This window comes from Onychostruthus taczanowskii, unplaced genomic scaffold (genome assembly GCF_017590055.1).
Source record: "Onychostruthus taczanowskii isolate IOZ18803 unplaced genomic scaffold, ASM1759005v1 scaffold45, whole genome shotgun sequence".
NCBI lineage: Eukaryota > Metazoa > Chordata > Aves > Passeriformes > Passeridae > Onychostruthus > Onychostruthus taczanowskii.
In genome coordinates, this window is record NW_024502014.1 from 900,294 (window position 1) to 972,382 (window position 72,089).

The 72,089-nt window shown below is 39.0% G+C and overlaps 1 protein-coding gene across 3 annotated transcripts; it reads right to left on the reverse strand.

Annotated features, from left to right (window-relative positions):
• Positions 1–7,391: 7,391 nt before the first annotated feature.
• AGTR1 (angiotensin II receptor type 1) lies at positions 7,392–33,122 on the reverse strand. Of its 3 annotated transcripts, XM_041414402.1 has the most exons (4): positions 33,066–33,108; positions 29,329–29,416; positions 28,392–28,509; positions 7,392–15,235 (listed from the first exon to the last, which is right to left on the reverse strand). In XM_041414402.1, exon 4 carries the CDS (start codon positions 15,180–15,182, stop codon positions 14,103–14,105), a length of 1,080 nt encoding a protein of 359 aa, XP_041270336.1. In that variant the 5' UTR covers positions 15,183–15,235; positions 28,392–28,509; positions 29,329–29,416; positions 33,066–33,108; the 3' UTR covers positions 7,392–14,102. The 3 variants fall into 3 exon arrangements, with proteins under 3 accessions (XP_041270336.1, XP_041270335.1, XP_041270334.1); XM_041414401.1 differs by lacking the exon at positions 29,329–29,416 and having other exon boundaries at positions 33,066–33,122; XM_041414400.1 differs by lacking the exon at positions 33,066–33,108 and having other exon boundaries at positions 29,329–32,117.
• Positions 33,123–72,089: the final 38,967 nt, after the last annotated feature.

Here is a 72,089-nt window from a genome sequence, read left to right on the forward strand (position 1 = left end):
AAAGTGATGAACCTTGTAAAACACATGTTCACAGTACAAATGGTTCATCATAAATATAAGTCACTCATGGCTCTTTCAGAATTTACAAATAACAGCATTTACAAACAAAGCAGAGGTTCTCCTGCCGTCTTTGAACTGCATATCCTGATGTCAGTGTTTGAAGGTGGTTTGGTGGGAGAGACTGCAAGTTCTGAAAGAGTCAAAAGTAGTTCAAGAGCATAGATTTTAAATTATTTCCTGTGTTCTACCTGTGGTAGAGGAATACCATCCCAAGGGACAAAAAACCAAAAAACATTGTGCTGGAATTGTGCTGAAGCTCTGCCAAGGCCTTTTCCAGTTCTTCCAAGCTTATCACAGGCTGTATTTGTCTGCTATAAATTAAAATCAGTATCATGAACTGTAGCCTTAGCACAAGGCCAGCACTGTTTGTAGTGAAAGGCAGGGGGTTTGCCTGCTGGTTTGAACTGCAGCAAGAACTGAGGAAGCTGATGTCTAACAACTGAGTTATTCCATCAGCTCCTCCTCTGCCTCAGAAGTGCCTGTAAACCCATAGAAAGTTCTGACCAATTAGTCCATCCAGTCACAAAGCTGGATAATCTCTGTCATTCCTGACAGGTATCCAAACTATCTGCTATTAAAATTTTCCCATGCTAAAGTGCCAAAATTTCTCCTTTTCTGTGTTGCAAAAAGAAGTGGTTATATTTGGAAAAAGCTGTTTATGAATGGATTAAACAGGGTGAACTTTGAAATGTGGAACCCATGTCTGGTTTCTCGTCCAATGAGCCAAGAAGAAAATGGTGAAGGAGTGTAACTGCAAGTTCAGGCTGCCAATACAATATCCCATTTGACATTCCCACTCTAAGGGGTTTTGTCACTTGGACAGACCTGTCTGCAGTGCACATTACTTCCCTACCTGGTTTTCAGTGCTTGTCAGGTGGACTGCCTAGGTTTGGGAAAAACCTTTAAATTGCCTTAAATATCCAACAAAACTCAAACTTGTCCCCAGGTGAGACTGAGTCTTAAAAAGCAAATAGAAGCTAAGATGAGACTGAAATTATTTTGACAATCCTAACCAGTCATTATGAATCCTGATGAGGGATTTGTGGAGGATGCAATTGAGTAAACTTGAGTGGAAAACTACCTCCTGATCTCTGCTACGGCCCCCTCTTGGCCCCAGAGATCACTGCCAGAGTAACCTCAAACCTCTCAGTGCTCTTCTTTTGGACTTGGTGAGGGGCACCTGGGAGGGGCACAGCACGGGATGGCCAAGCAGGGCCACGGAGATGGAGCTGGGCTGGGACAGAGCTCAGTGTCCATCAGCATCACTGGGGCTGGGACACAGCCCAGGCTGGGCTGCAATGGGCTGCTGGGCCAGGGCAGGCTGGGAAGCCCTCGGGTGCTGCTGGTCAGGCTCACTGTGGCACAAAAGTGTCCTCAGAGGCTGCATGTGGGCCTGGAGGAGTGTGGCAGCAGAATGTGTGTGCCCTGCTGTGTGCCCTGCAAGGAGCCAGGTGGGAAGGGCAGCACCCAGGAACCCTCTCTTGAGTGACAGAGCTGGGGTCTCTGTGAGCCCTGTGCTGGATGGGGAACAAAGTCTTTGTGCTGTGGGAGAGCGATGAAAATGCTTCCCCTTCAGCAGGACCAAGGCACAGCAGCCACTGGGCACCCCCAGCGAGAGGATAGAGGATAGCACTGTTCTCTGGGGCAAGCTGGTGCTTGGGTGGGCTTTGACATGACAGAATCACAGTCACCCTGTGCTTGGGGCAGCTGACAGGTGAAGTGAGCAGATTCCTGGTGTTCTGCTGGTCAGTGTCCCGGTGAAACGCAATGTGAGCTCTGTGAGCTGCACGCCAGCAGGGAAGTTATTTTCTGTGTGTCTGTAAGAATTTATAGCAAGGATTGTGCTTGTTGGGCCAGGAAAGCACAGATGTGGCCAAATCCTGATCTCAATTGCACGTGCACAGCTCCCAAGGCAGCAAGGCTTCATTGTGGCTCAGCACTTGGCCTAATGAGGGCTTGCATGATTGCCAATAATGTGCATGGCGCACTGGAGAGTGAGCAAACAACAGTTCTCTGTGTCGCTGTGCTCTGCTCTGCAGCATCTGTTTTGCTTCATCATTTTTTAAAAGAAAACCACAAATATTTTTCACTAGGGAGTTGATAAATAACAGTGCTTACATAAAAAAAAAAATAAAATTAGTGGGGATAAAAGTAAATCTTCTAGTATATAAAATCCTTATGCTTTGATTTGAGTATTAATTCACAGATTGTCTCTTATTATGTTGTTCCGTGCTCAGTAAATCTTATGGGGTTTTCTCCCTCAGGAAATCACATGGGGTGATGTCTTAGTGTGATTTATTTTATTTGTATGTCTAAGTTTGCACAGAATTGTCTTTCACAGCAGCATTTTTACATGAAGATTTGTATTCCTTGGAAAATTTGGCAAACTGGGGAGTATTTAATAATTTGTCAATGAAACTTTAAATGAAATTTGTTGCAACTTTGTGGATACACATGACGAGTGTGATGTGGTGTACTAAGTAGATATTTTAAAGGGATGTGTTCAAAAGATTATATTACATATTTTTCATACTTAAATGGCTTTCTGAGAGGAAATGTGTTCTAGCAAATGGCAGACTACATGTGTGAACAGAAGCAGGGCTAACCTAAAATCTAGTTTTACTCTTTCTCTAATGCTTTGTTGTCTTTCTTGTCTGCATAACATTTAGTTTTAAGATTAGATATAATGAGGAGGTCAACATCAAAGCAGGGGAAACAGCATACACCTGTGAAATGGAAGAGGGGAGTCTGAGCTCTCTGCTATGGAGGGGCTCCCTTTCTGTCAGCCCTGTGCTCTCACTTGGAAAAGCAGAATAGGAAAACCCCAATTCTTTTAGAAGCTGGTGGCATAAGCACAGGATGGTGTTCACCTCTTCTGGAGAGAGGAAGTGGTCTGTAAGAATTATGTGTTTGATAGATTTGTCTGCTTGCTTGGTTGGGATGGGCACTGCTGTATTTTTACCTTCCTTTATGGCTGTAAGCTGATGGTGAGCTCTGCAGTGGTGTTTGGAGTGAGCTGTTGTCTGTCTAAAGTTTTGAGCCTTTTTTTTTAATTTTAGTTGCAAGGTTAGGATTGGACCTTTCCAGTTTATTGAAATAATGTGATTAGGTGAAAGATGAGATTCAAATAACATTAGAAAATACCAAGACAGAGAACCTTGTTTGGGAAACAAAAGAAAACAAAATAAAAAAGGCTATACCTAAATAAAGAGGAGAGTATGTGAAACAAAGAAGAAAAACAGACCCTGAGATATGTGCTTTTTCTAAATGAGAAAACAACTGTAGTAAATGCACCCCCTACATGCATAACCCCTGCCCCCAAACCAAACGGACGTGCAAAAATCAACAGAACACACAGACACACACATTCCCCTGCTACCATGTCACTGGCAATTTCCCAATATTGCTGTTCTGCATCAAGCAGCTAAGGCAGTATTGCAATGCAGTTGCTGCAGGGATATTTTCTGATTTTTGAATAAGTGACCAGAAAAGGACGTGATGATGGGTCTGAATGTGGTCCCTGCTATGAAGAATTGTAGAAGCTCTCCATTCCATCCAAGCCTTGTTGTATGAACTTGATAACGAAAAACATTTTACATTTCATGACAGCACAGAAGTAATTTTTAGCTACTAAGATAAAGGTGTATCATGATACAAATACTGTTGAAGCCTGGATGTCTTTGTGTATGTAGGCACAGAGTCTGTGGTGATTGGGATGGGGCTGGCCCAGCCTCATCCCCAGTGGGCACAGCTGTGAGCAGCACTGACAGCAATGAGCCATGGAGTGCCCAGGGGCACTGACCAACACCAAAGGGAGCAGAGGGCACACAGGGGCAGGGCATCAGCATGAGGGGATAAAAGGCTGGGACAAAGAACAAGGAGGGCAGATGCTTGCAGCCTTCTGGGGTGATGTGATGTTACTCTGTGTGGGCAGATGCCTGAAGTGGTGAGGTGTTACTGTGTATGGGCTGATGCTTTCTGGTATTGTGTGGTGACACTCTGTGTGTCGTGGCCATCTCAACTGTGACATGTGCTGTGGCCTGTGCTGTGATATGTGTAGATATGACTTTATTGCAATACTGATTTTTCTTTTTATAACATACATCTTGCTGACAATAATTCTGATTGAATTTGTTGAAATTGTTTAACAATAACTTATCTCTGCTCATCTCCAATAATTCTTTCACTGTATTTGATTGTATATTTTCTGTTGCACAGCATGATCTAAGTACCAGGTACCGTAGTGCATATTGCTACCTAAAAAACCCTAACTGGGTGACAAGAATGAATTACAATTATAAATTAGTGCATAAGTCTCCTATTTGATAGCGGGAGCTTCAGCAAAATATGGGCACTGGGTGATTAGCTGGCATTCAGTTTTGGATAGTCTAAAGTAAATTTGGTGTTTCATTTCCTGAAATAAACAAAAGAAGTTTCTGAACTGTCAGAAAATAACAGTAGTTCTTAAGGGCTAGTTACAGATCTTTGTTGTGGAATTGTAGTTGTTCCATGAATTCTGCTTCAATCAGGGAGAAATACTCATAAGTGCCAATAAAAATTTTTATGCTGCTTGGGTTTCCTCCTGCCTTCCTCCTCTCAACTTATGACTTTATTCTACTGTCTCTGTTATTAAGTGACACTTTACATGTTTTGAATGCAAATGACTTTAAACTCCCTGTTAGTGAGGCAGAATCACATCAGGTTAATAGCCTGATTAGTATGTGCTACAAAGAAGTGCTGGGTACTGCACAAACCAAAGAAGATGGCTAGGAAGCTGCTTCACAGCATAAGGAAATAGAGTGTTTAATTTTTTAGTGTTTTCTAGATTGGCTTGGCTGTGTCTAAAGCAACCTTTATAAGCAAATGGATCAAATGCTTGGCTCCATCATTTTGCCTTGATCTGTTCTGTGCTCATCCTTTCAGGTGATGGCACAATGCATGTTATATTTTCGTATCTGTCTTAGAGAAGATAAAATGACTTTTTGGATGCTATTTTTATTCCATTTCTAAAGTGAACAGTAGTATGTGATATGTTTTAGAATCTAATGTTGTCTCTTCATTGAAGCCAGTAAATAAATTCCAGCTGATGTCAGTGTGAACAGGAGTCAGTGTGTATTTTGTGGTTCTGACAAACTTATTTTCCACACCAGTGTCACTCAGCATATTCTTACAACTCTTCAATATTGTGCACTCAGGTGATTGAATAGTTTTTCTCCATTTTTTTTTCATAATGTTAAAAATGCGGTCTCATTTACCAAACTAACAACTGTAATCATGTCCACAGAGCAGTACCATTTTAGATGGGAAAGAAACAGATTTTGGCACTGCCCAGCAGAAACCTTGCAAGGCTTGTATAGTCTGCACACAGGAACCGTTGTGACAGGTTTATCGCCAGTGTTTACAGACCTGCTTTGACTTCTCTACATCAATGTCAATGCTTGCTATTGCAAGCTGTAATTTGAAGGTTGAAATGTAGAATACCAAGGGATTTAAAGTATACTTAAATGCATGTTTGCAACTTCAAGTCCTATAATTCCTGAAGATTTATATCTTTACAAGAGCCTGAAATAACAATGAGCCTTTGGAGCACTTCTGCCTGTTAGAGAGGCTCTTAGTTTGAAATTGTACCATTTTCAACATAATGAAATTAATAGTGGGTAACACAGCTCTAGGAACCACAGCTGCATTGACCTGTCTTCCAGTATTTATTGTTCAGTGTATATTTCAATTTTTACCCTCTGTTAAAAGAATATTTTATGTCCTGTTACTCAGAGGCCCTCTGAAGGATAAAGAAATACTGGAATGACTGCCAGCAAAATCCTGTCAAATGTGCAGTCAGCAGTTTGCATCTAAAATACTGTCTAAATTGTGATTCAAAGCTTGTGCAAAAGAATGTTTGTTTGTTTTCAAATTTGTTAGAGACCTCCTGAGAGTTGCTCTGTGCTTTTAGGAAATCAAACATTTCCCAAATTAAAAACATGTAGGGAAAGTCTTAGAGTCTTTTGTTTTCTGTGAAAACACATATTTAAAAACAATGTGGGATTAACACAGTGTGTGTTGGAGCAAATTGTTAGTATAGCCCATGTGTTTTTCTCCTCTGTTATAATGAACTTAACCCCTAGAGAGTATTTCATGCATAGCTGTTAGGAAAAAATACCATAGGGTGGAAAGCCCAAAATTTAAGTGTAGACGTGATAAATTAAATGCAAGGCTTTGCCAAACAAAAACAAGCCCTAGTGTTTGTTCTAGTCCATACTTCCAGAGCAGCAGTGGTGTGTGTTGGTATGTGCTGGCTGGCAGTCAGTTGGTTATCAGTAAGTGAAATATTGTAGCTATTGCATAAGAGTTGAATCTCAGGGATATCTCTACCCATGATATTTTTTGTTCACGATGTCATTGCCTCCATGGCTGTATGTGGCCAGGAGAGTAAGTTTTATTTTGCAATAAGTGAAACTGGATTCCACTGCTGTGTTCTCTGCACACTGAATTGCTGTGCAGGTTTGGATGCTGGGGTGAGGATTTCCTTGGAGCTGGGATTTCTGGGGCTTTGTGCTGTTGATCAGCTTCTCCTGTGGCATAACCAGATCATCAATCAAATGATATGTCAGGAGAGATAAAGGCATGTTTTGTCATGGGATAACCTTGTCAAAATAATTGAACCAACTTCACAGAAAATATAGCCTTTAAACAGCTCCAAGATAAGCAGTGAAGTGTAAGGAAAACTTTATCTTGCATGAAAAGTTTGCAGTTGACTTTTGGGCTGGCTCTGAGATAAAAATTGGAATATGCCCTTAGCACTTTTTTTTTTTTTTTTTTTTTTTTTTTGTGTAGTGTATACTTTTCTAGTGTCTTGACAGTATTGTGATTCAGTTCCACATTTAAATCAAATGCATATTTCTGGGTCACAGTGGCATTTCGGGACTGAACTGTCAAGCACTTAAAGCATATTTGATGTGAACATTAGTGACGAATCTCTCATGAAAAGAATTATAGGAGCACATCCCTTGGTAGAATGTTATCTATGCTTAATCAGTAAGTAGAGTGTATTTTTTCCAATAAATGTTTAAAGTCTTTTTTAATTAACAGGATATTGAATCACAAACATTGCCGATTAAAAAAAAAATTGAGCAACTGTAGAATTTCCAGGGTATAAACTGTACAGATAATGTACCTTTTCTAGAGTCAAGTGCTCATGTCAGACTCTGTACATGGTTCTCCTCCATGTTGCTGACTTAAAAACAGTTACTTGTAGGGTTAATGAGAAACAAAACTTGAGAGAAACCGTCTAAACATACAGTGTGAAGAATAAGTTAAACTGACACTTATTTAAAGTTATTTTGTATTGTTTTAATATTTTCAGTATTTCAAAATACAATCAGTCTGATGTAGACAGCTCTGTGAAAAAGGTTACTGGTTTTGAAGTTGTGTTAGACAGAAAGCTGTTGAAAATGTGTTATTTTCTTTTTAAACAGAACAGTGCATGTAAAAATGACAGATCATAATATAGAGAACCATCACAGATAAGCAGAGAAAATAAAAAATGCCAGAAATATAATTTTTCAGAATTTAACATGTAAAAATGGTACTGTATAGTAGTCTAGTATACAGAGTATGCCTTTCTACTGCTTCTTTCCACTTGTATCTGGAATAATCACGTCACAAAAATCATGTTCAACATTAACAATGCTCTGGCAGGTGACATTCCACCTCAGGTGCACTTATTTATGTCTTGCCTTTGAAAGGCATCCTGCAAATCATACACGTGGCCTCACTTTATAGGTGCTGCTGTACAGACAGTGGGCTTTGGGTCTGGAACCTTGCTTCTCATTCCTGATCTTTTTACAGTGCAAAACATAATCCTTATAGAAGCTTAAAATTTACTTTAACAAGTTTATAGTCATTTATTTTAGATCCTTTAGTGTTTAATAGGTGATTTGAAAATTAAATAGCACTGCTGTAATACATATTTTCACAAAATTAATTTATTTCTGTTTTGTGTTCTGGTTTAGCTGTTTTGGGGTGTTGTTTTTTTTTTTTGGTGTAGTTGTGCACCATGTGATAAACTAAGCATGAGGAAGATTCAGGCTTAGCTAAGCAGGAGGAGGATTCAGGCTTGGTATGCAAAGCTCATCTAAGTCCATAGGCAATATGTTGTTTCCCTTTCCTGGGCATGTATTTAACTGATGGATTTCAAGTGCATAATTCCACTTTTTTTTTTTTTTTTTTCTGAAAGAAAAGTCAATAGCAACAAAATGGCTGCTAGTATCTTACACACTTCTTTTAACTTCAACTTTTCTGTTTATTTACTCAATTTCACAGAAATGGCCAGGTTTGCATTTGCTTGAGAATATGAGTTGGAGATGCTTGAAATTCTCTGTAATTCCAAGTGGAGTAGAAGTTCTCTTTCAGTATTTTTTTTTTTGTTTTATTTTTAATTATCTGTCTGACTTTGGTTCAAAAATTTTTCTTAAAATGCTACTTAATGGGGTTAATTATCTTTACAGTTTTGTATTTGTCCAGCAACAGTCTTTGCTTTCCATCCTTTTCTAACAATTCTTAACCTCTGATCGCTCATGATAAAGCTTCAAGGTAGGACTCTGTCTGTCCTCCTGCCCCAGAGCCTTTGCTTAGTTGCAGCCTAACAACACTACCAGTACACAAAGCTCAGGAATAACTAATATACATAGAAAATAAGTTATACAGTAGATAAACTATAAAAATTTCACAGGCCTAACCTTTAACAGTTTTTCACTTTTTTATGTGACACTGTAAGACACGGTATGAAGTGAGTTTTAACAGGGATATGCAGGGACTGAGTTCTATTTTATTTTCATACAAATTGGAAATGGCAAAATCCAATCTACCATTCTTTTCACTGTCAACCCCTCCTCCCCTCCCCAATCATATTATCATATCTTGTTATCCCTTCTTATTATCATATCTTGTTATCATCAGGTTCCCTTCTGGAACATGAAGCTGCTCCCACTGCAGCTGCAGTATGATGTGGCACTGCTTACATTCCAAGTGGATCTATTTACATCGAATACTCAGCTACAGGCAGCCTGAGTCAGGCTGTTCAAGGCCATTATTGATAATGTAATGTGATCCTGTGTTTAACACAGTATTCTAAATAAATCTGTCCCTAAAATTAAATTTACTTTCTAAAAGGCTAAGCCTAAATTTGGCTTCAAACTCCAATTTGTATGTAGGAAAATTAGGAATTTACTAAGTCTCCACTCCAAGTAAACTTCATTAGCTTAGTCTGTTCTGGGATACAGAAATGAATTACTGAACTGCTGTTCTACAAGTGATTTTGGAGCTACCTAGGTATTTTCTCCAATAAGAATTGCAGACACAACCTGTTAATCTCAAAGATTTAAGGGAGAGCTGGGTGAGGATAGAGGTTAAAAGCAATGAGGAATAGTGGTAAAAAAAGTTACAGAAATACTTTAAGGATGATATTGCCTAAAAATTATTTCTATATACATATATATAGCTGTAGTTATACAGATAACAGTATAGTACTTACAACAACACAGAAACAGATCTCTTTGCTTTGGGTGCTCAACACAGAAGTGGAGATGACTTTCACAATGACATTTATTGATGACCTGTATGTTTTCAGTAATACTTCAGACAGTGAAAGTTGTTATATAATCGAGGTAAACTTCTACAATATAAAACTATGGCTATTGAAAGAGAAAACAATTAACATCCATGAGTCACAAATTGCAACTGCACAAAAATATTGAAAAGAAAATAATACCTAGATTTTGTTACCTAACTTTCCAAATACAAAGCTGGAGCCCATGGCACTAGTCCACTAAAAAGATCACTCAACTCTCAGACATGATCTGCTCTGTCCCTGTTCCTCGAGTGTCCTGCCACACCTGCAGAGCTCCCTGGTGACACTGAGCTTGGGCTGGGCTGTAGCATTGAGGATTTGTTAGCTCAGCCTTGGCTGGGAGGTCGCTGTGGAGGTGCACTCAGTGATTGATAGAACAGCCCTGGCTTTGCACTAAGCTGAATGATTTATTCTTTGTGTGTGTGTTTTTCCCTCCAGTCTGTTGCAAAACCAAAAATAAATATTTACATTTAACACTTAATATTTACAAATTCAACAAGTCCCTGTTTTAGGCCTTCAACCACCCTCTCCCAAGGATTTGTTTCTCCTTGCAGTGGCAAATATTTCCCTGGGAATACCTGCACTTCAGTATACTTAAAAAGGAGGTCAGGTTTATCAAAAGAAACCTTTGCTGAAGCTATTCAAGCAAAACTAGAAAACTTACTGTATTCTCTGGTGCTGTCACAGTTTCAAGTAGACAAAGGAAACTATCACCTAAATAGTAATGCTGGCAAGGTAAAGGACTTTTGGTCTTGTGCTTACTCTGCAACCTCTTGATTAACAATGTAAACACGAGGAAATTGTTAGGCTGAGAAGCCAGATTAATTCCTGCTCTATCTGTAATGATTTTGTTGGAATTTGGGCTAACCAGTGTAGATTATACAGTATGATTTAGGATGGGCGTACAAGCAGGGAGTAGAGCACAAAACATGAGTCACATAAGTACTATTGCACAACAAATAGAAATAGATAATATGCATGTACATGTCAAATATGTAATTGAGTAATTATTCAGCAAAAAAAAAAATTGTTCATTCAAATAAATCAAATTGTGGTGGAATGGGGGTTGTAATGCCTGTATTTAGGGTTATATGCTGTTCCCATTAGTACTGTCTTGGGCTCCTCACAACACAGTGAGGTACAAGGACAGACTAAGAGTTTGTAGCATTTTACTCTGGTCATCACAGCAATGAAAAGCACTGTGGATACTTCTTTTAAAAATAACTGCATACTATTGCATATTAATAGTTTTAGCTTTGTGGTTTTTGAGGTAATGGGAGTTTGCTCTTAAACATCTACCAGTTTTCTTTTGATATTAGAGGACTCAATCCAAAGTTCCCCAGAGATGGCAAAGTCATACAGAGCCAAATCTTACTCCGTCCTTTGCTGGCATTGGGTAGGTCCTTGCCCTAAAGAATATTCTGCCCCTCAGTAGGGACCACAGGGCCAAGGGTCCCCAGCAAAGGCCAGACTGTCCCTCTGCCTCGCCTGTGCTCTGCCTGCCCCACACACAGGTGGGCAGGGGAGTGTAAGGCTCAGCAATAACACATTTCCCAGCACCTGCCTTGGGTGCAGATACATGATGGAAGTGGTGTGGGTGCCCATCCTGTGGGCTCTTCCCTTGGCTGTCAGTTTGGGGTGTTGTGAAACTGCAGCATCTGGTTGTACACAGTAACTCTGTGCTTCAAGGAATTTACTTCTTGCTGTTACCCAGTTAGAGTGGCTTTCCAGTATCTGCTATCTGCTGATTTTTTTTTTTTTTTCTTTTAAGGAGCTAGCATATTTGGCAGCTGATGATTGTTTCCTTACTCCTTAGGAGTAAGGAAATTTCCCTGTGTTATTTAGGAAAGCTTTCCCCTCCACTTTCTTTGCCTATCGATTCAAGGTCTGTGCTGCCCTCGGAGCACACCAGGTGCAGTCCCTTCCTACCTTTCCTGCAGTGACACAGCTGAATGTGCATGCTCCTGCTTTTTCACATGGCACAGGCAGATGCAGGTGGCACCAGTAGCTTAGGATACACAGCCTCTTAAAACTGCAGGATCTGGCATGAAACGATCAAGATCAGTAACCAATGGCTTTGATTTTTATGTCTTCTCTTTGAGATGACTCCTGTAGTAATGCAGTCAATGTTTTGCAAATGAGCTCCCTGTTGTGGTCACTGGGGGACGCTGGGTTTCAGTGACTGAAGGGATGAGCAGGTGATGAGAAAACGCTTGCTTAGACCCTGTCAAGGAAGTTACTGGCTTCTCAGATGGACAAGTTTGTGGCAAGGAGTTTTGCCACAGTGAGGATCTTCAGATCCTTCAGGCGGCAGGGAAGTGTTGCTGTTTCTTCCTGTAACAACTTTTGAGATGTAAAGCAAATTTGTGGCTGCATCCAGCAGGTGGCAAGCACAGCACACAGAATTATGGCTGGACAGAGATGCTTCTGCCAGGGGAAGCCCCCGATGCTGCTCAGCATGTGTGTCCATGAACAAAATATACAGATAAATGACAATCTCTGCCAGTCCTTTGTCAGCTTAGATAGCTTTGTCAGCTTAGGGCACCGGTCCTCTTCTGTGCTATTGATAATGCGTCGGGTTATTGCCATATTCAATTTAAGCAAATGGCTGTCTCACATGTGAGCTAAATAGAAAGAATTCAGTATAACAATTTAAATATGTCTTTAAATGACATAGTTAAATGACATTCAGGCTTCAAATGTCAAGATGCTAGCTTGCAATTAACTTAAAATTTTAATGAAAAAGAGGTTTTTTTATCATACAGCTTTAGAAGTTGTGACTCGTCACAGCGCCTTGCAATGTATGTGAGTAGACACATTGTTCCCATTTTTGCAGCTGGAAGAACAGAGGCAAAACTGAAAAAAACTTCCCTAGTACAAGTGAATAAAAGAGTAGGAAGATTTCTAGATCTGGTTGTAGGCCCATTTTTTCCTTAAGAAGTATTAAACTACAGAAATAACTGTTTTGTGTGTTTTGATTTTGATCATCAGAAAATATGGATAATCCAACCACTCGCTACTTGAGACAAAGCCACATTAGAGGTGTGATTTTGAAAATAGTAAATACTCTAATTTTTTAAGGAACATGTGATTTTCCACATGATATATGCAAAGTTTTTGATTTTTTCGTAAGTTTTGTAGTGTCAAAAACTATTTATGAACTCATTATCTTTGAGGACAATAAATGGGTGTGAATCAGGCATAAATATTATCTGAAGCTCATTATTTGAGGTGAAAAAGACACATATGAGGATATCATTGGTGGAAACTTCCCACAGTGCTTGTCACCTTTCCTCTTGATTTGTAATGAGACTTTGAGCCAGACTTTAGTTCTGATTTATGCTAGTATAAATCTGAATTTGTTCCACATAAATAAAAAAATGTTGTACAGTGAGAAAATACCTTGGGCATAATTTTATATAAATGGAGAGAGATTCCATAAAAGCCAAGTAAAGTTTGATCTTGGATGTTTTGTGATGGGACTAAAAGTATTATTAGTTAAACTGATGCATAAGCATTGTCATATTTTTGCTTATCGGTATATGAGTTTAATAAATGTGCAGGAATTTGAATTTTTTTAATTTTAGTCATACAGAGTATGGAGTCAACTCCTTCTGTATATAAAGTTCTTCAAAGTCAGGGCTTATCATGAAAGGCTGAGTGAACCCTGTTTCTGTGCACATAGTTATTTTTTTAACTACTACAAAAATACCCCTTGAGATATAAATGTACATTTCTGAAGCAGTGTTTGAAATGTATGAGTAGGAATATAAATCTAAAAATATATTTATTCTATATTTAATAAATAAATCTGCATTTTATTGCATATATTATTATGAAAAAATTGCCATTAAAAAAATAGTAGCATAAATCAGAATAAGACCAATTTCAAGGACCTTAAATTTCCATTTGAGTTTAAAATTGGGCCTCTATATATAGCATATATTTGAAAATATATTATAAATATGATTATAGGACATTTATGTAATTAAAAATAAACCAACAAAACAAGAAACAAAGCTTCACTTCTTCAACAGAATAACTCACATATATGCAAGTCAGGTTCTTTGTGTTTCATGTTATTTATAGAAGCTTTTCCTTTTGAAACACCTGTGAACTAAAGTTAGGAGTTTTCCCTCCCCTTCTTTCGTAGTTCCAAGCAAACGGTGGGATGTGGCAGGAACTCTGACACACCTGTCCAACACTTAGGCTGCTTTCAGTAAAGAAAAACCAAATGCAAATGAAGCAGTCCTCTTTACAACATGAGCTGAAAGGCCACTGCTGACTCTTTACAGTAAGATTTCTCTGAGGTGATCCAGTGTTGCTGTAATGAGCTGTGATGTTCAGGACTGCAGATGAATCTTGTTGTTCTTGCTGCTTCGCAAGGTTGTTCAAAAGAAGAACTTTGTGAAATGCCTCAATCGGTGTCGAAAGGCCCGGCAGTCTTTTTGGTGTGCAAGCGGATATTTTCTGGTGGCCGATAGGAGAGGGAGCTCATTTTGGTTGTGAGGCTTGGATGTGTGCTGACGTTTGGTGGGATGTATTTTATTAGCTGAAGGAAGTATTTTTTAAAGTTTTTTCCAAAAAAAACATAAAAAAAGGGATTCAGACAGTTGTTAAAGTAAGCGATACAAATGGTGAAGGGCATAGCTGTATCCACAATATCGGTGATTTTGCAATCTGTTATTACATGTAATTGGATCAACACATCCAGAAAAGTGAAGACTTGATGAGGAATCCAGGAAAAGAAAAAGAAAAACACAATTGCTACAATCATCTTGAAGATATCATCGTTTCTAGTCTTATTTTTTTGAATTTGATACGCCTTCTTCAGAGTCTTCCAAATTAAGGTGTAGCTTGTTAATATGATCAGAAAAGGAACTAAAAAGCCCAGCAAATTTTTGGATAACCCTAACCCGACCCGGAGCGTCGTGTTGTTGCTCTCGTAGCGGAAGCCGCAGACCGTCATGTTCAAGTTCTCAGCGAAGAAGATGTTGCGGTGGATGATGACGGGCAGGCTGGCCACGCCGGCCAGCAGCCAGATGGCGATGCAGGTCACGCGGGCCACGAAGATGGTGCGGCGGACGCGCGACTGCACCGGGTGCACGATGGCCAGGTAGCGGTCGATGCTCAGGCAGGTGAGCAGGAACACGCTGGCGTACAGGTTGAAGCTGATCCCCGCCGAGGCCAGCTTGCACAAACAGTTGCCAAAAGGCCACTGGTACTCCATGGCCGTGTAGGCTGCCCACAGGGGCAGCGTTATCAAAAAGCACAAGTCAGCCAGGGCCAGGTTGAGAAGAAAGATGCTGGCTACGGTTTTTAGTTTCATGTAGCAGTAAATGACGATAACGACCAGGCTGTTCCCGAATATGCCTATGATAAAGATTATGCTGTAAACGGTTGGAACCATAATGTAGATGTAGCTGTGCCGACCTGAAACAGGACAGTCCACGTGGATTCTTTTAACAGTTTCTTCAGTAGAGTAATTTGGAATCATCTTGAACTCCTCAGCTGTAACGTCGTTTCAGGGAGAAAATATGAAGCTCACACCTAGGAGGGGGAAAGAGGAAGAAAACAGTATTTGTGATAGGGATTTAATTTTTAACAATTCTCAACTAAATGTCAAGTGTTTTGTCAAGTCTAACACAATGTGTCAATGTCTTTGAATTTTAAAATAAGCCATCTTCAAGTGTTTTATCAACCAATTTGTATTTTGATACAGACTTTGCAGAGTAAAACAGAGGTAAGAATGTTAGGAGTAGGCTGAGCATTTTTAGATTATTTTTAACACAAATGAAGTCTAAAAAACCTCTTTCAATTAATAAAGTTCCAATTTAAAATAATACTGGCTAGTAAACATATGTCAAAAATAATAAGAGACTGAAAATAGCAGATAACTATAAAGTCAGCAGATTATTTAGATTATTTTCTTTCCATAAATAGGTGACATATTTAATGAGGTAAGTTATTCAGATATCTCAGAAACTAAACTTAAGCACTCTGAATACTAATTAAGTATGTAAATACAAACTGCAATGAATTAAGAAAATAAGTGAATTTAGATTAGGTACTCATTTGTATCTCTGAAATTAATCACTAGAAATTTTTTTGTATGCACTGAACTTAATTCTTTGACAAAATTTTTACATCACAGAAAAAGATGAAAGCGCACAGTCTAGTATTCTGTTCTACCAAAAATACATTAAATATTCAGAGGTTACTTAGCTCTCCATCTGGCTTGGAATGATGACATTTAGCTACTAGTGAGGAGAGAAAAAAAAATCTGAAAATCCAGACATGTCCTGATCTGTTGTACATTAATTACTGTACTAAGAGTTTAAGAAGGGTGCAAGGGAGAACATATTACTTTTTCAGTTGCTGACAAAATTTATGCATCCCAGACTCGAAGGTGTATTTCTGGATCATATTAAGTGTTCAGTAAGGGTATGAAATCTCCTTTAAAGAGCACCTGTTTGGTTTGCCAAGGCCTGTGTGTTTTTGTAAGAATCCTTTCCTTATTAATGACTGATTACTTTAGAAAGCAGGTAATACAGTGTAAGTGACTCTAATACTCGTTACTTTCCAGAGTCTAAAAACAGATAGTCTTTCCTGAACAATAATGGATGTTTAAACAAAAAAAAAAAAATTATAGTTATTATTGCAGAGTAGTGTTTATTGTTTTCATGATCCAGCCATAAGCCAAACCTAACTTGCGCTCCTTAAAACAAAGATTAACTGAAATACTTTGGCTTCAAAACCAAAACAAAGCCAACCCCAAACAGCAAAGAAACCCTTTATATAAATCTAAGACCCACCCTGAGACCCTGGGCAGTACAGGTGCATTCAGAAAGCAGAGGTGCCCATCATTACAGACACACCAGCGATGGTATAGATGCAGCTGCTCGTTATTTGACTGGTCAGCACTGATGGTCCTTTAAATTCAGAATGCCACAGAGTTTAGTGTTTGACTGGCTCTGGTTGGAAGACAAATCTTTTTACAAATTATTCTGTTTTTAATAGGGAAGTGAGGCACAGCAAAGCCCACACCAGAAGTCTGAAAGAGCCAGGAACTGAACCCAGAATATGGGTTGCAGGCAGGATCTTGTGAGCAAGGTCACCCTTTGGCTCTTAGCCTTTTGAAGACTTGTTATTTCTCTGTCTCAGTTCATGTTCTAGCATATGTGTGCATTCATAACCTGATTCATTTCTACAAAACTAGCAGGGTAATGTCCAAATTTAGGTTCTTGATAATTCTATCAAGTTTATCTAGTAAAATGCAACTAACAGACACTTTGTCAAGATGTGTCATGCAACACTTCCCAGTCCCTTCAATTCATTCTGTGTATTAGTCTTGTTGCTTCAGTTGGCACAGATGTCTCTAAATTACTTCAACTATTTTTGCCATGTTTAAGAAATTAAAAAGCCAAGCAAATAGAGTTAACACAAAGGAAGGTTCACCATTCTGATCACATGTGGCATTTTAGTACATCCTGAGCAAAACCTGGCTTTTAAACTGTGCCAAATCTTAAATACAAGGTGTTTGGCTCTGTGGAAGGTCAGCCTATCCCTGGGACAGGGAAACCACAATAGAAAGATTTCAAGATATATCCTTATCTCATCCCTTGGTTATGAAAGTAACTTTGACAGTAACTGATATGTTCTGCAACATCAAGGTCTGGCAACATTTGCCCTGTCCTAGCTACAGGCTGGTGCTGTATGGTCAATTCTTTGCTCCCTTATATACCCACTAAAGTTACAGCCCACAGTTTTGCAGTAAGAATCTGTAGTGAAGTTTCTGCTCAGGAGATCACCTGTGCAAATGTGACTGGCAATATTATGGGTCAGGCCTGGTTAAGGCTGGGCAAGACCTTTCTCAGTGACAAGATTCACCAGTTCCTGGTACAATTTGGCTCTGTGGGTACTGAGTGATAGATTCAGTGTTTAAAAGGCAAATGCAGCTGAGGGTGACTATTCCCTTTTGGTGGGGTTGATTCTCCACAATGGTAGATGCCAAGGCAATTTTCCCATGGTCTCCTCATGTACCCCTTCAGTGTACTGCATTGTGGTGTTTTGCTTCCAATTTCCCTTTTCTGCCCACATGGCCACCTGTACTGTTTCATGTCAGTAGAAGCTTTAGCTGAAACTAATTAATAGCATATGTACTTTAGAGAAAGAGTAACAGTGATTCTATTACCTTTTCAGAAAAGTGTTAAAATAAAAAATAATTCAGTTGGGAATAAATGTCTGGCACTCTGAGGTATTGAATTGCCTGAGCAAATTCTGGAGTGCTTGGGAAATAAAAAAAGGCAGAGCAATTCCCATGAAGAATCAGGAATTTTTTCAGGAAATAGTATTATACCTCAATCTTCCTCTGCAAGACTGTGTAATCCTTCTGGAGGTAAAAGGCTTTAGCGTAACACTGAAGTCAGTGGAATTGTGCAAGCGATGTGTCTGGTATGCTGTGACTATTAAATTATACTAAGGAATTGCAATCAATAATTAAAAGAAATCCATCAATATTTTCAGTAAATGACAAGGAAGCAGAAATATGTAATGTGATTGCTTTTGGGTAAACACATATGGATTGCCATCTGGGTATCTGAAAACTGTCTGAACGTTGCTGTGAGAATGAACCTCGTAGGAGCTGTACAAATGAAGCACACTAAGGAACACACTGATAATCCCAAATGGAATTTTTAAATTTCCTGAAAATTCTAAACTTTCAGAGCTAGCCTCAGGTTGGATCTACTTCCTTGAGCACAACTGTAACTTCAGAGCATTAGGAAAAGCTTCAAAGTTGGAGAAGGTAATTTTTTTTGGAAGGCATGGGCCCAGGGCTGTGCTGAGTAGTGAGGGCCACTACAGCACTGTGAATTCCTCACAGGCAGTGATTTCTTTCCCATACCACCTTCAGTTTTTCCTGTTATTCTCACTTGCCACAGTTCATCTGCTTGTCCCAGGATCATGGCTGCACACATGCAAAGCAGATACTGGCCAGTTAAATGCGTCCTTTAGGTTGTGCACATTGATAATTCCATGTAAAGCATCTCAAATGACCCGTGTTAACATAATGATAATTAGATCATTTTAAGGCTGACACACAAGGTGCTTTTTCTAACAGAATTGAATTGTGACTGAAAGGTGTGGTGGCATCAATCTCCAACAAATTATCTGGTGAGCAGCAAGTACCTATTCTGAGGTACTGTCTTGTTTGACTTTTTACCTTTTTTAATTACAATGATTACAATGAGTCACTGATAATGAAATTCTTCAGACTGATCAACTATTATTTACCTCTCCATTCATTGCTTCTGTTGGGTGGACATGCATCCTAATTAAACTGCCTGTGGAAACAAGGAATGCTGGGCTCATGCAAGGTAAACAGCACTTTGCCTACTGAAAGATAAGATAGCAGTGGCTTTCTGTGAGAACTTCATCAGTTAAAAATAGGTAAGCAGGTGTCACAAGTCAGATTTTGAACAAAAATGTACTTAATATTTGCTTTGACAAAGACTAAATAAACTCAGGCTGACAAATCCTGCCACAGCTCATCCACCTTATCACTAGATAATGTGCACTTTCCTTCTGACAGCGGGTGGGTTATTTGCTTTTCTTACAAATGAGAAGATAATTCCATGTTTAAGAGGATACTGCATTCTATTTTTGTGCAATTTTTTTGCACAGTGAGAAAAGACAATGAAAAATGTTTGGAACAATATGTTCAGTATACTAGATATATTTATTTCTTCCTGGTGGCATAAACTCTCCTTTATCTTAAGCATTTAGTCCCTCCCCTTCCTAATTTATTCTAATTGCTGCGAAAGTAATGACACTTACACATGCTTTATTGCAAAGGCTTTTGGGGTCTTTTTCTATTCCACAGAGCAACCCTTTCTATCCTCATGGTCTTAGTGAATAGAGCTACTTCTATTTTATACCTACATTTCAGCACCTTCTGTGCTTTCCTGGAGTTCCTGAGCAGTACCGTTGTGAAGCCACAGATTTACCTTCCTCCTAGCTCTTATTTCTTCAGCTAGTTCTAACAGTCTGTATTTCCCACTGATGGCTTTCCTAAATATCTTCAATCCAGAGTTGACAGATGAATTGTGAAGGGAAAGAGCAATACAAACAAGGGTACATAATTCAAGCTGTGGTGCCATTACAGTGGGCTCTTGTCATCGCTGCTGGTACCTTCCAGAGGTCAGCATCTGACTTTGTAAATGCCAGTAAATCAAAATACTGCTGGAAAGGAGCTGTGATAGGCAGTACAGCACCAGACAGTGCCTGTACATCAGCTCACAACACCAAGAACACAAAGCAAACCTCAGCAGACCTATGTTAGCAGCTGTCCAGCTGCTCTGCAGTTTTGGATCAGGAGGTGGTCTGACATCAGAACAAACAGAACTTGCAGGACCTTGCACTGGCTTTACCATTTTCTTTTAACAGCTGTGCAATGGAGGCAACTGCCAGTCTGTTGAAATTGCTGTTAATTTTGAGATGTTTGCTTTATTTATTTAAAAGTCTGTATCTTTTTAATGCTCTAACCTATTTTTGGATTCATTATGCCTTCCTCTTGCAAGAGCTCAAGCTGGTCTGCTTCACTTGTGCTGGCCTACATAGCTGGAAAATAAACTGCCTGTGGTCCTTTCAGGGTCTGGCTCTCTAGAACATCAAAACCTAAACTGGTTATTACTTTTTTTGCTCTAGCAGAACAGTTCCTGTTACCTTGCAAATGTGCACTGTTTATGTACTCTGACCTTCTCTGTAAGAACTTCTCAGTATTTATTTCCTCTGCCACACTTCAAAAGAGTCTGTCCTTCTGTAGGATGGCCTTATGGCTTATTCTGAGAAGCATTAACATCTATCTTCTGTTTGTTCTCATGGACTACTGTCATTAATTTTCTCTTCACTTCCCAAGTATCTTTCACCTATTCAGTTTCAGTCATAAAATTTATGTCAAAAGGGACAGATGAACAGGCTTTTTCCTCTGGGAAAAATCAGTGCTTGTGGGATGTCTGAACAGTGGAACTGGGGGTGTGTATGATTTCGCATGATTATGAGGGAGGAAAATGCAAAAAGTTAAGCATAGTGACGTTTAAATTGCTTCAAGTTTAACTCATAGTATAGATTTTGACCACTAGAGGTCTGTATTTCCTATTTTAAAATAAGAGAATTGCTGGTTTAGACTCAAGTACCATAACTTTTCAAAATATCCCTTTTGTTCAAGATTATTTAAAATCAAAACATATGGCAATATATATATAATTGTACCTGTACTTATTTAATGTCCCAGGGGTAACTATTTTCACTTTATTTTAGCACCTACCAGCTTTTATCTAATTTCCTATATTCTGGCAAAACATTCCTGGTTTCGCTGATCTTCAGTCCAGTTCTTGCACTTTTAAGACTTAGAATAAGATTCTGCTATTTTATATTTTCAAAGACATATGCAGCTTATGGTCTCTGTTTGAGATGACCCAAATTAAGAAGAATATTTTAAAGAAACTTCACTTTAGCAATGCAGATGGAAAAATAGTGACACCTACTTATTCAACTAAGATGATTTTAGATCTAACTAGACATGTTGTTAATCCAAATATCAGCCAATTTTGAATAAAGTTATTTTTACTGCTGCAAATTACACTTTAGAATTACTTTTTTTTTCTTTAAGGGACTTTCAGAAATTGAAGCCTACACAGTGTTATCCAAATGGTGTGTACATTTTATGAATTTTAAGCAATTTAGTAATTTGAAAATAGCAACATATTTAACAGTTTTTACACCACCATCAACCCCCACTTTTACTAATATACTTGGATTTGTCATTGCCTCTTTGAACAATGTCAGTGCATGATACTGCTATTCTGTTTCAAATTGTGTTTACCTAAATAGTTCCCTAATCCTGGAAAAGGCAAACAGCTTTTAATTCAGATGGAGCAGAAGGGTTGTTTGTGTCATGATGAGGTTTATTTTATTGAAAATAGAAAATGAGCAAACTAGAAACAAAAAAATGGCATAAACTGTCGTGTCTTGTGCCAGATGAGTTGGACTAATGAGTATCTTGTCTTGTACTCATGTCCAGTGGGTCATTCAGTGTATCTCTCTGCACTTAAGGATGTTTGGGTACAAGAATGCAACTTTTTAACAGTCCACAGTGTGATGATGTCACAGTTATAATGAGAGCAGCTGCAGTAGCAGGGACATTTTGGGCTATTGTTTGCATATACTCTCACTGCACATACAGAGTCCACAAACACTGGAAATATCTCTTCCTACTACTTAGCTCATTGGACAAAGCTAACCATCTATCCCCAACTTGTGTATGTGTTTTTTTTTTTTTTTCCCCCAGATTCTGGGAGGCCCTGATGGACATACTTCTATAAAATTTTACTTGTAGAAGTTAATGCCAAGAGAGGATTGCTCAACTTCACTAGAGTTTCTCAACCTCACCAGAACTTGGTGATTTAGTGAATGCTACCATAGCAATGATTATGGGAAATTTTTTTTCAAAATTTGTTGACAGACAGATCAACAGGGCTACATTAGAGCTAGCCAAAAGTAAAGAGTAAGTACTATTCTTTTAGTTTATAGGTTTCATTTTTAGGATTCTCTAGATTTAAGTTTCAAAGAAAACATCGATTTCCTCTTATACACACATATTTGTTTTCTCTGCTGTTAAGGGTAAGGAAATAATTCTTGGATTCAATCCATGCAGGACTGGACTCCAAAACATGGAAAGATTAACCACTGTCAACATGCAGCGTGTTTAATCTCTTGTGGGGGGGATCAGTGGGGTTGTGGTTTTAGACACTGCTGGCTCTGGCTTGACTGTGTATGTCAGATATTTTAGACTTTTCTATTTAGTTTTCTGGTCTCTTTTCCCCATTTAATCATCAGAACAATCTCTGTTTTCTTTCTTTGACCAAGGCTGCATGAATGTGTTGCAAACTCTCTGGTGTTTAATATGTCTTAGGTATCATATAACCTTAAGGATATGAATATAAAATTATCCCCAGAGCAGTAAGTTAGAAATGAAAAGATAATTAAATAAACAAAGTAAAATATATTTCTAGATTAATAGTTCTATTTCAGTACTTCTGAAACTAAACATGAAAACATTGAAGCACAATGCTAAGCTTCAGAAAAAAAAGATATTTGAAAGGATTCTCATGGGGTCCTGTCACCTTGGCTGGTCTGTCTTGACAGAGAGCAATATCATAATTTCCTTATCTAGGTTATTAAACCTATAGGCAAATTAATTTTAAATATGAAAATTAGTTGTTTTAGCAGGAAGCAGTCACTGCTCTTGTTTATAATGAAGGATAAAGGATTGTCTCTGTCTGTAGAAGAGGCTCAAGACATGTAGGCAGCATATTAAGACTTTGAAATAAGTGCATTAACCACCATCATCAATCCAGGCATTTTGCACCTCTGCTCTGGCCATTAGCTTTACCAAAAAGGAAGACTGGCACCCTTCTGGGAGACAAAAATGATCAATAATCATCAGGCTAACCTAATGTCTGCTCCTCAGGACTGTGTCATTGCCTCATACTACTCACAATGTCATTTGCTGCACATTAGATGAAAGTAAATGAAAGGCAAAATAAGGGTATTTCTGAACAATGCAGGATTGGAATTTCTAAGGTTTTCTGCACTGACATGAAAAGTTTTCTGAATAGCAGCATGATGTAATATTTTAGTATGAATACACATTTTACTGCAGGTTTATAACTTCAAATTTGATGCTGGGTTATGAAGCATCTTTAGGGTATTTGGAAGTACCTGTAAGAATCAATAATTAACCAGAATTAAGCCATCAATCCCAGAATGAATAAAAATGAGATGAGTTTGAGCTGTGAAAGGTTACATGCTGCACGGTTACTTTCTCTGAGTGATAGTAAATGAATGAATTAACACATTTCCTTTATTGCAGTTGGAATTGCCTATATAAAATACAGTGTGCCCCATGTGATTGTTTTTAATAAAAGACAGAAATCGAATTCAGGTTTATTAAGTGTAAGTGAAATAATCTGATGAATTTTAACTTTCTTTTCTCATAGCTTAGTTGCATGAGTAAGAAGTTTTAAAGTTTTTGTGTGTTTTTTTTTGTTAAAGTTTTGTGTTATGTTGCATGGCACATCCAACACAAATGGATACCTAACCCCACATCTGAAATATCTCTATTGCTTCCATATGTAATGCACCATAAGATTCTATTGTGAATGCCTTCAATCTGAGAAGTAAGGGAATTTAGATTAACTCTGGCCTTGATCCATATTTATATTTCAGTCTTATATTAAAAATGCTGTGGAGAGGTTAGAAAGAAAAAACCATAGGTTGAAATGAAAAGCATTGCTGTGAGCATGGTTTATCATGGCCAGTTCTAAGGGCAGAGGTCAGGTACAAGGAGTGGGGTATCTCACCTCCTTTCAGTTCCTACATAAATCACAGTTGGCTTACTGGGCATCCCATACAGCCATCAGTATGTCCTAAGTCACACAGGAATCTTCTTCACTGAAGCTTGAGGATTCCTTATTCAGTATCCAAAAAATAGCAGTTACAACTATCCATCCTGCCCAGCTTGTAGGAGAAATGCTGTTATATTACTGTGATTTCAAGCAAATAGAGCTTAATACGGGGTTACAATACATTTTATGTGCTGTTTTGAGTATCACCGGTCTCTGATCCTATTCTTGCTGGAAGGAATGTTAGCTGGAATGCATCCAACACTGAAAGAGTTTGTTTCATTGTCCAGATCTTAGTCTTAGTCAGTGGTTGCACTTGTCCAGCAGATGGAAGTTATCAGGTGGACAGTGGCCTTTCTGGGGGGAAAAGGCTACTTCCATAAACTGCTGTAATTGCAAGACAGAGCTTGCTGACCAGCCTCTAGGTGAAAACAGGTGAGATTTACGTAAGCTTAAACTCTTGGTTGTATTAGTGGTTGTTAATAATTAAGCAAAAAAAAAGGTATTTCGTGCATCTAAATCAGAAGTTATAATTTCATAAAATGGTTACTGCATGAGTGACATGCCCACAGCAATATGCAATCACTGTCAGAACCTTTTCTGTTGCTGGCAGAGATTGCAATGGAAAGGACAAAACTTCAACTATTTCCTCAAGAACCAAATCCCCTACTTCTGGGAGAAAAGGATTTTTCTCAGTCTTTGCCTTTTTCTGTCTTAGAGCTTTACTGTGAAAAACATAACTCAATCAGTGGTGTTACTAGTATAAATGTACCAAAAATAATGTTTTAATTAGGTTTCTGTTGCTCCCTCTAGGCAAGGATATTTCTAGGAGGAAGGGTAGGGGACACAGCTAATAATTTTGTAGACAAAGTTGGGAGGCAATAGCACTTTGTGGAATTTCCAGTTAGTCCAAATAGAGGCTTCTTTTTTTTCCCCAGTAGTTTATTTTATTCAGAGACTCCAGTGTCATTTGCCCCTCTCCCATTGCCTCTAACTCTTCTGCTGAGCCAGAAGATACAGAAGCAAAAATGAACATTATGCATGCAGTTTATTTACACTCCTGAATAACTTCCCTTAGCTAAAGGTGAGATACTAATGAGATCATCAACAAACCCTGAAAAATAACTTCTGCTTTTCTGGTACAAGGAGCTGCCTTTCTGTACCTTCCTGTAAACCAGCAAGAAAGGTGCCACCAGGGAGTTTACACAGATTTGCTTCAAGTTGTAAAGCAAATCAGCAACATTTTGATGTGCATGGCAACATTGATGCGTGTTGAAGCCTTACCTGGTATGCTAATCCTCAAAAGAACATTTTCCTGCCACTGAGCTCAATCACCAGGCTGGGGCATGATGCACCTATGAGCTTTACAGGCTCAATATGCAATATGGGCTTTTTCATTTTTACATCCCACTCCCCACCCAACTCCCCTGCTTCCCCCCCAACTACAGAAGGCAAATGTAAATTAATGAAGGACAAGCTTTAGAAATGCATTGTGCAGAGCAATTACCTTTATCTATAATGGCTAATCAGAAAGCAGGACAGAAAAGAAACACTGAAAATTATCTGCTTCTATTCCAGAAATGGAGAGACCTCCTCCATACAGAGGTGTTCCACTTTCCAATCTAATGGAAATTAGGTGAGTTGACTGAGAGTAGCTCAGATTGCATAGTGTTACCTAAAAAGACTTCCCCTCTAATGAATCCCATTCCTGTTACCTTTCACCAATGTGGTTAAAGTTAGAAACAGAATCTTTTGCTTTGAGTGATGAAGACCTGAACTGAAATACAAACATGTGTACAGATGCAGCATTTCTATGTGAACCAGTATCACTGAAGTGTCTGTCATGGTAGCTAAATCAGCTAATGTGAAAGCTTTATCACTACATTTCCAGTGCCATGGCGGGTGAATTCCATGTAACTTCCCACCAGTCAGTGCTACAGCTCTGAGGAAAGCAAACCTTGCATTGAACACTTTTTTTCTTTTGACTTTGTGCTGAGAAATAGTGTTTGTCTTACTGAAGAAGCAAAGGCAATGTATTGTGGATTTCTGGGCAAGGAAATGGATGTGAGGTTTCAGCACCTTAGTTCAGAGGAAGCTTTGTCTTGTAATTCAGCCATCTGTAATAGGATTTGGTTCACTGTGTCTGACTGAGACACTTGATTACTTTTCTTATTATATAATTAATTTAGACATCCTTAGTGTGGGAAAATATCACACAACGGCAATACCCCTCAGAAAAGACTTTTCTTCCCTAAATGAGAATGTTAGGAACAGCCTGGAGGGAAAAGTTAAAAGATTAAAAGCAAAAGATCAGCATGGAGGCTTCTTAATGAATCGCTCATTAGGGTCAGAAAAAGGGAACCAAAGGCAGAAAGGAAAGAAAACAGTATGAGTAACTGGCAAAGTACAAGAGTTTATTCAGACAAAAAAAATCTTTTAAAATGGTAATGTAGCTAAGCCCAAGAGAAGTTAGTATCATTGTAACTGTTGGTAGGTATAACACTGAAAGGATAGAGGCCCAATTGTGCTTTCAGTTGCACAAAACTCCTGTTAAGGGCAGATCATTATGAGGACTAGAAGAAAATTTGAGAATATATGAGTCAATTGAACTAGTGAGTTTCTAAGGGGTTAATCAAAGAGAAGGAAAGGTCAAACATAGATACCTTAATCCATGTCAGTGTGAAAGGTATTATCACCCATGGAAAAACAAGTTACTATGATCCTTAGTGCTTTGTCTGGAAGGCAGCACACTTAATAGAATGATCCCAAAATAGATGTTCTGACAAATTTGTACATCTTGTTTCCTGTTTTTTTCCCCTCAAAGTAAAATTTATTGCTCTATTTTGAAAATAAAATTAATTGGTGAACCCTCTTTGCTGTCCTGAGATGTTCCTTGTGGGTACTGAGGACCAGCCAGAGATAGCAAAACAAAGACAGCTGTTGCAGCTGGAGTGAGCTAATCCATGATACTGTGAATCAGTGCATCCTCAAGCAGGTGCAGTCTCAGCCCTCAAGCAAACACAAGTGCAGAGGAGCCCAGAAGGGGTAGTGCTGTGCCTTCCCAGAGATGCTAAATGAGGTTCACTTCAGTGCTAGGAAAATTAGTGTGCAATTCCTTGGGTGTGTGGCTGTCCTTCACTGACATGGCTTTTTTTTTTTTTTTTTTTTTTTTTAAAAGTTATATTTAAGAACATGGAATATCATCATAAAATATATTTGAAGGTAAAATGATTTTGAACCCTTTTTATTTGAACGGCATTTTAGGAAGACCATGTGAAAATAAATATTTTTACCTGATTTGAGAAAAACTGTAATTGTCTAATCATGCAAACTGCCAATAACAAAACCAAGAGGAAAACAATGAAGACAGCACAACTAGAGTCCTAGTTTGATAATACATATTGATTCTTGTCCCATGCCTTCCATTCCTAACTGTTGTACATCAAGTAGAGAGCCTGAGGATGGAGAAAACAAACCCTGAGCCACTCCAGTCGCAGCAGACTTACCCCTCGGCAGGGGAAGAAAGTAAAACTGCATAAACATTTAGGCTTGGGCAACAAGAATGAGTGGAGAAAAGATGAAAACCAATAGGAGTTTATAAAGAAAAAGATGAAAGGGCAATATACATCTTATAAATGTAGACTGGGAAGGGCATGAATGGTTTCTCAGTAAACAAGCCCAGGCTGCACCTTTTACATAATGTGTTGCCTGCTTCAAGGAAAGGCTCTGGCCAGGCTGTGCTGGTGCTAAAGCAGAGTTAAATGGAGGCCAGCTGCCAACAGAACATTTTTTAGAGAAGTCAGCTTGTGCATTTTTCTCCTTGCGTAAGCCCCCCATCATGAAAGTACAGCTGTTCAGTGGTTTGCTGGAATGTTTTACTTATTTCAATGTGTCCCTCTCAGCTAGAAATGCTGAGGCACAGCACTCCAGTGTCTCCTCTGTTTTCTGAAAACCGAGTGGATTCAAGAATCCACTGAATTTTAATTTCTATTTCTGTTCCTATACTTCATCTACTGATTATTAGATTGTACTAGCTAAGGATCTATGAGTAACTCACAAAGTTGAATGACTTACAAGTAAAGAAAGGAATAGGGGAATTAGCTGAAATTAGGAGTTTAGTTAAATCATTCTTTGTTCTGGCTGTAATCCTAATTATAGCTTTCACCTCAAGCAGTGAAATACTGTCTAAATATTGACCTTGCCCAAATTCAGTACTAGTTTCTTCAGATATTGCCCCTTACCTTTGGCTGTAGCCTGCTTTTTATCTTGTCTTCAGTCACGCCACTCACTGCTGCACTGCCAATCTGATCTCACTCTCCTGCTGTGAGGCCGTCTTCAGTTATTACCTGTGCTCTGTGCCTACAAGAGAAATGCTACTCAGCTGCAATAGAAGGAGATAAACACCACAAACAGTAACCAAGCATTCTAGCTAGCCTTGTTATGTACTGAATACCTGGACAGTTTTGCTATCAAACAAAACACAAATGGAATAAAAATGTTAAAAGACACCCGACCAAAGGCCAAAACCCATAGTTCCTTCACATGATGGTTCAGCAGAGAATACTAACAGCATGTCATTTGGAACATGATAGTTTCCTATCCTTTGTAGCAATTCACTTGAAAGCTCAGAGTAATTTTAGTATAATCTGTCATTCATCTGAAGATGAGACCAAAAATTATTAGACCAGCAATTTTGTTTCATATGTGCTTTGTCTCAAACAATCACAGCTGTTAGGACTTGCAGTCAAGAAAACCTCTTTTCCTTTGTTACAGCTGAGGCAAAGAATGTTAAGTATGAGTATCCCCTTATTGGTCAAATTTGTTAAATTCCCCAAAATGTTCCAAAGGGACAAAGATCCTTCCAGGGTACATGTGGCATTTTGGGTTTTTTGGTTTTTTGTTTTTTGGTTTTTTTTTTTTGTTTTGTTTTGTTTGTTTTCTTTTTTTGGCAAAGGATAAATTTTAGAAAATGGCACAGAACATGGAATGAGTGCTTTGAGTAGAATGACTGTCTATTGGTGAAAGTGATCTTAAGAGACAAATTTGTTGATGGAAAAGGAATGAAAATAAATACTGTCATTAGCAAAAGATTGCTGGCTTGCTCTTCACTGCTAGGGTGTTTGGGATCAGAAGGAAGAGACAGAAAATGATACTGTGATTAGTAACTTTCTTACATACAGCCACAATTGCACTGAAATTGTTCTCCTGGAGCCTTTCTGCTCTTCAGGCTGCAGTGTTTCAGCTTCATGAATGAGCTCTGTGCATCCTGAAACTCAAAGCATACATTAGGCTGCCACCTACTCAAACTCTCCAATGCATTTGAATTCACCTTGTGCTTACATGCAAAAATTTTAACTTTTATGCAAAGTTAATTCCATGTAAGTAGGTGAGGTTAAATACTTAGCAATAGCAACCTCTTTAATCCTATTGGTTTTGTGGAAACTAACCCTACAATAGTGAAAAGAACGATGTAATATTTCCCTCTCTTCAGAAGTGATCCACATTTTTTATTCTGTTTTCAGAATTCCATGAGATTTCTAAGTTTGTTTCTTTGTAACAATCTGTCATTTTACCTTCTCAAACCTGATCCTAAAGTGCAGAGGCTGACTTCTTAAAAACACCATAGTCACCTTTAGGACTAGCTGTCCAAAAATGTGAACTTCCATCCAAGCATGCTGAAGAATTCCTAATTAATTTTTGAGAGGAACACAGGGTAAAACACAACATCTGTGTCACTGCATTTCTGATGGAATTGTTGTACAGCTGAGAGCAGCAGGAACAAACAGCAGCAATAAACTAGATAAGACTTGAAAACTGAGCCAAGATTACCCCGAGGCTGGAGATTTAGCTGAACATGCCACAGAGCCTACAAGACAAGCAGGCTGCTGTGGACCTGTAGTGGCCAGGCTGTAGCTTCACCCCATCCTCCCTGCTCTGAGCTCCCAATCTCACCGTGCTCGCAGCTCTGACAAGATTCTAAGTTTAGGCTTCTCCTTTTGGAGAGATGGTTGCTGTGCTGCCAGCACTACTATCAGAAACAGCTGAGGGCAATACTTTGCTTTGCTGTCCACCACCCTTCCCAGCCTGGTCATTTGCCCTCTTTTTTCATTGTCCAATGTAAAGCCCAAGCAGATCTATTTGTAAGCCAATGAATCTTGATAATCCATCTCCCCAGCTCAGCTTCAGATACAACTTATCCAAATTCAATTTTAGTTGATCTTTCCTCTCATTGAGGTAGTCTCCTAGCAGATAACCATTAAATTCAGTTTAAAAAATGCACACTATTAACCATTTAAGTCTGATGTAGTATTTGATTAAAGCAATGCATAAATATCCATGTTCTGTACCCACATCAAGAGGAATATGACCTTTTATGAAGTCACCAAAGCAGAAAAGGATACTTAAGGTGCAGAGAACATGCCAACAACTCAAACAATTGCATGCTTCTTAGAGTGTGATTAAGACCCCTAAAATTTGTGCAACTATAGCCACAGGTGAGCTTATGAGTACTGCTGGTGACACTCTAATAACTTCTGGAACACAAGTTCCAGAGAAAAAAGAGAGGTAATGAGCAAATAGGAGTAATTTGTGACTGCTTAAAATGGTTTAAAGTAAATGCCTTTGTATAAACAAGATTTTAACTAGGACAGTGGAATGAGAGTTTGTAATTTATGTAACTTTAAATTGCCATATTAATTAATGTGTTCAACAATAGGCAATGCCAGAACTATTAAATACACTACTTTAACAAACATGGAGGGTAAAATTACCACAGAGAAGAAAACTTAGGAGTAGAAAAATGCTGTCAGTGCCCATTATCCAAAATAGAATTTTGTAAAATGGGCATTAACTTTGACACTAATTTCCATGTCAGCCCATACATTTATAGAAAGTGTAAATAAATCACCATGTTTACCTTCTGCATCTGCCTCTTTTTATAGTATGACAAAGAATGAAATTAAATATATTTTCCAATATTTAATACAATTAATATTATTCAGGAAACACAAATACCATAATTCATCTTCTTGTTCCAAGAGGACTGTAAAAAGCAGGTTGTTGAGTTGTGGTACTTGAACATTAAAGGCAGCACTCTCCTCACTTCTGCAGTGCTGTGGGTACTGACACTTCAGGCTGGCATTTGCTGCCTTTTAAACCAGTAACTTCTAGCTGCAGTTTGCACATGCTGGCCAGCCCAAGAACATATTGCTCCAAAGCAGGGAGGCAGGATGCCTTACACCATGGAAAATGAACACACTTCTACTCTCCCCCAATGCAAGAACTATCTCTGTTTCCATCTATTACTACAACAAAAGTAAGGGGAGAATAAGACTAGCTATATTCAAATTTAATGATAAATGTGACTTCTCTTAATTGTACAGGGCCACTTTGCTTTGTCAGTTCAACAACATCAACTAGGAAGCACACAATAATCACAACTGATTTTTCTCTGCTATGTAGCTCAAGTTGTAGAGAGGAAAAGAAATACTGTGTTCCTGCTGGAAAGGTATATACTTTAAACCCTAAATACAAGAGCAAAAGCTGAATTTGTAGGCACTTAATATTTTTGAAAGAGGCTGTAATTTAAACGATTACGGTGGCAACAAGCAAAATGGACTGCCATACTCAGGAGTATGAAACATTTTTCTGACACTAAAATAGACTTTAAAAAGCCTTTCTACATCATCATGGTAATTACCTGCTTCAGGCCATACTTAATCCTGCTATTCAGACAAAAATCTAATCATGTTAGTGCTGTGGGTTCATGCAAGTGACAAGAGAAGAGGCTTCCCTATACAAAAAAATTCCCTGTTTATACCCTCAACCTGTGATTTTACTGAGCCAATTTACTACCTTGTCCCATGCTATGCAGCACAACACAATGCAAATGAGTGCTGCTGCTTTTGGAAGTGATGGAAATTTACACTGAACTGTAGCATGCTCTGGGCAGAATCCTGCTGTCCCTTATTGCCACACATCTCATTAATTCTAGGAGTTTTGCAGAAATATAGAAATAGGTGTAAGTGAATACTGCAATTTACTGTTTGTACACATCATGACCTGACTGATACACCAGTTGACTTAGAGGAATATAGGGTAGGGCTTGTACTTGTAAGTAACTGGTAACATTAAGTGCTTTGATGCATGGTGAGGGGAAGAACAGTAAATATACTACAGGACTTGATCTAAAGTTGTTGAAGAGCTCTAGTCCAGTGTGAGTTGAAGAAAAGTTTAGAAACTGGCCGGGGGGAAAAAAGGCAGGGAGGCATTTTAACGATACTAACTAAAATTAATCTCTGGTTGTAGATCACTCCAATCCTTTCTCTGTAGAAAAAGGATAGATCTGGTTATGGAGAGTGTATGCTACAAAATTCTGATTAAACCAATACTTGCTTCTAACTGCTGGAAGTGGCTTTGCCTGCCAGACTGAGAAACTAAACTGTTTGCACAATTCCCAGAAGCCATGAGCATCACTTTTGCTTTTGATTAATTTCTATCGTGAGCTTAGCACAGCGATAAAAATTTAATTGCTCATCTGATGCTGAGCAGAGGTGCGAGGGCAGCGTCTCCCAGGATGTTGGGATGAGCCTCGATGGAATTACTGCTCCGAGGGCTGTGCCTCCTGCCAAAGGGCGCCCTTGCTTTCTCTTCAAACTGCGAAAAGACTCGAGAGCTCACACGGGCAGGGCTGGCAGCCCGTGGGGCACTTAGTCCTCTCTAAAATAATCTCGTGGAGCGGGTTTAGCGAGCGGGTCTCGCAGGGCAAGGCGGATTAAGTGGCTGCTCTTGGTGCAGGACGGAGCCTTCCCGTGCCAGCTCCGCCTAAGCCGAGCAGAAATTCCATACGAGGCAGTGCCGCGCTCGCAAAGGCTCTGCTTGCCCCTGGCCGGAGTGCCCGGCCGGGACGCGCTTACCTGGGTCCGGGCGGGGGTGGCTGAGCCCCGGCTGGGCTGGGCTGGGCTGGGCTCAGCCGAGCTCCGGGCGCGCTGCTCACCGCTCCTGCCGCTCCGCTCGGAGCGCTCCGTTTATAGCGAGGGGCGTTGCGGCACAGCCCCGCTCGGCCGCTCCTCTCCCCACCCATCTCCCGGGACGGACCCCGCTGACCCGGCTCCCTCCCACTTCCCCTCCTTCCCCTCCTTCCCCTCCCCCGTGGCGGCGGGACGGGGCAGCGGGGGCAGAGCCAGCGGCGGGGAGCTGCGGGAAATGCGGCTGCGGGGATGGGGCGAGGGATGCGCACGAGGGGCCCCTTCCTTGCCTCTGCCTCCAGCTTTCAGGGGAAGGGGTCGAGAGTGATGTATAAACATTGCCAGCTTCTCTAAGATTCCCCCGGGCCGCTGGTGAGCACAACTGAAATGTTCTGATCATCACTAATGGAGTTAAGTGTGTACTTGCCATAATAAATCTGGCAAACTTTATTCTCTGGGAGGGAGCAGAAATAGAGGAAACCCCTTCGGAATACATGTTCTAGGGGGACTTTTCAAGTCACCGATACTGTAATTTAAAGAAAAGCAAAATCCCTCGTATACAAAATCCTATTTGTGTCTCTCTCATTCTGCTAAGCAGGACAGGGAACAACTTTTCGGAATTTGTGACACAGAATTTCCGCAGAATTTGTGACCCAGAACAGGATTTCAGAAACCGTGTTAGGGCCTGTCACACCTCAGTTATGGATAGAGCTAAAGATTCCAATGGGAGCTGCACAACTGTGGATTGCTTCCTAATCTTTTTATACACCTAGTTTGTTTTTGAAGGCCCTCTTAAGAAAGACACGATCTAGGATGGCAATATCCTCCAAAGGTTGGCAGCGTAACATTATTGTGGCTAAGAATTATTACAGTCTATTGAGTCCTAATGGTAGGAGAGGCAAATCAAGAGGAAACATTTGGATTCTGCAGTGATAACAACTAGTTTTTCAGTATCTGCACATGCACAATCAGTAAGGTCTTGTCTGGCTATAATTTGTTTTTGAAAATCTGTTAGCTTAATCAGGGGTTCAGATAGAAATGGAGAACTGCAGCACATTGAATAAATTCAATTGTTCCAGGCTGTGTCTGATGGGCCATGAGTGTGTTACATGGAAGCACTAATTCACCTGTCACATAATCTTTTGTCATGATCTTATTTATGTCATCCCCATTTATGTTGTTGGTTTTATCACATGGAACTCTTGACACATGGGACATATTTTTTCTATCCAAACCATTCTTTGTACACGTGTGACTGATTCCCAGGCTCTGCTGAGTAACAATATATTTGGCAGCTGTTGCCCTCTGATTTCTGCCTCAGTGTGTTCTATGGTAGAACCTGCTGGGTGGAGCTGGTGGGCAGGAGATCTCCAAGAGCTGACATTTGCAGGGCTTTCAGTTCTTACAGAGCTACAACCAAATCCCAACACCAGCATCAAATGCTGGCTGCTTACAATGCCTCTGTATGTGTGGATCACTGCCTAGGAGCAGTTGTGTCCTTTATTGCATTCCATCATCTCCTCTTCAGGAAAGGATGAAGAAAGTAGATGATAACTGTATTTTTAACCAGAATAAAATGAAAAACACCATAGAAACTTCTTTTTCAATTGGATTCTTTCTGAAAAGATGCATGTAAAATTGAATTTAGGTCTGCATCTCTCTGCTGAGTTCAGTCCATCTCTGGGATATGTAAGAGAGAGATGTAATTTAATGTAATTTTGGGAAAATCTCCTCACTTCCAGCAGTTTGTGTCTGGAATCCCAATAACAAAATTGTAACATGATGAGCACTGCAACATGCACTCACTATAGAAATGTGATTTACAGGAACATCCAGTGAATAATAGACTTGATGACTAGAATTCTGTTTTCATTGAGCTGCTGTAAATAAAGAGGCTTCTTCCCACCAGAATTGATTGAGGTGTCTGTAATGTGGAAAGGGTTTCAGGGGGCAGGTTTCATTCTATTGCTTGTGTTAGACCAAAGAGCTGTCATTAGTAAGGTGACTGGACTGGGAAATTTGATTGCTACAAAATCAAATAAACAGCTCTTCTAATAGCAATATTTATTAAAGTCACTAGTGGTCCAGTGAGAATAAATAGTTTAAAACAAATTCTGTATTGGGAACTCAAAATTATGTTGCCTTTAAAACCCTTTATTTTTTAGGAGTATGTTTGGAATTATTACATCTGAACATTTTAGCTGTTGTTTTTACATTTTCAAGATATTTTATTTCTTTTTGCTGAAACAAGAAGAACAAAGTTATTTTCTTTGTTGAAAACAGGTTCTTACATATATCCCCCTGCTTCTGTATCTCAAGAGCCAGGCTTGAGTAAAGTACCACAGGTTGTAAGATTTGTGGCATTCTGGTTCTCTTCATTGTATCCTTTTATGTTCATTTCTGATGCATTTTCCCACTGCTGATTTTTTTTAAGAAGTAGACTGGACTGTTGCATATAGAATATATCTGTGCATTTGCTTAGAAGCAAATGAATAATTCAGATGTAGAATTACTGGAAACCTGGATATGTCCTGGTAGCAATCTGATGTGAGTAAAGATGATGATTTTCCTGAAGATAACTTACAAAAGTTATTTTTTAAGAACACTTCTTGTCAAAATACTCTCCTGCTGCCATAAGGAGTATTTCAGTTCTATCCTGTTTATATATCCCTAAACTTTTTCTGAGAAAAGGGACCCAGAATTGATCCCAGGCCAATGCATCTGTGGTTTAGAAATTTTTATCCACTTTTGTCTATGATGAACTGTGTTTTCAGAGTGTGTTCCCTTCTATCAGGTCTGCTAAAAGGAAAGTTACTGGGAAGTATTAAGGAAAGAAAACTTTGAAAAAAGACACATTTTCATTCTCACTGTCTCTCTCTACATCCCAAACCTTTTCAGCTGCAGGAAAAATGTTAGCTTTTGCTGTAAGAACAGGAAAGTATATTACTGTTGTCATCCACTCGCTATGTGAGACCAGAACGTTCTGCTTGGGCCAGCAGAGTAATAGCAGAGTAATCTGTGTTTGTGTGTGTGAGAGGAGAGGAGAGCAGGAGAGGGTGAAATGTTGTTTAGGACAAGTGAGGGAGGTCATTTGTGGACTTCTGAGCAGCAGTGGTGCTAACATCCACAAGGTCTGCCTCTCCAGAATGATGGAAATTTACATTATTATTTTTTCTGATGAGGTCTGTGAACAATTAAGGTATTTAATCTCTTTCCAGGAAGCTATATGCTTTAACTTCTAGTCTTCCTCAGCTGGTATGCTTTAATTGTATCCCTCATAATCATCATAGCATACAGCAAAAGGGGAGGTGGAAAATATGAAGATTCTAAGGAAGCCAATGTTTCAAATCTCATTTCCATAACACTTTAAAGTTTAACTGGTTTGATTTTGATTGATAAATAGTAGATTTTTTGTTTGACTTCTACTGTGTCGGAAGCTGAACAGAACGGGAAGTCTGTGACATCATTTTCTGCAGTTTATAAAATAGTACAATTATGTACTTATTTGTGTATGTAGACTTGGTTGTGCTTGATCATTAACAACATGTTATTTAACAGCAGGTGGGTTTGGTTTGAGGGTTTGGGCTGTTGACTTCAGTGGCATTCATACCATGGGTCACAGGAGTGCAGGAGCTGCGGGTGCCAGCAGAGAGCCTGCTCTGGACAGAGGGGGTACAACCAGAGCCCTGCTCCCAGTCCTGCTCCCAGCCCTGCTCCCAGTCCTGTGGGGCAGCTGCCTGTGCTGAGGGGGACCAAAACGAGGTGGTTCTGTGGGCAGGGGAGGGACGGAGACTTTGTTTTATCTGTAGAGTAAATCCTGCTTGGTGAAACTGCCCCCTCACCCCTGAAAAGCAAACCTCTGGTCCCTCTCGCAGAGCCCTCTCTGGGACAGATACCAGGCTGGGTTTGAGGCAGGGATCTCCAGAGCAGCAGTGCTGGGTGCTGCACTGCTGGGAAGCCAGACCAGAGTCCTCCAAGGCAGCACCTGGGGCTGGGCTGGGCTCCCTAAACTGTGCTCACACTGCTCTGCAGCCCACAGGGTCAGGGAATGAAAGCCAGCTCTACCAAAAATAACTGGAAAGAAGTATAATTTGGGGATATTTCCTCTTCTTCTAAAGAATTTCTAGGATTTTTCAAACAAATAAACTCAATGTCATGAACTCTTTAAGAAGTCTTTACAAGAGGAGCTGTATTTGCTGCACATGTGCTCCTCTACATAGTCACGGGAGCTGCTGCTGGATGGGCTTTCCAAAATGCAAATATTTCTCTTCCTGTATAGGCAAAATCTGTGTCCAAACTGGGTGCAAAGTAGACTCTCTTTTGCTGGACTTATTGTTCACTTTAATATTAGAGCAGACAGCAATTAAGTTTCTTTTAACTACATTATGTGTTTTCTTCTTGGGTATCCTTCTTTTTCTTTACCTTGCTCATTTCCCTGTTGTGCTTCTGTCAAAAATATGCTGTTTTTTTAAGGGAATGAAAGGCCTTCCTGATAAAGAACCTTTTACTCTGCTCATGATGCCTTTCACCGACTTGAGCAGGGAGAGCCAAGAAGAGCCATCTTTTCCATACCTCCAAGAAGGGTCAGGCAGGAGCAAAAGCCTACAATTTGAAAGCAGGCAGGTATTTGAGGTCCTTTATTCATCAAACATATTGCTGTGGTTTTGAAAATCAGCCCTTTCCCCTCAGACTTATATGCTTTACTTTTTAATAGTTTTGTTTTATCCCAGACACAGATACCAACTATCTTGGGTTTGCCACTTAAATCTGGCCTGTGAATCTTCATCCCTGCTGCATGACCATGGCCAGGTTCTCTCTGTGAACTGGCAGCATAATGTTGTATTTAAAATGTGTTTTCTAAAATTATGCATGCCATTAAATATAATATCACACAGATTGTGCCATTCAAAAGATTATTTTTATGAAATTCAGCACAGGACAGTGATCACTGAATGTGGTCATGATCCAAAGTCTTGAAGTTGTCTCCCATTTCCAGCACTGACAGTCCTGTCTGAGAGTCAGCTCTGATCTCCACACAAAGCCAAAGGAATATCATCGTTTATGCGTCAGGTTTTATAAAAGCAGAATTGGAACCAACAAATTATTCCTGAGAAAGGAATCGTGTTTAAATTCCTTAGAGCTGGAAGCAGTGATGATGACAGTGAAGTGCATTTGGACAGGGACTGTAATTTGTTCTCTATATGTGATGCTGTTAGTGGGGAACACATTGTAGCCCTTCATTTACCCTTCCTTTGAGTAAATGCAGCTCAGTTGAAGCAACCTTTATGTAAAAACTATGTTCAGAGGAGAATGGAGTTAAAATTTGAAAGGAACATATTAAATGCTGAAATAGGGAATCTAAGTTATGGAATTGGTGACTATTTTTTATGTGGTTCTTTTGTTGTGCAGTAGAAAATGATAGTTTAGGCACTTCCTCTTGACCTGTTAATGATGTAAGGCTCTTGCAGGTCAGAAGAACTATCCCATTTAATTTTTAACTGATCATAAAATTATCAGTTTCTGGTAAAGGCTGCAGTTATGGTAAAGCAAGATGTTTGCATTAGTCACCTTTGAAAATGGGTGTGGACTAATGTGTAATTAGTAATTTTTGAAATGTCATTTCTCTAAATGACAAACAAGACTTCCCATTGTGGTAAACTTAAATACAGTATGTATTCATAAACCCATATTTATACTTTGGAACAAGAGGAGAAACAGAAATTGGTGTTGGAGCTGGCCTCTATTTCTTGTTGACCCTAATAATTGTGATTAAAATTTGATGGAGAGAGTATATAGTGCCATCAGTGATAATTACTATGTGAAAAACTGTCTTTCCAGCCTGAACATGAAAAGATTTAGAGGTCAGTTTTTACTTCTGGAATTCTGTAAATTTACCAGGAATTATAGCTAGAAGACCCTCCTGACACTATTTACTATGTTCTTTGGGCTAAACAGAAGCACAAATAAATGGATTTTCCACTCTCTGCAGATTGTTTGGAGAAAGCACTATTTTCTAGTTAGCAGGGAGTTTCGCTGTTTCTCAAAAAGAAATGTAACAAACAGGAGAGGAAAAGATGGTGTATTTATCAGAGTTATGGACCAGCACCTTTTGGTTCTCTACACAAAACCAGAATTTCTACTACCCTTTTTCATCAGAGCAGTTCAGAGTGGGGATGATAATCATTTGAGCTATGGTTGAACACCCAGTGGTTCCAGGCACATATTGCTCATCAACCTAGCCCTGCCCAATTGCTGTGGGATGAACAGACAGTGCAGAAGTGTTATCACCACCTCACAGGGCAATTAGGCTGTTTGATCACACAGTAACTTGATGGTGATCCTCAGAATGCTCATGGCAGAGTGAAAATTCAGTCTCCTTATTCCCTCAGCCCCAGAGCAGTGCTGTCTGCAGAGCACTGGGGTCTGAGAATCAGCACTTTCTAATCAAATTATTATAAATAGAGCAAGAATTTTATAGAGTACGATAAAAAGCAGCTAAAATCCAATACTCACCCAGCTGGTAATGTTAAAAACAGATGCAAGTTTCCTATATGGAGGAGTATCTGATCTACTGGAGACATAACTCTTCTTTGAAAATCCATCACTTTAATCAAAAGCAAATCAAAGTGCCCACTGTGCTGCTGAAAAGATGTGTGTGAGCTGCAGAACCAAAGAGTTTGACTCTTTCTTGTCTTATGTCACTGCTCACACCTCTAGATGGACAAAGTACAATATCCTGGGAGAGGAAAAATTGGAGGCAATTAATACCTAATGCAAACATACCTAATGCATATCTAGAAGATGGGAGCCACTATTTTTCAGGAATTCCTCACATTTCAACATATGTGTTTGTCCTGAACTGGAACAAATAGTTGGCCTCTCTTGTGAAGGGAAAAGTTTGGAAAAGACATGCCTAGAATGACTGGGTTGATTTGAAAGGTGATAGTTCAAATCTTATACATGTTGTGGTAAATGTAATATATGATTATGTGTTTATGCCTGCTATGTCATTAGGACACCATGAAAATTAAGGAATATGTTATAAATACATCATTGCATGATTGAAGCAACTTACCTGATCAATGATTCTATCATTGCATGAACAAAACTAATGAGAATTTATCTTTCAGTGTTTCCGTACTAGTGAAGTACTTGTTTAAATAGAGGATGACTGGCACAAAAATATGAACTTTTAATAATCACCTTGGATCTATAACATTGTTTTTGAAAGTGATTTTTTCCTTTCTTCACTCCTATGGATAGCTCAAAAAGTATCCATGTTCTATCTGAAATACAAAAGCCAAATTCCCTGCATGTACGTTTACAATTTTTTCCAAACTTGTGAATCTAGATCAGTTTGCAATTTTCAGGCACTCCACCAGTTTGGACTGTTTGCACTGGAGCCAGAACTCTGGTTTTGATCCAAATTTCATAGCATAAACTCGCCCAGAGCTTCACAGTTTCATGCATGGAGCGTGCCTGTGGAAGTGGCTCCAGCGTGGAGCTGGGTGAACAGGCTGTGGCAGGAGCTGCCAGCTCTGCACTGGCACACACAGGAGCTCCCCTCTCCCCTGCCAGAGCTCCGGGCTGCTGTGACTGGCTGAAATGACACGCTGGCTGTCCCTTTTCTCTCTGCCCCTCCACTCACTGCATGCCACAGAGGGTGTTGGGCTGGGAGAAATGTTGGGATTGCATAAGAAACCTGGGGAAAGCTGCTGGGGCAGGGTTGGGGGATGACACTAATTAGTGGTGCTAACTGCCTGGTTGGAATTGTTGTCTTTCACAATTAATGAATGTCTTGAAGACCTTGTTATTTGTGCTAATTTTGGTTTTAATGGTGCTAAGGACATCTCTCTATGATTACATATGATTTAGCAGTCTTATTTCAGTGGCTGCTTTTTTTGTTTAAATCTTGGCCAGCCAATGCTGTCATCCTTACTTGTAAGCCATTACCTCAGTGTTCTCAGACAGCCTGGCCAGACCAGGGTGTGCCTTTGGCACCCAGATTTCATGGCTTTCGGATGTTATCTGTTTTCACTGCACATTTTGGGGGCTGAATTGTTTATCCAGACTCTGGCTGTTTTTCAAAAAAGTAAAAGTAGTTCCTAGGCAACCTTAATGAACGTTGAGAACATGTTAGTTTGTTCATAATTGAGATGACTTTAGCTTGTTTACTGTGATGTTTGGTTTACTGCAAGGGTCTGGCTTAGCTTATTGACAGTATAAATATGAGGATGAGAACAACAAACCCCCAGAGGATCACAGAATGGTTATTAGGTTTTGGGTTTTTTTAATCATTTAAGGTTTTTTATTGAATAGGTTTATACTGTGAAGCTTTTAGCAGCAGAGTAACATTTAGAATGCTTTGCTCTTCAAAAAACATGAGTTATGTAAGGTGAATCAGTTTCCTAAAGTCTACAAAGAAACAGAAAAATTTATAGATATGTAAACATATCCATATAAACTTACCTGTATTCTCTGTACACTTACATAAAGATATGTAAAAAAGCATGTTGTGTATTATAACTGCCATTCAAATTTTTTTTTCTCTAAAGTACAATTTTGTATTTTTGTGGTGATCCTTTATTAACAGGAGTTGGGACTACTAGGCTTATGAGGGGAACTCTGGTCATAATGACTGACATTCTTAATTTTCTCCTCTGAAAGGGTCAGGATCACCCTGTCAGATGGTGCAGTCAGCAGTCATTAGCTATTGAAGTCATCTAATGCATGATGTCAACATGTTGAAACATTATCAAAATCAAAATACTAGCAGGGACTAGTATTTTTTAAAAAGTACTGCTTGAAATACATGAGCTTCCTACAGGTAAATAAGCAATGAGGCTCTTTTTATCAACACATTTAATCAGTAAACTCAGTTTTTGGAAGAGTCTGGGAAACAGATTATTGTTGCTGCCATTCCCAGTTTATGTTCATTCCACAGTATGTTCTCCTGACCTATCTGCAAGTATTTGGATGCATTTTCTGAAGGAAGAGCTGACAAAGCCCAGCTGGAGCAGTGCTGTAGCACTGAAGGAATGTAGAGTGCTTTGAATAATTGGTGAAGAACACACTTATTACCTCCCTGTTGTGGCATGTTAACTGTAAAACATAAGCACATATAAATCTTAGGGAGTAGACACTGCCTTATAAACCTCTCTCTGGAAGTGCCAGGTACATGTCTTTGTTCATATTTCAACAAACTGTTTAAAGGCATCAGGATTCCACATGCTTTTCAAGAACTGCTTTTTTTTTTTTTTTTTTTTTTTTTTTCCCCCCCCCAGTGTTTGAGTCTTTGTGCACAGGGCTGTAACCACAAGAGATTTACTTCAGCATTAGGGAAAGTCGACTGGAAACCATGTCTGTTTTGGCTTAATTACATTAAGCCAAAAAAAGAGAATCCATACAGGAAAATATAGCTATGTGACATAATAACTCTTTATCAATTCACAGAATTAGCAACATTCTTGGTAATTTGCCTTGTATCTGAGCAACATGAGATGGCAGGCAGACTATACTTGGTTCTGGTTTTTTTTTTAATTTTAGAGCCAAAACACAGCATTCTTTCTTTCACAGAACTTACACTGTTTTTCAGTTTTCCTATTTATTTCTATAGGCCTGTTTAAAAAAAAAAAAAAAAGGCAGTTCTAATTTGGAGTGAAGTGGTACTAGGAGGAAAAACTAGGTTTTTGCTTGCCTGGAAGTTACAACTGTAGTGAGCTCTCCAGAACGGCACGTGGGGGAGCTGGCAGGACAAGAGCTGTCTGACACATCTGGCAGATCTCACTTTCACTGCAAGCTTGGATGGTTCACAGGATCCTGAACATAAGAAAGTCACAGAGATGGGAGGAGGAACATTTGTTGCCTTTCTGGGTAGATTGTGTACAGTGGGTTTCAAACCTTGAAATGATGCTTTGCAATCCAGGGTGGGAGTGTACCAGACTGCCAGTAGCACCCAAGGAGACATTTTCATCGCTGGGCAAAGAGTCTTGCCACCTTCTCCCACGTTCATTATGCTGTGTCTGAAGCAGGGATCAGGCAGCAATGGTGCTGCTGCCTGCAGCTCAGCCCAGGAGCTGGAGTCTCTGTGGGCAGCCCCTGGATGTTAGGACAGCATTGCTCCGGGGCAGGCTGCTCCAGGGCAAAGCAGGACCTGCTTGTGCATTCCTTGAACCTTCGTCCCTAAGAACCTTGATTAGGAGGCCTTCTGCAACCAGCTTGCCACTTTGTCTTTTCAAAAGGATGTTCCACCCTGTAGCAGTAATCACATCCCTTCTCTTGTGCATTTGCATTTTCTCTCCTGTGATCTGTGTTTGTCTGCTTTTGGTTCCTCATGATGTTGCTGCCTTTGCACCTGTGACCTATACTTCACTGAGGGAGATCTTGGAGGATTTGTCTATCTCTGTCTGTTGTTTGGTATGTTTTGCTTGTGTGCTCTGGATAAAGCAAAAGCATAGACTTATTTTATTTGTTTGTTTTTAAGAGCTTTTTGGAAAAATCATTAGCATTGTAGAAAAGCCTACAATAATCAGGAAATTAAGGAGAAGGAAGAACAGCAATGTAGAAGCAGATATTTTGCCTGATTCTTTGCATTCTCAATTTTAAAAGCCATTTTATATTTTTTTTTTAAATTTTTTATTTAATTTTTTATTTTAGTGCATCAGTATCCAAAGCAGCATTAAGGTCTGAGACTCTAAAATTGCTTTTTGAAGTGCTCAGCATTTTCTTGTGTATTATTGCTCAGAAAAGAGCATAGCTCAATCCTAAAGCCTAATATAGGGTGCAGGCTGAAAATTGGTAGCAAATACCAGTGTCAGGTATTTGTTTCCAGATGTATTTAATCAAGACAAATGAAAAGAAAATGGCTTGGAGAGTTTTAGCTTGGTGGCAATGTCCTTTCTTGGAGATAGTCTCTCTGCTATAAAGAGGTCACAGAGGTAATGTCTGTAAAATAAAGTGACAGAAGTATTATTGAGCATTTTTCTTCCTGGTTTTAGTGATAGGTGTCTATAGCTTGTTTGTAGTAGGGAAGCTCATAGGAAAGGCAAGAGTTCACCAAAGTAGAGTAGGATGTTATAAGAACTCATGAGTTTAGGAGATCTTTTTGCTCAGACCAGAAAGTCCTGATCCAGAGGTTCAGCAAATCAAACATTTTTATGATTTATTTTTTCTCTCCTTAACCATTTTTTTCTTTTAACTTTGCTGGAGCATCAATGCTTACAGTTTTCTAGCCCCGTTATCTCCAAGATTCATTTTGAGTCTTTCTTGCAAATGTTTGTGATTTGTTTGTTTATTTGATTTTGTTTTGTTTGGCTTTGTTTTGGTGGAGTTGTTGTGTTGTTTTGTGTTTTTTTAATTACATTCCTTTATCATCTAAAGCATGGCTTAGAAGAAAACAATCTGCTTTGGGGGAAACCCTTAATTCTGTTTAGGTTAAGGGAAAGTGATATGATGAGAATTAATTTGCCCTACTAGTGAAAGTTATAAGTCAGAATTGAAGTGCTGCTGCAGGCAAAACTGAATTCAGGAGAACAAAATTGGCAGAAACAAATAGAAACAGGATTTTGTTTAAAACATTATTTTATTAAAAAAGTGGTGGAATTGGTCAAGAATAAAATATAAATGGGAAAAGAATTCATCATAAACCCAGAACATTTCTAGAAAAAATAACTGCAGGTTAAGACACCCAAATTCTGTCAATGTGTAATTCTCATGCCTTTAAATGCAAAGGTTTATATGAACACTAATATTCCATTTTCCTTTTTCTTATGACATGACCCCATGGAAAAAAGGTGTGATCAGATTAATTTCATATTTTGTCTCTGGGATGCCAGAATTACTGCCTAGAGCTCAGGGATTTTTTAGTTTGTTTTTGTTCATTTTAAATGCTGCTTTATGGAGAATGTAGGATGTTCCTGAAGTATTTTTTTTTCAATGTGTTCAGCTTACCAATTTGCAGGTAACCATTTGGATTAGAGATACATTTGCCAGAAATGCACAGTTAGCCCAATATGGTAAGAGTGACCAAAGAACTGAGATGGCTCAGTTACAAATCCAAAGGGCAATTCACATGGTAGCTTTTGTCTGAAGGTTTTCACAAGGTGAATACATGCTTACAAATCCAGAGTTCTGCTCAAATACAATGAGAGGACATGGAGATGGCAACTGAGGAACAGGAGTATTGGAAATGTATGAACAGTTCCAGGAAGGGTTTGGAAGATGTTACCTAGAGGGAGGCAGCACCCTGTCCCTGAAGGGCAGGCTCACTCTTCCAACCCCATGCCTATGAGCAGACAGACAAAACCCAACAGCTTCCAAGAGACACAGGCAGGACTTGTCTGGTTTTTGAATCTGACCACTGCAACTCACCTGGGGGAGGTGAATGTGAAATTTCTGTCATCAGTTAGGTTGGACTGGGGTGTTTGTGAGGTCTGGTGAGCCCTGTCTTACTGCATGAGGAGTCCCAGCTGGTGGAACGTCTGGATGGATGATTTTCTTTTGCAAGTGATAAAAGAGCGTTCTGGTAGCAGAGCAAATTGGTTCCTGTTGTTTTGTTGAATAAGGAATGGAAATGATAAGACCCAGTGAAGTACCTGATGTAGCTGTGGAAAGGTGGGGAGGGGGCTAAGTTGCAATGAGCTCACCAAAGTGCATCCACAGGCCTTGATTCAGGAGAAAGACAGAAAGGAAAACAAGAGAGAAACTTGGTGGGGGCCTGTTCTGATAGTGAAAATACAAGGAAGTAGAAATTGGTCATAACTAGGAGTCATTAAAGGGAGTAACTGTTGTCAGCTGCAGAAAAATGGAAGGACCACTTCAGGGTTAAATTCTGCTGCTCATGAGAGGCTTGAATGAGTGGAGCCCCAGCTGCAGAACTTGGGTATAGAGAGGAGCAATGACTCAGAGGTCAAGCAGTTGAAAAGAAACAGGCTTTATAAGAGGTGAAGATGAAATGCTTGTTCAAGAGTAAGGGAATAAATAAGTTAAAAAGGTAGGTGGCTGATGGAAATACAAACATGTATCTGACTTTGAAGAGTTTTGATACTGCTTGTAAGATGTGTGAAAAAAACATTCCCTCAGCAAGGCATACAGTCATTAAGTTTTGTGTCTGACCTGCAAAAATGTAATGAAACTCTTTCCTAAAATACATTCAATACAAGAGGAGCTCTCAGATGGTGCACAAACACTTGGAGAAAAAACATGGTGATGATCCAGCTAAGAAACATGGAAATTAATGAAATCTATTGTGGTCACTACAGTGGTTTTTTTAGAAGTAGTTGCTGTAATAATTTTATGTGCCTGGAAACTTAAAATGTAGCTAGTCATTAAGGATTGCAGTTGTATTTAGAAAAAGTGGCATAAAAAGAAAAAAAAAAACAATTTGCTATGGTGATTTGCAAATCGATGTGCATTTGAAAGACAGTGATGTCAGGAAAAGGACTGGTAACTTGTCAGGAGCCCTGGGAATGCACTAAGTAGGTAACAGGAAAATGCATTTTTCTATCAGCCTTTTTTAGACAGCTTGCACTCTACTTGTGGAGTGTTAACCAGGCCAGGTCTTGAGATGTGGGAATGTAGAAAGTACAGCTTGCTATCCAATCCAGACCCTGCTATCAGAGGCAGCAGAGTTGTGTGTTTTTATGCAAACTAATTGTACTCATTTGTAAGGGCCTGGAGGGGTTGCCATACTGATGATTTGTAAAATGTTTTCATAGAATAGTTTGGTTTGGAAGGAACCTTAAAGATCACCTAGTTCCACACCCCAGCCATGGGCAGGGACACCTTTCTCTAGACCAGGTTGCTCAGAGCTCCCATGAAACCTGGCCTCGAGCACATCCAAGGATGGAACATCCACAGCTTCTCTGGGCAGCTTGTTATAGTGCTTTGTGTACAGTAGCCTTCTTCCTACAGAAACACCAGCTAGTGGTTTTTGTTTAGAAGGGAGCCCTTGGGTCAGTGTTTGTAGGTTTGCAGCCTGAATTTAGGGGCTGTATAAAGTTACACTGACTGCCATGCTCTCTGTGTGCTGAAGGTGGCTGCTGCCTGCTCAGAACAAAATATAAGCATTGCTGCTATAGCAGTGTCAGTATTCCTTCAATTGCTGTCCCATTCTGCTTCCTAAAATTTACCAACAATTTGGACAGGTCCAGGAGTTGCCTCCTCCTGTTTTCAAGGTTCCCACCTGTTTTAGAACCTGCTTTTCTCAGTGTGGCAATGGCAGTCATCCACATTCAGGTGGGTGTGGGCATGGATCACAGTGTTCAGCTGGTCTATGGTATGTCAGGATCCCTTATTTGCTACAAACAAATCCTAAAGTAAACCAGAGCTGACACATTACACTTTCTTTCTAAGCAAGTCTGATTATAGTGATTTCTGGAAAGCCCTGAACAAGTCAGGGTTTGGTCAACAGAAATTTTTCCAAAACATTAATGATGTGAGGCTTGCTGTAAGCCAGAAACTCCTGCAAACAGTGCCTTCATTTCAAACACACTTGTTTTGCTGACTAACATTTACACAGTCAAAGTTTATCTTGTATCCTCTCCCATCAATAATTATGTAATCACCCATGCTTTGCTTGCTTGCTTCCCTGTTCCCCCTCATACACACATGAAATGAAATGTGTCTTCTGGCCTTCAGACTGTTGTCTTTTTTTCCCACTTTAATAAAAAACCCAAAATAATAACAACAACAACAACAAAAAAAAACCCACCCAAAACAAACAAAAAACCCCCAAAGCTTATTTCTTTCATTAAATTTTTCTAGTTCATCCTCACATGAGCTTGGTTTAGCATCCCTAGATGACATGACTGTGACACTGGTCCTGAAACCTTTGTGAGTTTAAATTTGTACATGAGGGTTTGGTAACTGCTGGCTCAAGATAGCCAAGGTGCACATTTTGTGTAAGGTCTTATCCACTGACATTAACAAAAAAGTTTCCTTTAGCTTTGGCTCACATAAATCCTTGTGTCCTGAAAGGAAACATAAACAATTATGATGGATACAGCAATGGCTCACAGAAATCATGTAAGCTAATGTGAAAGGGATGTTAACAGTGTGATTAGCTACTGGGATCTCTGTTATCAACCATTATTTCAGCAATCCTGAGTGGCAGATTAAAATCTCAGTGGAATTTTCCTTTCTTCTTTCAGGCAGAGCTCGGAGCATATTTGGCCCCTTTTTAAAGGGTTTATTTCAATGAATGTGTTAGAGTTCTTGGCAACAAAACAGTGATCTTTTGTCAAATTTTATGTTATGTAATGTTTCTATTAGAAGGCAACGTGGAAGGAAATTAGTACAAGAATACCCCTCCCATTTTTCCTAAAGAAATCTACAATGAGTGATAAAAACTCCTTTCCTACTCTTTGTCTGTATACTGCAGCACTTTACAGATGTTATTCAGGCTTCACAATAGATCAGAAAATAGGAAAAAATTGTTAGGTTCACTTCAAAAATATTAAGTTCTGAGTGGAAAAACAATATCTGTTTTAATGCTAATTGTGATGCTTTGAAATAATCTGAGGGCGGATATCACACGTATAGTGACAGTCAAAATGTTTGAGAAAATTAGGAAGGGAAGGAGTAATTAATTAATTGGAAAAAATTGCTGGGAGCCTGGAGGCAACAAATCTAAATTTCAGAGAAAAAAACCACGAATTTCACAATGATTATAAGCATAACTACCCTTCAAAATTTTTCCTTGTACCAGTAACAATTTTGATATGCTAAAAAATTGTTTTATAAATTGAGTCTGAGATGTAATTATAAATCTGGTATCCAGCAACAGCAACTTAATGTTGCCTCGTAGCATTTTTGAAAGCAAACAACCACCACGTTCAAAAAACAGGAGCAAGATTAATCTATGCTGCTCCTACAAAGTCAAAGGCTTTGTTGGCTCAAGGCAAAATCCTCCTTTCCTGCCGCGTGCAGTGCGCTGGTGGCTGACCGGGAGGTGCAGGAGCTGGGGGTTAAGTGTTGTACACTGCACACTTCAATGCTAATCCTAAAAAAAGCGATCAATGCATGGTCTGCTTTCACCTCAGCATCTGTTTCCTGTCTTTGGGGCCGCAGCCGAGGTGCTGAGAGCTGGGAAGGTGCAGGGGCTCCCACCTCCCGTGCAGCACAGGGCACCCCATCTGGGGCCCCAGGTCACTCCCCAGTCGATGGGTTTGTTTTACTTTCTGGCAGCCATGGGACAGGTCTTCAGTGCTCAAAACCAATATTAGCTGATCCTTTTCCTTTCATTTTTAATACATTGAGATAGATTAAAATGTTATTACCTTCCCCGCAAATTAAATTTTATTTCCGAAAGGTGCTAATCCTTGCTGGAAGCTTTCTGGAATAACACTATTGGTTGAATGTTAGTGGCACTTAAAATCCATGCAATTAATATACTTATGGACTTAGAATGATAGATATTGTCCATAAAGTCTGAAACTGTGGGAGGGTTATATACACTTTAGTCAGTGTTTAACTGCATACATTTTAATAAGGTTTTAAGTGTCTAATTTGTGTTTTTATTTCAAATAGCAATAACATAACAATTGTGTACAAAGGGGATTTATAAACTTTAAAAAAGGCCCAACCCACATAAATTTCATGATCTGCACTAATGCTTATTATACTAATTACAGTGGTCCCTTTTGAGGCAAGCTTTGGTGTAAAATAATTAATTTTGATGCCTGCAGCTTAACATGTGTAAGTTGCTTCCGCCAGTTGTCTTATTGTAGAGCCCACTAGGGTGGAAACTGATACTTAAGTATGTTTTGTTATTCTAATCAGTCTTTTCATAGATTTATAAGCCTTATCTGCCTTAAGGGGATCCCAGCATACAGCGTTATTCAAGGTTAATATGTTCCCAGGTAAAAAGAAACCTAAGAGTTCCCTAAAGCATATAGGAATACAGAATTGGATTAATTTTGCATCAAGTTGGCTGGCACATGTCTGCATTTTCAAGTGCATGACTATCTTCTTTCCCCAAGCTGGGACTGCTGGTGTTACATTTGGCTGATTTTTCCCATTTGCTCTAACACAGGTTAGAAGTCAGTCTTGGAAAGGCATTATCAGTTGGAAAAGGACTTCAAGGCACTCCCAGTGATCGTGATTGATGGGGAGAGCAGATGATTAAAACCACTTGAATATTGGAAACAGCTTTCAAATCATGACAGCCCGCTGGGGGTGAGGGAGGTGTAATGAATGCTGGTACCTTCTGCCTGCCCTGCATTTGTGGAAAATGCCAAGCACTGGCAGTGGAGCTTTAAGTGGGAAGAGGTGAGACAGCCCAGTTAGGTAGGCTTCTTTTTCCTGGTGTGGTGGTTCATTTGGTTTTAGTGTCATTTGGATCCCAGTGATAGGAGGTTATGAATGGATACAGGTCCAGTGCTGAGCCCCTTTCAGCCTGCTGGTAGGCTGAGAATAATACAATTAAAGCAGCTTTCAGAAGCAGTGGTATTGACCAACTACTTTGTTGAGATGGCTCCACAGTCCTTGGTACATCCAGCCAGAAATCTCTGACTGACAACCTGGTGTCCATGACCTTTAAACAGCAGCAAAGAGGCTCTGCCCTTAGAAAGGCAACGTGGCCCACTGTGATTAGCCCTGCCCTAGGGACCTCACACTTAGCTCAGTGCTGGCAAGTAGGAGGAAAAAATATTGTCTAACACTGGCAAGAAGAGCAGCAAAACAAGGGAGCAGAAATAAAATGAGGAATAATGTTTTATCCATTAATAGAAATGGATTTGAAGGAGATACTGTTGGGCACATACATATTTTTCTTAAATGAAATTTCTATCAGAGAGTTGTGTACTGCTTGTCTGCTTTTTAGTAAGAAAATAGGCATTGTGACTTTAAAAAATATTTCTGTAATTTGATTTGGCTCATCTGTAAAGATGAGGTCCATTCTAAATTATTCTTTGTCCAAGAGTGGATAGGGAAGTTGAGATCTCTCTCTCGGAGATCTCTGTGCTTTGTCTTACACCTTTACCCTTTGTGAAACTTGGACTGAATAAGAGCTGGAGTATGTATCTGGGATCACAGATATTTTAGCCTTGTTTTAATTTTTTGTCCTTTTTGATTATTTTTTTTTCATTCTTAGAGAGTGCAATGTTACTGGAAAATCCTATTCTCCTTTACCTTGACCAACTGAACTCTAAATCTATGTGAAATTAGTGATGTGTACAAAATCAGATTATTACTCGGGAGGAAAAGCTACAGGAGAGTTTAAAGGGAAGGGATTGGTTTGTAACTTTAATGTCTGACTTGGGTTGATCTTCTGGCTCTTTGGAGAGCTTTTTCTCTTTTGTATGCTTAGGGGTTAAGAGCCACGTGGTAGCATGCTGTAGATTTTCTGATATTCTGCTTGAGGACCTCACCTCACTGGTGCCTCCTGGAGCAGGCAGTGCTGAGTCTACAGAGGTGGTAGCTGACTGTGATCTGAAGTGAAGCAATTAATTTCTTATTCTTGCATGCTTATTTGCATCAGTGAAAAGATATGAAGTGAATTGGTTTTTCTTGTATTCTAAAGCAAAATGTGAAAGTTTTTGTTCTAAAATTCCAAAGCAGTTAGCAGTGTCAGATGAGTCAGCTATCTGGAAGATGACCAACCCTTTGGAGCCTTCATGTGGCTAATAGAGAAATGATGTTTTTTTCTTCTCAACACAACTAAATGTTGATAGACAAATAGTATTGAAATGCCAGTTAAAGGTGGGGTTTTTTGTCATTGTTCAGTGTAAAATCTATATGTTATTAATGACTTTATATGAACAGCCAGGTACTTAAGTTACTGGCTTTGACTGTTCCTCCCAAAATTAAAGTTTCAGATTAGATAATGCAAAAAGACACCTTCCATTAACAGAAGGTGATATTTCTAATTGAAATGTCACTTATCTAACACCTTTAAGTTGTTTTTCTGTTGCTGGCACACACTTGACTTTGGGTGAGCAGCCTTTTTATCTAATGTTGCTCATCAGTGAGGGCTGTAAAATTGAAAACAGAGCTGCAGATGCCCATATGGCCATCTCTTCCAAAGCATGTGTCTAAATGGCCTCTGAACAGAATAAAACACAATGACTGGTACCTTCTGTCACTTTTAGTTATAACTGTGAAACTGAGCAAGATATGGTCTCATGCAGAAGAGGGAGAGACAGGATTTGCTGCAGTGCTGGAAGTACAAACTCATTAACTAGCTCATCCTTTTGGTAAATTCTGAAGTATTACAAATGTAGGATGTTTATTGAAAATCTTGTCCTCAGCTGCCCTGTGATCAGTTTTCAGTATTTTGGTCAAAGTAAACTCCATATCCTAGCTCAGAATCAAGAAAATGCTCATTTGTTTTACTTAACACTTTGAAGAGATTTGAGGTTGGGTTATGGTCTTGCCAAGTCTGTTTTGTATGTGAAAAAATTCTCAAATATGGCAAAGTGCACACTTGTGTATTTCACAGCAAGTGGTAAAATTGCTTGTCAGTATCTTTCTTGTTTCTACAAGAAAGCATATGTATTTGTGAGTTTGCCAATTAAAAAGAGTAAAGAGCACAGAGATATCTGGTTTTAATTGTGGTGTTTATTGGATAATACGTTGCAAATTCCTCACAAGTGTTTTGTCAACACATGTGTTACATTGTTCTCTTACTGTGTTAATGCAGTGCAGTGGCCACAGCCACGGTGTCAGATGTGTTTGCCAAGGTGCTCAGTGGCAGCACCAGCAAGAGCTACGGGCAGAGTAAGGAATCCACTCCTACAAATACTACCAAATTCAGAGGGAGTCACACTAAGTGAGAGTTTGACTAAAGATCAGAAATGCACAAACGTGGTTGCTGTATTTTGTTCTTTGGCCTCAGAAAATGAATACTTGACCTCAGTAACAGAATGAATGTGATTCTTTACAGTGAATGTATTTCCTGTGCAGAATGTGGTTTTGGATGCACCATGAAACTGAATCACTTCTGTGTAAGGGGGCATCTCACAGGCTATTGCTAAATCTTTTGCTAATGAGTCCTGATGGAATGGTGAAATCAGTTTTAGGCAAAAGCACTTCTCACTTACGGAACAAATTTTTGGAAGATGCACCTTTCACAATGTTCTCTTGAAAATCTGTTCCATATGGAATTTCTTAATATTTCATTATTCTGCAGTCTCTTGCACAGACAACATCTTGCAATGTATGAATGTTCTTTTGTGTTAGTTACCATGCATGGGTGTGAACTTTGGATACATACATATGTATTTTTTAATCTTGTCCTTTTTGTAGCTGCTGTGATGACTCATTCTTATCTGATGGCTTGTTGGTTTTGATAATAAGTTTTCTGCAAATAAAAGACAAAATGTTTTTGAAATATAGGGCTGAGTACATTGTGTTAGCAAACACAATGTGTTTGTTGCCTTCTAAACAGTGAAAACTTCACTCCAGGTGACCTGAGTTCATCTGAGCCTCACAGTTACATTCAGTGTGTTGTTGAAGGTCCCTCCCTCTCTCTGGACTCCTTTCTGCACTCCAGCTGAAGTCTGTGATGTGACTCCCTTGGTTAATTATCTGTCTGTCCTACCTTGTCTCACTGTAATTTTACATTGAACCATGGTCTTCCTCCTTCAGTGCCAATGCAATCTCATCCTTATGCCAGTGGGCCTTCAACTTGTGTGGTTCAAAAACAGACACACAAAGCACAATCTGACCATTGTGAGTCCTGGCTTTGGCCAAGCTGACATGGCCTAGGCAATGTCACAGTCCTTGGAGTCAAGGCAGAATTTGCCACTAAGGCAGCTGCAGGAAAATATATGGGCTTGGTTTCTGAAAGAATTGCCTAGCATAGGTGTTCCCACTGCAGATCTCTTTGACTTTGACCTTTTAATCAGTTTTACTGAGGGAGTTGGATTCTTTTACGTCCAGGAATCATAGAAATATACATTAAATAGAATTTGTCTACATTTCGTTCTTTCTCTTGTGATGCCTTTGTCCTGTTTTTCTATCTCTTAGTATTTCTATTTTCATGATTAAATACTGTTGTATCTCTAGGCTAGAACTGTGCAGTGTTTACTGTTCTACATGGAGAAGATCCTGACCTGAAAGGACATTTCTTTGGCTGTGTTTGCTGTTAGGAATTAGCTCGCAGAAAATCAGTGTGTTACGTGAGTTTCTAGAAAAATAAAAAGTGCCTTTCTGACTGAATCTTGCTACATAATATTTTGTTTGTTTTTGTTAGCCTATATACATTGACTGAGGGGTGGTTGTCCTGAAGAATAAATGATGCAAATACAACACAATGCACATATAAGTACTGTCAATAAATATCAGTTTTACTGGGTATTATTTTTAAAAATGGTTAAAATATGGCACTTGGCTCCAAAGTGAAACAGGCTGATTGCAGCAAATTGTTTATAAGATTACATCTCCTTAAGAAAATATTTTTAAAAACCTGCCTCATAAAGCAATTAGTCTTCACCATTCTCTGTAACTTTTTTCCTCCTTCCCATGCACACCTTCTAGAGTGTGCACTGGTGATAATTTGCATTTCTCACTAATACCTGTTTCTTTCTTAGGAATCCATTCAGGCCCTCTGAAATAACATGGCTGACTGGCAGTTTATTATTATTTTTGCCTGCTGTTGGAGAATTATTGAAGAATAAAGCTGATTTTGTCTAGCTAAAGAATAAGAAGTCCAAATTTTCAAAGAATGATGCATCTCTAAATTCTCATGACTATAAGAATAGCTGAAATGTCTGAATACCATATAGGCTTATGGTATCCCAGTGTCAAAAATCATCATGTTGCCACATGAAATCTGTTCTTGGAAAGCAGAAAAAGTGCTTTAAAAAATATACAAATTACTTTTGTCTGCCATTTGACCATGGCCTGGTTAAATGCTCGTTGTTTTTTCTGCATCTTTTATTAATATCACTGTTGAAGAGTGCATGACATTTTTATTATTGGAATAATTCTGGGTTTTAATTCATTATTTTTATGAGTGTAAATACGGGACTGGTCTATGTTTAGTCAAATATTGCCTTTGCATGAAATTCAGAATGTGTGTATGGCTAATAAGAAAAACATCTTGGCAATGCTGACCCTTCAGAAACTTCCAGGTTGCTTATAAGTATGCATCACTCTGTTTTTAATTTTTGTTTGCTGTGCTTCCAACAGAAAATAAAACCTTGTGAGCTGACAAATACCCTCCCTTGAGTTATGCAGGACAAACACCATTTTCTGTTTCAAACACAAACCCTGTTATTATTGATGCTTTCCTTCCAGTTATGTAGTAGGGCACATTGAATAATAGGTGATGATGCAGCTTGACCCACTCCTCTCTACTTGATGAGTCAGGTAACTCCCCAGTGATCTTTCCAGGCAATGTGAATCACATCTATTTTGGTGCACTGTGTGCTCCACCTCTGCACCTTGTGCATCATTTCCCTTCTCACAAAAGCTTATTGGCATTTTTCCCCTTCTATGCTGGATGTGTCTTTTGGGCTTTCTGGCAGCAGGTTTTATATGCACGTCTTGTTCTCTCAGGCTCCCCTAAAGGCTCTTGGTGGATTCTCTGCTGTAGTCATCCCAGCGTTGTTGTGTTGCTCTATTTCCTTGTTAGCAATGACAGCAACTTCTAGCTGATTATATTTTAATTTTTTTGTTTATTTACTTGCCAAAATGTAGTCAGTTATACCATTGCCCTAAAGGAGACAAGAAAGGATTTCATTCCTCCATTTCAGTACCAAGAATCAGCAAGGTGTAATATATTACTACATCAGCTCTAATGATGAACCACGCAATTCTGGTAGTGATACAGATCAATACTGCTTCTCCACCTGGCTGTGGAAATTGCTGTTGCTGGTTGCAGTCACTGCTCCCTGGCTTCCCTCAGCCCAAGTGATGCATCTTGTGCTCGCCGTGTCTGTCCTGGGGCTCGCGGAGCTGTGACGCACTTCTGCGCTCCGGGAAGTGAGTCTCGTCGCCTCTGAGGACACTGTGCTGTCACTGCTGTCACACACACATGCTGTACTGCCAAACAGCTGTTTGGAATGGCAGATTCATGCTCTGCTACATTTATTTCGCACTTCACACATTTGTTCTCGCCTCTCAAGCGTTACATGGTGCTGTGTCTAATCATATTTTCATTTGCGGGCCAAGGAGATTTGCAGAACATGTCAGTGTGAATGGTTTACATTAGCTATAAAATAATTTGGTATATTTGAGGAGGCTGATAAAGTGGATTCATGCTATACTAACAGATTCAATCCTAAATTAATAGATTCCTACCTCTTGACAATCTGTTGAAAAACAACTGCTAATGCAAATGTTTAATTTTATACAGCCCTATATAAAAACCTCTTTATATAGTTTTGACACACTGATTTCTAACATGACCTGACAGCTACTCTTTGTATAAACAGCTGCTATGTATATAAATGAGATTAAAAATAATAAAACATCATAAATATAATTGAGAAAAGCCTGTTTACTTTCAATTGCAAAGCATCATAAATACCAGTGACTGGAGTCTATTCTACTACATGCTGTGCTAGAATCTGATTTGTCTGATTTATTTAATGAATTGCTGAATAATTCAGTTCTAAAATATGGGAGACATTGCACCAGTAATGCTTCAGATAGCAAAAGATTTTAAATATATTGTAGTACAGCAGTATTAAACATATTGCAAAATAGGTCCCAAACAGCAAAGTCTTGTAATTGGACATTATATAGGGGTATAACTGGACATTTTTATTGTGTAATCTACCTTCATTTGTGTAAACCTGTATTGGTAAATAAGGACTTAACTTCATTTAACACCCATAAAATTACTTATTGCTTCAAAGCTGAGCAAATTAATTCCTTTCTAGTATGGTAAAAGAGCAAATTGTCTTTTGGCTCTTTTTTCCTATACAAAGTTCTCAAAGAGCACCTTCCTCTTATTCAGAGTTGGATAGCAAAAGGAAAGTAATGGAGAGAGACCAAGAGACTCCAAAATGGATTAAATGAACTGTCTTTCAAAATTCTAGGGAGAGTCGTCTGTGGCTCTGCTCTGTTTTCCAGCATGGTGATGTGAGAGAGCAGGGTTGCTGTCCTGGGAGAGCAGCAGAGGAGAGGAACCCTTCCCTTCTGAGGGACCCCCCTGCAGCTCTGCTGGCTGCTCCCTCCAGCAGCATGGCTCTGCCTTTCCAAGGGCACAGCTGCTGCAGGGATGGAGCTATCAAAGGCTGCCAAATCTCACACTCTGGGTCACGTTTTCCCTGCTTTATTTATTGTTTCTGTGGGGTGATATCGTGGGACCTGTGTTTGACCCTGTTGTGCTGTGTATGAGCTGCTGTCCAAATTAACCGTAGGTGGTGCAAGTGTGGCCAAAGTCAGAATGTAGCAGCTGACCTGCCTGTGGTAGGTACTGTGTGATCAGCTGTGGAGACAGAGCTGGAGTTCTTTTTTTTTTTTTTAACAGAGCCCTATGAGGTTTGCAAAAGTGACCTGTGTTTCCCCCAATGTTAGCCAAATAAAGAGTATGGTATTAGTAACAGGCGGCTTGTGTCACCTTTTCTAGACTAATGCCACCATCTCATTCCTGAGATTTCATAGACAGAAATAAGTGATTTTTATTTTTTCTAAGTCTTCTAGATGTAGCAAACCTGATTTATTCCTTCAACTGTGAGTCCTAACTCAGTGCCTGAAATGAATGATTATTTTATTAAATTCCTAATTTACCAATCTAATAATAAAATGATAATTGCCTATTATCACTAGAACAAAATTTTCAGTTATAACAAGAAGAACCCTGTGTATTTCCCTTTATCCATTTTTTCCACTCAGCTACCAGATATTTCTTAACCTGTCTGTGACTACAGTTGTGACCACAGTGCCTTGACTGACTCTTAGGGCACCGGGGGAGGGAACTCTGCATGACTGTGTGAGTGGAAAAAAAGACAGGAAATAAAGCTACAGGGAGAGCAGCACAGGTAAATCACACATGCCTGCATGATTTTGAACTTGGGATTCAGCAAAGACATCCCTAAAATTGCAGTGTCAGTTTGTGGTGGTCAAAAAAGCCAAAAAAATATTGGGCAGCCTCAGGAATGTTGTTGAGAGGGAGACTGAGGCTACTGCCTGTATCTGCTAGGATGTTAGAGGGAATAGGCAGAGATGTGTCTGTCCTGTGACATTCCTAGGGGAGGTAATCATAGATACTGGGCAAAGCAGAGGCTCAAGAGTGTGATTATGTGCTCTTCCCTAGAGTTTCTCTCAGCGCTGCCATGTGCAGTAGGTTTGCAGTGTATGCACGGGGGCCTGGTTCCATTCCTCACATAATCAGTTTAAATCTTGCTTTTTTCTTGAGTGGACATATTGGAGCAATTCCTCAGCTGTCAGGTAGAATAATTTTGGAGCTGTATGTCCGCATTTGAAGATAAGAGTTCATACAAACAAACCAAGGTTAATATGTTGGCTCTTAGTGTATTTCCCACAGTAAGACGGAAGCATATCCTTAAGAGGAGATGCTTTTCATATTTAAGAAAAATGGTTAACCACTTTTCTGTATCATGGTTAACATTCCCCTTGGATAAAACCCAGTGATGAACAACTTCCTCAAGGAAGAGGTCAAGGCTTTTCCCTCTCCCATAAGTATTAAATGTCAGTAATATGTTTGAGAGTAGTGATGCAGATAAAGATTTAGTCATGGGGCCAGTGGCATTAAAAGAGTAATGTAAATTGTCTGCTTTTAAAAGAAGTACAAAGCATGCTTATTATTAGGAGCAGGGCAAGAAATTAAAATTCTTTGAATTTCTTGATGCACCTACAGTACTGTAAGCATGGCAGAGCTTCTATCCATGTATGGGAATGTGTTAGTGGAATTCTGCTTGTGCTGGGTAACTGAGCAGAACAGCAGAATATCAAATACAAGACGTTAAGGAGGAAAGAAAACCTTTAGCAATTTTCTTGTTATTTGAAAGTCTCAGAAGTTTAGTCAATTTAAAGCCATTATGAATGTCGCATACTGATGGGTGGAATCTGGGCTGTGGCTGGCAAAACCCTGCAGCTGTCTGTGCACTGCCTTACACAGATAGTGTGTTAATAGAATACAGAATTGTTAACCTTCCTCATATTCCACACTCTTGTATTGAAGTATTATATCTGAAGTATTACTTACTTCAGCTACAGTGTGGGTGGACATTTTAATTTGGATAAAGAACTCATTTATTTTTATGGTTGTATAGTAAAGCAAAATACATTGTTTTGGCATTGATCACCCAAAAATAGTGTGTTTTCTGATTTTTTTTCTTGGTTGGTATCAGGGAACTTTGATTCATTGAGGAAGAGCTGCTAATTCATACACTGAAAACTGCCTGATAGATTTTTTTTTTCTTGCATTATTACCGGGAACACTGTCAGCATTTAATTAAGAGTTTAAATTAAAAAAAAAATCTAAGTGGAACCTTTATTAAAACCTTTAAAGAGAAGACTTTGTTCTCAGAAAACACTATAAACTGATGCTTTTTTTCTTTGACAATCCATCAGATTTGTGTGGTCATTTCCCCTTGGCGTCAGACCTAAACTCTTATGAGATTTAAGTTTAAATGTGTGAAAAATGGAGAAGTGAATGGATGATTCAGGACTCTTGGTACTTTTGTCTGGGGCAGAAGAAAAATAGGTTTCAAGAAAAGTATTTGGATCAATTATTAAATTCAGTGAGGGAGATGAGATTTTATTTCAGAAAGTGTCCAAATTCAATTCAGAAGCTGATGTTTTAAGGCTTTCTTCTGCCACCCACAACACAATAAAGCTGGTGTTTCCAGGGAAAACCACTTAGCTCCTGAAAGGCTATATGGGCTGAATTATTCTTATTTCACGTGATTAATACCAGGCATTTAGAAAAAATATCAATTTGTCCTACTGATGGATAGTGATAGGCACATTTGAAACATTCAAAACTTTTACTGAAATATCCCCAAACTACACTGAGGCCAGAAAGCTACAGGAGAGCAGAGACTTGGGACTTATGCTACTGACTTGAGCAAGATCAAGATTTTGGTCCAGTTAACTGTAAGCACCAAAAGATGATGGGAGAGCTGGAGCTGTGGGCTGCTCTAGGCTGCTCTGGAGTACAGAGCAGGAGCTGGATGTTTGTTTCCTGTGACTCTTTTCAGATGGTTGGTGTGCCCTTGTGTGGTGCTGTTTTCCATGATGGTTGCCTGCCTGAGACCAAAAAATCATGGAAGATTTTGATCAGAACTTTGTGTTGAATTCTGAGGGAATCTGTTTTCATAATATTTTTTTAAGAAAGGAAGATGTATTTCAGAACTTTTATGTTAAAGGCCCTATGCTTTGGAGCAGGAGCTTCCTGTGTGAAACGTGGTCTTAGTCAATTTTTGCACATGCTGTTTTGTGGAAAAAAGAAAAAAATCACTTCTACTTTCCTAACTCCTTATGCCTGACAGCTGGTCTTTCTGTGTTAGGCCTGAAGGCAGGGAGTGTGTGCTCTGATGCCTTGTGAGGAGAGCAGGGAGGCCATGGCTATCATCAGCTGGTAGTGATGGGGATTTCAGTGTAGATCTGCAAATTGCAAGTCCTCTCTCTGTGAATTTTGTGTTCTCTGTTCTGTGATGCAGGAACTGATTTTTCTCCTACTTACGTATGCATCTGTAAGCTGGTGATGATGATTAAAAAAATTTAATCGATAGATTTTCTGGGAAAAATTTGTGGAAAGCTGCTGCTAACAAATGTTGTTTAAAAAAATGGGTCCAACCACTTTTATCTGTTATTTTGCCTGGTTTTGTAAAGTCAGCCTAATAAATGTCTGGAAGCAGAGAGGCAATTAGGTGCCTTACCTTCACTTCAACTAGCGTTAAGACATGGTTTAAAGTTTTCCCTCTTTCTGGGAATATACACAGAACTAAGATTTTAATGCTTGGTTCTGTAAGCATTCCATTGGCTGAAATCCATGTAACTAAAGGAGAGCCCTAGCTCTACTCCTATTTGGATGGCAAAATGGTTTACACATGAGAAGTGTGTCCAGCCCTGGAAACATGAGACCCTACTCAGTGTACAAGAGGGTGCTCTCTGTTCTGCAGTCCTGTGGTCTCATGATCTGTACTCAATAGTGAACAGCCAATGTAATTTCCTGGCTAAGAGGCCTTTTAAAAGGTATTTGCATGTGCTAAGACAGTTTAGGCTTAAAGCAGAGCTTAGTTGTGCAGAGGCCTTTGAACATACATGTCTGACTTTATCATTAGTGCTGAATCATTAGAGCTACTTACCATGATGCATATCTTCATGTAGTGATCTGCCTTTTTTTACTAAACTGTTCTATATTAAGACAATGTAGAAATGGTATAAAAGGATGTATATGGCTTTTTATGAAAGGATTCTTGCTTCACATGTAGTCCTTGTTGCTGTGCAATAAAATCAAACAGTAAATTCTAAAATCCATAAAGTCAACTGAATGTTTTAAAGATGAAATTGCATCTGGTTCTCCTAGCCTTTGTAATTTACTATCTTGTATTACCAACCTAAATCTATTTGTGCAAGTTTTGCTTTTAGTGGCAGAACTATAAAATAGGTAACCTAAGAGGTATCTGAGGCAGTGTCATAAAGAGTTTATGATGTCCGTAAGGAGACTGTCACTGCCACCCCAATCCTTCATTTAAGAACAGCTTGCTTTGCAGACTGATGGAGTAATGCACAATAATCCTAAAAGGGTCTTCAAGATGGAGTTCTGATGAAGTTGTGTGGCATGGTTGTAATTTTGATGTGTCCTGCCAGCTCCTCTACTGAGCATGGAGGTAGGAGGGGGTTTGGCACTGAATTGCATTGGCCTCTCCAAGTGCTTCTTCCAGAAGTTTGTCAAAATATTTGGAATAGGATCATTTAACTGTTAAGCAATACCTGATCTTTATAGTGAAGTTGTAACACTCGGAGAAAGGGAGAGATGTAAACATTATTTTAAAAAAAGGAGGCAACCAATAGAAATGACCCAGAAAATACCTGAGAAGTTTTTTTTTTCCATAGCAAAATTTATCTGAATTAAATATGCTGATATTAAATATCCATCCCCCTTTAAAGAGGATGGAAAGATTTCATTATTTCTACACAGCTGATATCTTTCCAAACGTGTATTCCATTGACCTGGCCAACATTAAAATAATGTGTTTTCCTTCTTGGCACAAGATAGTTATTTAGAGAAGTTATTCTTGGTGAGCTACATTCTCTGAATAACTATAGCCAGTGTTTTTCTTTTTATGATGAGTTAATGGGGGCCTTCTGTGACCAATTTTTTTGGTTTTTTCAGATAATTTCTTTTTTCTCTATATCCAATTTCTACAGATTTTGTGTAATTTAGATGATCAGCTTTCATGGAGTCATAGATCTCTTTTCATCGTGCCCATCCAGGAATATTGCAGGGCAGTAATTAGGGCAATCTTGAGCCACAGGCTGAGAGACTCAGCCTGAAGCTGGAGCTCCCAGAGCGAGGTACAAACCCTCACATGGTTACAGCTGCTGTCACTTGTGAAGGCATTGTTTTCTTCTAAGACAACGTGTGCAAACCAAAATGCATTTGTCAATGCATTGAAGTGTTAGTCAATGGACTTATGAATTTTTTTTTGTCTTATGATATTATAAAAACTTATTGTTGGACAAAATTTAGCAAACTAGAACCAAATTAATGATTTAATTTTGGTTCCCATGAAAATGTGTATTTTTTCATTGTTTTTGGGTTTTTTTGTATATATGTGTGAAGTGTCTAGAGTTATAATTTGCCATCAGTGAGTTGTTTTTGTGGAGTGTATTTGGTCTGAGCATAAAAGGTTCTTCTCTTCTATGTGCATTTGGAGGCTTTTGTGCCCAGCCTTCACCCAAACTCTGTGAGACTTAAGGCTGCCTTCCTTTGAAGTAATAGAAAGTCTCCCTCCTCACTTCAAAATTGGAGGAATATAAAGAGTTAATAATTTAGCTCCTTGTTTGAATTCAGTCAGAATGCTTTAGCATTCCTGAACAGTTTTTTTTTTGTTGTTTTTTTTTTTTTTTTTTATTATCTTTAGTAAAGTGAAATAAACTTTGTTTCTTACACTGGAAAGCTTCACTATCCTCACAATTTGGGGCAAATGCATGCAGGTTGCTTTAGAAGTGAAAGCATTAGGAGACTGTAATGTCTGTGCCAATGCTCTGAACTCTGGTCATTTAGCAAACATGCAGATTTCAACTAAGCTAAAACCTGAGAGTTGTTCTGTCTTTTTTTCTTAGATGTGATATCTTAATTTTTGCTTCTTACAGACAATATGTGGTCTCCAGTTCAGCTCCATGAGCTTTAAGTACATTTTGCCAATCTTAATCTGATTCAATCCTCATATTGGTTTAAATCAGGAAAATCAGGATGTATTTAATCAGATGGAGTGATGTGGAAGGATGGCTGGACTCTCAGGTACACTGCTTTACCATTAAATAAAAAACCCTTTTAGACATGAAAGACAAAAATTGATGTTTAGTTCCTTTATATGTTTAGAATAATGGAGACTTTATAGCCCAGTTGCTGCTGCTAACCCCCTCAAGGCTGGCTGAAATGAAGTCATAAGCATTGATTCATGAGGGGAAAATGTGTTATGGAAAAAAATCAGCACTGCTTGCAGTCTTGCTGGCTCCTGGCAACATGGAAATATGAATGGTGGCAGGCATGTATGCCCACAGTGAGCTCTATATACTCTCTATATGGTTTGTAAATTCTCTGTTCTTGGGTCACTTTCCAGTGTAATGCTCAGTTTCATTGTTGTAAGAACTGAGTAAATACTTTAAAGGAGAAGAAATTGTTTACCAGCCATCCTGCCCTGCATCAGTACAAACAATAAAAAGTGTGCAATATGTGTGACATCTCTTTTGTGGATTCTCGTCTGCACCTGAGCACTTTCTGAGCAATAAAACTGATGAAGCTTGGCCTCCCTCCATTATCTCATGTGGTGCTACATTCCTGCCTCTAGACAGGAGGAGACACCCGAGCTGCCCCATGTGAGGTCTGATACTGGTGATGGAGAGAGGAGGGGAGACAGAGTGGTGCTGCTCAGAACCTGAATTTATTGTGGGCTACATGTGCTTATGTACTATTCTACGAGGGCTAGTAATGTCTTACTACAATGACTGGGTTAATCATCACATAAACGTATACATTTTGCAACATCTATTTTCTGAATCTTCTTTCTTGATTCAATTTTCTCACAGTCTTCAAAGCTCTGCTTGTTCTTACCAAGGCATCCTGATTATCAAATCCTTTACTCTAATCAGGTGCAAAGTACAGCAGTCTGACCTGCTGGTTTCTGTCAGCTTGCTGCTTCTTTTGGTGGCTTACAAAGTCTTGGGAAGCCCTGGCTCTTGGCTGCTGCACAAGAAATTTGTGATATAGGGTGGAAATTGTCTTGTATGGAGATACAATCTATGCCATGATGGAGCTGAGGACTTTGTCTTACTTTTTTGAATAACTTGTATATTTGTCTTTTATAGTGAAATTTGGACAGACAAAAACTGGAAACTACGTTTCTTCGATAATGCCAGTGAATTTTAGAGAAAGTGATATGAAGCAACAGACAGGGATAGAAACAAAAGCAGTCCATGGATTTTCCAGTTTCCAGGCCTCTGCCTACTATGTCATGGATAATCATACCATCAGTGGAATTGGTAAAGCTGGAACAAAACCAGGCTTTAACATTCAATGGAACCTCGTTCTTCAGTTAAAATGCATTCTATAATACCTAAGCAAAAAATTGGTTCCTACTAGCCCAATTTATATTAGTTAAAAGAATAAAAATCCAGAAAAAAAGAACAAACCTTTATGCTGAATCTGTAGGCAAAAAATAGTAACATCTGAATCCACTCCTTTTTTATCATTGTAAAATATTTTTCTATTAATGGAACTTCTTTGTTTTTGAAAGTGCCTTTTTCCCCTCCCAGGAGTATTATTAAACATGGGAAAACTGAAAAAAAAAGCCTTTAAATAAAATACATGATAATTTCAAAGGATTCTTGTCAAAACAGTAAAAATAAATGGGGAGTTACAATTTAGATTTATTACAGAGTTGTGGAGGGGGAAGCCATCTGTGTTATCTGATTCTAACATAAACACAGCAAGCACTTCTTAAATACAAGATATATAAACAGTACTCAGTATACTAAATATTGTTGTGGTTTACTGCATACAAACAGAAAATCCTATATAAAAGTCAAAACAGTGTTTAAAAATGTTACAATCTGCAACCAAGGGATTGAACTCTTCCTTCCCTGTTGATTGATCATGGATGATACCTGGCTCAAATTGCTTCTCTATTCATTTAGTTATTATTTCTTCTGTGAAACCAGGATAAACATTTCAAACAAAGCAAATATAAAACTAAAAAACCAGTTAGTATGGAGCGGTCAAACCAAAATAGATTTCATTGTAAGCTCCAAAGCCCTTGTTGAACTTTAAACTGCATTGGATTTGGTCTTAGTGAAAACCTTGAGGCTCCAAAGAGGAGTGAAATTTGCCCAAATCAGATCTTAATATGGGAAAAGCATGTCAATAAAGCTGCACAGAGAAACTCCAGTGTAGATATTACGCAATAAGGATTTAGAGGTGCAGTTTTTTGCTAGCTCCTGTGGAAATGGCTTCAGTACCAGCTTATTTTGAAGTAGGTAAATAAAGCTTTATTTAGTAGCCACTTGTCGAAGATAAATAATATAGCAGAATCAAATGGAAACCAAAATAGGGATCAGAAGAAGAGATTTTTAAGATTAAAATTATAAAAAAATTCTAGATAGAGACATCAGTGTCTCAATAGCTAGGGGAAAAAGGACATTAAAGATTGTACAGGTAAATTCATGTTTTGATTCATATTTGAATATTTTTAAGGGGAATAACCATAGTTTTTCCTTTGTGTCTGTGGAGGCCATGTGACATATGAATACTTGGTTGTCATGCATTTGGTATTTGAAGTTCATATCCTGCTGGGTGCTCTGAATCCTATATGAAAGAAAGTTCCTCTATATGATAAAATTCTTCCAACACCCTCACTTTTAATATTAATGTTTTTCAAGAAAAAGAGACCTTCTTTCTTATGTCTCTTATTCTCTCACCATTTTTATTTACATGTGATATTTCCAACCTCTAGTAGGCAACTTATATTTCTGTACAGTGCTGGAAACCCCCATTAAGTGTATTGACTTTCAGAAAGGAAATGGATGGTTTGGTTTGGGCAGTTTTTAATAAGGTCACATTGAGCACTTGGAATCAGAAGAATGGCATTGCTAGTATCTCTAAATTTTCATCTGAGAGGGATTTGGAACTGGGGCAGATGAAGTCCAGCCATGCTATTGCTTTGTTTAGAGCTGTGACATGCCATATGCTTTATATACAGCTGAGTGAACAGAGTTTGGAACAGTGCTGGGATACTGAATTATGTTTCTAGATCTACTACTGACTTGCTGTGGAATGTGATTATATGCTTTAATTTCTTCTTTTCTTGATTTCTCTACCTGCAGAAGAATATATTATAATGTTATGAAGATTTTTGCGGAAAAAAAAAATCTGTGGATGGGAAGATACAATTCTTACTAACTAGGAGTAGAACATCATCTGTTCCTCTTGTATAATTTCTTTTTACAAAGATAAAAATATTGGATGGTGCTGGAACAATATCAGTTCCATTAATTCTGATGTGCCACACGTAGGCATGTTTGGGTGCTAAAATATAAAGGATGTAAATAGGCATACACAGACCACTGACTCCTGTTCTGGCTGTTTATGGGGTGGATGGATGCAGGAAGGGTGTTTATGTCTTCCGCTCAGGATTGAATAAAGTAACAGGCAGATTACTTCAGAGTCAGAGGTTGACCACAGCAATCTGTAGTGTCCTGCCAAAATCCACTCCAAACGTGAATGAAATCACAGTTTTTCATTTAGTTTGTTCTCTTGAAAGTAGCTGAGAACATTACAGTAGCCAAGTGGTAAACTCTGGGTAAAGTAAGCAATCACACAGCTTCCTGCTGTTCCAATTTCTGTTTAGTCAGTACTAATGATATAAGACAGCACACAGTTGAGCTCTTAAAATGTTTTGTTCAGCGCATTTTTTTTCTTTCATGTGCAGTTGACAGTAGAACTGTTCTTGTTAATTTCTCTACAGTACAGTTCACACAGCTGCTTCTAAATCCAGATGTGGAATTGTGGTCACTGCACTAATGAGCTCCATGTTTAAGCCAAATTAAGGATATCTCTGAACTCTGACATACAATATAGAAAGATATGTCTTTACATAAATATGTCTTGGTGAAGTGCAATTCCTTTTCCTTGATGTGAAAAATTTCCTATTTTTGTACCTTGCATTCTTTGGGCAGTGGCTGCTAAAATTACTTATGTGAAGCTGTATCTCCCTATGATAGAGCACTCTAGAAACAGTGTAAAAAGTTAATATTCAGAATGTTACTCGTGCCATTAGATGGTGCTTTCAAGCTTCTCTAGCATGAAGCAAGAAGCAAAGGAGGGCTGAGCTTTGTGCAGGACGTGCTTCACAGGGTTCAGGAGGGTGCAGTAATGAAGCCCAGCTGTGCTGGAACAGGATGCAACCGAGGGGTTGTGGGAGAAGGAGGTGGGTGAGGCTGAGATTTGGCTTGTGAAGAGTTTGATGGAGGAAGTCACGTGTGGTCTGCGTGCTGTAAGCCTGGAAGATGATTCTGAGCCAAAGAAGTTAATGAAGACAGTGCTAGTTTGTATTAACTGAGGGTCTGGCTGATTGCTCCTTGACTTTGGATGTGCCCTAATGTCTTTAGCTCTCACTTTGCTGTAGATTGCCTGCTGTGCTGCCATGTTTGTTTAGAATGAAGCCCTTTTCCCCGAGACATACACACTTCTGGTTTCAAGGAAGGATTCTTGAAGTGTGTACAGGCTTTTGTGGCATGGATAGGTGTATTCTGGTGACCAGTTTTACTGGGATTGGCCTTAATCAGGCCAATTTCCACCTCCTCAGAAGCTCTTTGCACTTGAGGAAAAGAAATAAACAGTTGAATTTGAGCCTGTCAGTGCAGTTGGATGGCTGATATTGTTTACCTGGGTCATTCTCCCAGCAGCATTACTTGGACATTGTTGAGAAGTGAAGGTAACGTATGATGTACTTAAATCTTTGTCACTGTGCTAAAGGATGGGCTGGGGACTGGGCAAAGGGTTTAGGTGCTTGGCTGGTCCAGATATGAGTATGAAGCTTCTTTGAGCTCCTTACTAAGGCAATGTCCTTCTGCTCTGTAGGCCTTCTGAGGTACATGCCTAAGAGCTGTTGTCATTGCTGCACCTGAGATACACAAATGATGTGCTTGGAGCAAACAGTGCCCTGCATGGAAGAGGGACCAAGGCCTCCCCTCGTGGTTCTCTTACCTTCTGTGCTAACCACGTGCACGGAGAATGTGTCCAGTGCTGAAAATGCTCTTGGGGCACATCTTCATTTGTGGTGAAAATACAGCCTTTGGGATCTAAGTAAAAATGTCTATGGGCAGAGTAATCTGTCCCTGTAAATTTTGGGGATTATGGCTGCATCTGGAGAACTGTCTGAAATCACTGTCAGAGGCAGAACATTTGTGTTGTTGAATTACAGATGCAGCCCAATATGGCAAGTCCAGTTTTATGTAATAATGTCACTTTTATGGTAGCTAGATCTCATCCTTGCCAGTCTATTATTAGAGTTACTTTACTGTGGCTAAAATTTACTATTAATTGATTCCTTTTTCTGCTGTTCACATTCACATAATTTTGTCAGTCTATTATTAGAGTTACTTTACAGTAATTTTGTGGCTAAAATTTACTATTAATTGTTTCCTTTTTCTGCTGTTCACATTCACATAATTTTGTTTTCAATAAAGTTCCAACTTTCAGTATAGCTAGTGGCCCTGTCAAGCACCTGCTTTTCAGCTCACAGAAAGCTTGTGGTGACAAAATCCCACAATATTACAATGACCAATATTCAAAGTGACATCCATTTTAATACACTGCCATGAGTTTCTTTCTCTACAGAAGTCTGTGCTTTTGCACCTTTTATTTTCTTTTTCAGTTTTCATGGAAATCTTACCACTGGTGTTTCTTCTAATGGCTTTTGAGTGCTACTGGTGCTAGTTCACTTTTCATGGTGGGATCTGACTTATGTAGTTAACACTACAGGATAAAATTATCTTATTCTTAAATCTTATCTTTAAATAAGATTGCTATTCATTTGTTCTGGGTTATTTTTATTCTGATATCCAACTTTCTATTTCTGTGGTTGCTTCTCAAACTGTTTTCCTGGTATTTGTGGCTGGGATCCCAGGGGATATACAAGCAGTCATTTTGCTTGCAGTACTTTATTTATTAAGTGCTTAAACTATTTTTTGGTTACATATTTGCACCAGTATTTATATCAAAATAGTACTGAAATACTATATCCAACATTGCAATCCTTTTCTGCAAGATACTGTAAGCATGTAGCTGGGAAGACACACACTCAGAAATAAAAATATGTTGTTGGGGATTGCATAGAGTAAAAAAAAAAAATCAACTTGCAGGTCAGAGAATGTTCACTTTTGTTGTCTGTGCTGTGGGCATTAACATCTGCCTATGAGAAAGGGCAATACCAGCAACTTAAATGACTGCAGCTGTAAAGGTGTTATTCTAGGGCAGATCAGAAATATCTTTGCCAAGATAAAATGAATTTTATAACCATTAACACCTAAACAAGGAGTTCAGCCTCAGAACCAACAACACTATGTTCTGTTCCTGGTCCACAGTGCTGATCTCTGCCAGAAGCAATGAATTGTAGACTAACATGGAAAGGTTATTATGTTTTGACTTAGATTTCAGATCTGACCCTTGATAGGTTTTTCAGTTTGCTCTTTGTTATTACTATGAGCCTAGATTTCTATGTAATTTGAGCAGTAATAATCTTTAGCATATGTGCCATTCTTCTTTTCCCATGGTTAATGTAACAGATGTATGCTCTGTTTCTCCTCTGTGCAGCATTATTTTACTGTATTGTTGGAAACAACAAATGTCATGAAGATTTAATTTTTATGCAAATGGATATGGGGCCAGAAAAATTATGTCTTAATTACCATTTATAGTTAGGTTTCTTTCTTTGAAATTAGAAAACAATATATACTTGTGTGCTATGCACAGCAACATATGAGTGGAGAGTGCTGTGTACTGAACACATGTAACTTGTGTGTGCTACAGAAGGAATGCAAAGCAGAAAAACAAGCTCCTGCTTTTTGTTGTGGAAGAGAAATAATTCCATTTGCTGTACTATTATTCCCTCTTAGATGCATCCTTATCATTGTTGAATGATACACTCGTGGGACTGCAGGGCTGGCTCTGCCCACTCCATACCATTTTCCACACACAGTCCAAAGGAAAGGGAATTGGTAGACAAAATTTTATAGCTTGCATATAATAGGTATTATTTTTCATAGGACTTCAATACTGCCAAATTACTGCTGTGTGCCTACCAAGTGAGATAAATGGCAACAGTAGGAGATAATTCTCCTCAACATAAAACACTTGTAGAAAAAAATTCAGTCTGAATTTTATTGAAAATCAATGAGGGTCTTGTTATCAATGTACTTTCTGTACTTGTTAAGACATAAATTTGTTTCACAGTTAAGGAGTATATATGTTATTGCCTCTTGAGGGTTAATCACTGTGACTATAATAGACTTGTTTTGCTAAGGCTGTATTAAAAATAAGGATTAAATTAAATTTGTAAATATACAGTATAACAAGTTGCAATGTCACTGTAAGTGAAGCATTTCTGGCATGTATTTGCCCTTTATCTCATTATAATGATGCCAGAGATCCAATGTAAATATCCTTCTGTTCTGTCCAGCAACCCATACTTTAATTTGCTGTAATCAGAAAATAATAACCTCTGTAAAACAGCCTGTCAGGGAGAAATAATAGGGCTGTTAGACATTTGGCAAAACTCCATTGCATACTGCTGAAATACAAAATCCCAGTTTTCCAGGACGTTTGTCAAGACACTTGGTTGCTGTAATGTGCTGGGTTGATCTTCCTATCATCAGATAGCACCTGACAGTAGACCATGAACAGCCAGCTCTTCCCTATTTAATGAGCAAATCTGGAGCAGTAATCCCATCAGGAAGGGCATGTATTGTACCTCTGATTACTGTCTAGGGCATGTAGTAGAAGTTAACACAGTTTTGTACTTAGAGTTTTCATGCTTTTTCCTTCTTTCCCTATTGAGACATTAATTTTCATGGCAGTAACTGTGAATTAACAAGATTCTATGGAGAAAAAAACAACTTTAAAATATATCTGGATCTTTCAGCTGTTTTTTATTTTCATATTTAAAAAGAGTATATTTATTTTTCTGAGCATGTTTTTTCTTCTTTATTTGCCGTACTTTGGGAACACCAAATAATCTTTAAAGTGGTTGTTGGAAGAAGTTAAAGACTTCTTTTAGCCATGCTGTAGTGACTGGCAGCAATTCAATTTGTTGCTGTCAGAGGACTTTTAGTACATCCAGTATATGGACACGTGTAAAGTCTTGCATGTGGAGCTCTGTGTGTTGAGAAATGTGCCACTGCCTTCTGTACACTCCTGACACAGTTCTACAGGACTCTATTTTAAAAACTGGGGCGGGGGGGAAAGGGAAGCCTATTTTGAACATTCACTACAGGAAAGACAACTGAAGGGAAAAAACTCCATATAAATGCAAGCAAAAGCCATTAATTTAGTTATACACAAGGGGCAAATGAACAGAAAAATGGAATAATTTTCAAAACATAGTCCAAGACGACTTTTGTAATCCTCTTTTTAAGTGAAAAGCTGTTTAAGTGCAAGCTTTCCCAAATGGAAGAAGTGTTGACATTTGGGGAGAAAGGAAAAAAGGCAAACTTGTTTTTGACTTAGAGAGAAAATATTTTTCGTAGAACGCAGAATGTTGAGAGTTCTGTGAATGAAAAGGAGATCTGTGCTATTAGACATGGCTTTCTGCCTTTTTTTTTATTACAAGT

What these genes read in the sequence shown, in the direction of transcription:
- AGTR1 (XM_041414401.1), bottom strand. Translation starts at nt 15,182, where the DNA reads ATGATTCCAAATTACTCTACTGAAGAAACTGTTAAAAGAATCCACGTG.